This window comes from Gouania willdenowi, chromosome 4, assembly GCF_900634775.1.
Source record: "Gouania willdenowi chromosome 4, fGouWil2.1, whole genome shotgun sequence".
In the NCBI taxonomy this organism is placed as follows: Eukaryota; Metazoa; Chordata; class Actinopteri; order Blenniiformes; family Gobiesocidae; genus Gouania; species Gouania willdenowi.
In genome coordinates, this window is record NC_041047.1 from 23,916,235 (window position 1) to 23,988,323 (window position 72,089).

The following is a 72,089-nucleotide window of genomic DNA, read 5'->3' on the forward strand; positions in this document are numbered from 1 at the left end:
AAATTATAGGGATTGTAATTGGCTGAAGTTGCAGTATTTCAGCCATGTGACCCAGTGCTGGCCAATGATAGGTTAACTGCATCACATCTGAGACATTGTCAAATCTATTGGTAAGACATGATTTTACGTGATGTATTGATTTTGTTTTTCTTATTTAGACTTATTGTTGATCTTTTTTTTTTTTCCAATTAAAGTTCATTCTGTGTCCACAGGAAAATTATGAAAGCCCAAGACTAAAGATATCTACTGTATAAAATTACTTAGGAGCTATCATACAAACTACAGTTTATAGCTTTTACATTCACATGCTAGACATCAATAGGCCATTTGGTTTTATTTTAATGCATGTGTACATTTTAAATCTGGGTGCAAATCTCTTTTATACAAGCCCTTTGGGTTTTGTTCCCTCTTTGCACCTTTAACGTTGTTACTTTTTTAATGTGTGCTAAATAAATAAATGAACAAATTGATTTAAATTAAATTAACCTTGGCCAGAGAAACTGTCAGTGACTTTGATAATTTCACTAACACAAGTAGGGACAGGCCTAACTTTTGCTACGGTTCATTTTGAAGCTTATCTGGCCACCACATCAAATCTGGGGGGATATTTCTACGTATACCAGCGTTTGTGTAATTAGTTATACATATCTGAAGGAATAAATAAAAGCCTATTGATCAATATGGTTGTAATTGTTGGCCCGCAAGCAGAGGAAAATAAAGACTATGAGGTGTGAAATGAAAACAAATATCCATTCACTCAGCAGCACAGAATAATCTTTAGTGGATATAACTCAACAGTCAAAGTAAATGCTTATGAGAACCTTTTTATTTAAAAACAAATGAAGCTAAGTACAATTAGGAGAAGGAAAAAAAGCATTGTTGCTAATTCATTTGTACAAAAAAAACAAGACAATACAAAAATACTAATAATGAACTTTAATACAATTGTGAGCGTACTTTTGAATGCATATTACAAATATAACTATTACACTCTACAATAGTTGTTGAGATACAAAAATCTGTCAGTCAATGCTTTTTTTAAGCAGCATTTTGTAGCAAACACAGGTCTGTAATCATAGTGGATACACCTAAACATGCTAAGAAACACGTTAGAGTTTAGTGAGCTATACAATATTTATATAATTTGATAGATTTATAAAAATGAGAAAAAGGGCTTTGTGAAATGATAGGACGGTCTATACAAGGAGAAGGATGTGCAACGTGGCAGAGAGAGCTCATAGAACAAGATATCAGAGGAGGCTGTAAAAAGGACTTGTGTATGTGGTACTGTACATCTGTTAGTTAATATACAGGCTATAGACATGTAATGCATAAAATGCTTCTCAGTAGAGAGAATAGAAATATTAGATCCACAGTTTTTAATGCTCTCTTCCTCTCAGACACTCAGTGGCACACATGCTCGCACACAATCGTTTCATTTGACACACAGTTTATCAAGAGGAAGCTCCTTTTTCACAGGGCACAGCGCTCATGCACAGGCACGCACGCAATTGCACTCACATTGATGTACATGTACAAGCTAAAGCGTCACCATACAAGACTGTTCCACACACAAACACACACAGATCAATTGCCAATGAGTGATTGGGTGGGTGAAAGCTCCTCCTGCCAGCGGAAAAAGCCATTATCATCCCAAAGTATTGTGCCAGCTTAGCTGTAAATTGTCACCCTCTTTCCACGGTGACCGACCACACCCCTTCATTCTGTCATTTTTAGGAAAACCAGACAAACGGCCCCAACTCCTCAGAGTGACATGGCACAGCCACGTCCCTTGTACGGGTGATGGGAGATCTTCCTTTCTCCACAGAATTGATCGCCATTTAACTACATCTAACTCAAGAAATGCAAAATCCCGGGTTTGGGCTGCTCTGGAAGTCCACTGCAAAAAGCTTGATGTGCTGGTCTAGACTAAGAGGTACGACAGCCTGAAGATTGAAGTTTATAATTGGAAAAAGATTGAAATGGCTGCTTTTTAGCACCTCATAGGTGGTGTTTAGAAACCCCAAGCTAGGTTTGTTTCTAGTAGTCAGCATTTCTGTTTAATGGTTTCAGCACAATCAAGGATTTTCAGTTCGACATTTCAGGCAGCGAGTGGTAATCATGGACAATGAAGTGAAAACAGTGCTATAAGTTATATGTTGTAACCTGTGAATAAATCTGTGCTGCTGGGTATTGCAGTGATATCCTTCCCACATCTTAGGGAAGTTGTTTTCCTACTGTGATCCAAGGCCACAGAGAATTCAGAGACAGGTCTTCATGGGAAATCTCCCTGGGCAAGGGATTGTCCTGTTTTCACTTCTGTTCTTCATATGTTTATATGTGTTTACACTTCAATCACACCTCCACACCCTCCACTCTGCCTGTCAAGTCTTCAATCTCAGAGTTAATTTTGTGTTTTGGCTTTGAATTCCTTTCCTTTTGTGCTTACAAGTGTGGGCTCAAGAGTTGATTAGTAGCTATAGTACATAGTAAATTCAGATAGTGAAAGTGGACTCTGCTGTGCAAATCTCAAATCTGACACCCTAGTCCAAAAAGTGCCTTTCTGGGCACTGCAAAAAAAATGGAGGATGTCATTCAAGACGCAGCTACAGTCTCTCGTGGCTACATTCTACTGTCCGATGGGAGGCGAGCAGCGCATTGATTGGCTCCTCGGTCACAGGAAGTCGATGTGGTTTCGGCTCACACCATGTTGTGGTGGTTGTTTCTATCGATGATGTCGGATGAAGGGAGCAACTCCTTCTTGACCGGAGAAGGTGGGGGTGTGGCCTCTTTCACCCTGGGCTTAAACAGGTCGGACACGTAGAAGATCTGAAGAATAAAGAGGGAGAGAATCATCAAGAAATGAACAGTAAACCTGCTCACAGCAACCCACACATCATGGCAGGGGTCACCAACATGGTGCCAGTGGGCACCAGGTAGCCCGCCTGAACCATGTGAGGTGCCCGCAGGAGCTCTAGTCACCAATGAGCTCCATCTAGAATTTACTTTCCAGGATTCAAACTATTCAAATATAAATGCAAATGACAGCTGTAGCGAGAACTTAGTAAAATACTGCTGCACCTGATAAATGAACCATCTTTAAATGTTTATTTTCACTGAAACATTGAGACAAATGTTTTTAAGTCCTGGAGATTCGTTGTATGGTCGGTGGCATGTTATATATACTATGATATATGTAAGATATACAGTATATTTAGGAGTGCAAGGTGGATTTTTGTAAAATATGACATCATTTTAACATTTTTCAAATGTTACATGTTATACGATTGGTTAAAAGTTATTTGTTAATAGCCAGTACAATAGGAAGATTATCATTATCAATGGAATTTAATGACAATGAAACAACTGCATAAATTACTCATGTTTAAACACTTCCTACTTTTTTAAGGTACTGCTAGCCTTCCTTATTATCTTAGCCTCTAAATAAAGTGAAACTGTTGACATTTGGTATTTAAGAAGTGATTTTCTAACTGGTAGCCCCAGTTACCAGTTAGAAAACAACTGCATAAATTACTCATGTTTAAACACTTCCTACTTTTTTAAGGTACTGCTAGCCTTCCTTATTATCTTAGCCTCTAAATAAAGTGAAACTGTTGACATTTGGTATTTAAGAAGTGATTTTCTAACTGGTAGCCCCTTGGACTATATAGTAGACCTATGAAGTAGCTGGATCCCTGGATTATGGCTATAAGATTCAAATGCACTACAAATGCAATACTGAGGAATACAACTTGAAATAACAGATATTTATTTATCTTGTTCATTGTCATTAATAGAAATGATGAAACATCATGAACCAGATGGGCAGCAGTTCCAGGGGAAATCCACAGTGGGCATCACTCTTGAGGGGGAAAAAGTGGTCGTTCACTGTCCATCTTTCTTCATTGAAAAAGGGCGACATGGTGTCACCGATCTATTTATACAACAAAAGAGTGTCTCTTTCTGACTTTCTGAATGTTGATCGAAACAAAGACATTAGCCTTTATTACAGCTTGGCATTTACTGAGCGTACACTGACCTTTACTGGTGACCCAAAGACACTTAAATAGACTCTTTGTCTCCAAAACACTATTAGATACGAGACACATTGACGAGACGGCTTCAGCTCGATATGACATCATATCTGTGAGCGTGAACCGAGTCGTCATGGGAAACACTTCAAACTTGTTTCCCATCAGGATGCACAACGTCCAATCAGAGCGGGCGTTTCTGCTGTGACACTCAAACTGCAAACCATCACCTCTGAACCGCCTTAGTCATGAGCTTATCGCCGCCTCCCAACTTCCTGTGTGCCATCTACACACACACACACACGCACTGACACACACACACACATACACTTTCTGCAGACCCTTTGTGTTGAAAGAGGCAACGTCAGCACTTTCCATCAATGGTAAGAAAGGCACACACACACACACACACACACACACACGCACACACACACCTACTTACGCGTATGTGTACTCTGTGTTTGTTGCATGCATGTCATATTTTAACCACTAATGAAATCCTGACTGACACAAAAAGGAGTTGAGTCAGACAGGAAGTCGACACACTAACCAGTAGGAAATTATACTGGAAATGACTAAGAAGAAAAAAAAACACTGACTAATGTGCCTTTATTGACGTAAAAAAAACAAAACCAAAAAAAAATTTAGCATCTTAGGTTGAAACAAAAGCAGTATCTAAAGATTTAGGACCTACAGTATTAAAAAATGTTTTTAGGGTGAAAAAGTTTTAAGAAAAAAGGCTGATAAATGTTTTCAATTATTAGATATTGAAAAATAATTAATAATTGCTTAATTTGTGTGGTTTTTACAACATGTACGAGAATTACAATCACTTAATCGTAAGGTGTCTTTGAGATTTTTGAAAAGGGCTATATAAAATGTAAGATATTATTATTATTATTATTATTAATTGACTAAGAACATGTACACCTACAGTGTATATAGGATTTCCATTCTTCTCTTTTTGTCCTAAACTTTAGGAAATATCAATCATAGTATTTGCAGGTTATTCAGGGAATGCAGGGTAAACTCTTTAAACTAATGTTGAGACTGACTGTAATGCTTGTTTATTAGTCACAGCATGTGACTAATAAACAAGCATGTCTACCTTTGTCTTTGGAGAATATGTCCTGCTTCTACGCTGGTAGTAAGCACCAGACTATTCAGCCAGTTCATGTGTTTATCTTCAAAGGAAAAAAACAAACTTTAAACTTAACTAAACTAATGACAATGAACTCCAAAAAACATGAGGAGTGGCCAAGCTTCCTCCCTGACAGCTGCTTCCTGCTGCAAAAGGTCGTTTTGTTCTTAAACATCACACGAGTTGAAAAGTAGGTCACTGTGACTGGTAGGAAACATCAGGTATGATCTTTCTGTGCTCCTTCATTCAGTCATATAAAAAAACAATGACAATTTTAACCTAAGTAAAGGTTTTTTAATGAAGTTCACTTAAGAAATATGATCAACTGTGTATTTTAAACATATTGTGAAAAGACAGTATTTACTGTAGTGTTGGGGTGTTTATTACAAATTTGGTCAGCTGTTGGTTGTTTAATTCCAACAGGTATTTGGTTTGGGAGTAAAACGAGCACCAATCGCATTAAAAAATAAAAATATTATATGAGAGTTGAAGGGCCCATGTTAAGCTAAATCAACTTTTCTGTGCGTTAAACATGATTAAAGCACTATTTGGGCTTCATACACGTGCCCAAAGTGTTTTTTTTCATTGATTCCCTCAATCATTAGTCAGAGGGTGATCTGCTCCTTTCTTACTACAGGGTGAGCCCAAACACCTCGCTCCAATTTGATGACGCGTTCCCACTTTGATGACGAATTTGACGTGGCACTGAGCCGCGCCTCCAGGAAGCTCTCTCATAAGTAAACAGACACGCCCACAAATGTGAGCATTTCAGCGTCCTTTGCGCAGTGCTATGTATGTATTTTCTACAGTCTATGTATGTACCGGTGAATGCCCCGCCCCCACACTCTGTCTCGTGTGGATGGGAGGAGGGCGGGCCGTCCTCTGGCCCTATGTCACCGTGCGAGGAGGAGGAAGTCAGTGTCCCATCTATAGACACGCCTACTAATGAATATGCATAAGTAGGATGCAAATCAGCCTGATTGTTTAGAGTTGCTCAGAAAGTGACTTTTCAGAGGCTAAAACTCTGGAAAACAGGCGGGTTTGGGAAAATAAACAAGTATTAATATTAATATTATGTTTTTGGGGTTCTTAGAACAAATGAAGATGGGTGAAAAATAGCATGATATGGGACCTTTAATAAGAAAGTAAGCCTTTGAGTGACAAAACCAGTTAGTTGGTCCATAGAGGTACTTGTTGAATCCTTTAATGTTAGTTTTACTCTGTTTGGGAGTTGAATAAGTACCTCTGGGACTGTTTTAAATAGCTTGAAAAGAGAAATTTCACTTCTAAGGAGTGTAGACCATCATAAACATTTAAAAAGTGTTGAATTAATGTAAATTTGATGACAACAGTTTTTTTGATGGAACCAACTTAAAATTCTTGAATGTAAAAATGATAATTTAAATACAAATTCTGAAGACAAATCAATGTCTGGCTTACAAAGTAGTGAAGCTCTAAACCAGGGGTGTCATTTTAGTTCAGGGGCCAAATACGGGAACCTGGCAAGAGCCAGATTGATGTGTAGCCCCTCCCTCTAACTCGAGTTCTCCACATCAATCTGGGTCTGCGTCTGACGAATCCTTTAAGAACCAGGTAGGGACATGAACAGAATGCTGGAAGTTGATTGGGCGACAAAGCGCCTGTCCACCATGATTTGTTTTAGCCAATCACACTGTAACAAATGATGATGTCGTCATCGGCATGCACCGCAGAGACGCTGCTATAACAACAACAGCAAGGCTCCGCTGGTGAAAACTTTCTTTTTGGGATAGTAATGCAACACGAGAATGCGAGTTAAGGGCACGTTAACCATCCTCCTGCGTCGGAGCTATGATTCGGAGCTATGCTAATAGCGGTAGCCCAGCTAGTTCCTCTCCCCGCAAATGCGCATGTGCCAGTTTTGCTTCGGCGCTTCTGCCTTCGTCACAACAGGGTCTTCATTTCACATTTTCGAGATTTTGTGACCAATTTCTTTTTAAATCAGGGAAATATTATGTCATAATTTAGGAAAATAGAAGGATTATGTAAGAATTTTAAGTTTTTTCAACTGTTTAACAATAAAAATGACTGCAATAATGTGATATAAGTCCCTGCAAATATTGTTGAGTTTCATTTACTCAATGATTCATGTTTTCTCTGTCATTGCTAATTTCTCCTGCTGGCTGAAATGGATGCTCTAAAGGGCTGGACGAAACAAACCAAAACAGTTACAAATCATACAGTGCTTTTTTTCCATTTTAGAATCATAACTAAACTTGAGCTGCTGCTAAGTTCAGATCAAAAAGATTCTCACACCTAGTTTCAGTGCTTTTCCTGGCACTTCTGAGCCTGAACGGGCTTCTTAACGTCCTCCATCATTGCTGCACTCATCTGCTGTCAGGTCCTTTCTGCTCTGCTGCTTACTGAGAGGCCAGAAGAACCAAACTAAAGTACTCACAGATGTGCGTAATGTGTGCATCTGCTCAAACCCGGGCAAATCAGAGGGCGTCAGGGATTGTAACGCTAACCTCATTGGCTGGATCGGCAGGGGTTTGACTGTGGGTTAGTGAAAATGTGAATATGTCCTTGTGTATGTGTGTATGTGCGCAATACGCTCCCACTCTCTGTGAATGCAGGGCTGTAGTGGAATCGTTGAGTTGGATTAAACTCACGCTTATCCCGAGCCAAGATGTAGACAAGGCTCCTCTCTCCTGTCACTTCCCTCCCTTCACTCCTCCTGCCAGATCTGCCTGTGAGGAGGTTGACCTCTTTCACTGAGTGCATTTCTGCAACCATCTTTTTTCCCTCCACTTGTCATGGCCGATGTCGGAATAGCACTGAGTGGAGAAGTCTATTGTTACACTGATTTCTAACCTCAAATCCTTTATTAATCGTGGCGTTTAAAAAGCCCTGCCATGCTGTGCTCGGGCCTCGGTGTGTATGTGTACGTGTGCGTGTGGATGCGCATTCGTACGTGCCAACGTTTTCTTAGGCGCCAGAACGAAGGCTCACTAAGTTTTATAACCCTAATTCTTTCCACATTTATGATTTGGATTGTGAAGAAAGAAATAGGTTGCTTACCAGTACCTTGCTTGGATGTGTGTGTGTGTGTGTGTGTGTGTGGGGCAGCATTTAGCAGTATAGCCTGCTGTGCTGATACAACGAGAGCCACAAAAAAAAAATGAGGAGAGAAAAAAAAACGAAGAAATAATTAGGAGCTTCATTCCTGTTTCAAAGGCTAATCCACTGCTTCTCTTTTTACACTCTCTATTTTCTTCCCGACCTAAATTCAATTTTCCTTGGCTCCGTCGAGCTGCGTGTAATCACGAGGGTTACAAGAACTTTCTGGCAAACGCTGTGAGTGTATGTCACAAAAAAAGCCAGGGAAGGTTGCAGCACATGGATCCACACCAACAGCATCACACAGACACTTCTGAGTTCAAGCCTGGCCTCATGCAATGTGTTATTCATTAGAGGAAATCCTATTTGCTGCACTTTCCAGCGATATTATTTTCTCCTTTTCACCAAAACAGAGAGGAGAAAAAGATATGTGCAAAGAACTAAATGTGCAGAAAAACCTTTATTTACTTTAATAGACTTAGCTAATAATGGTATGTTTTTCAGTAGAATCATTCAGGGCTGGTTAGGGTTTAGTTGTAGCTCGACGCAATACTAGGAATGTTCAATATTAGGTTTTTGCCTACTTTAAGCCTACTTTTGATGTGATGCCCCACTGAATGTATTCCACAAATAGACATCAAGGCAAAATACCAATACCTATTCAACTTAAGTAATGGAAAAACTGGCATATTTATTTTTATTTATTTAATCATTTATTTATGTTATTTATCACATATCGGTTTTTCAATATCTGTAGAAAAACTGATACCAGTGCAGATTGACATTACACTTTATAATTTAATATCGGTGGATAGGTGGGCCAATGATATAGCCCATCTCTACTTAATACATAAGGTCTGTGTTGGCTCTAAAGGGGCTGAACACTTTTGGCATGACCAAAAATGTACTTTCAATTATCTTCTCCAACTAACAATACATAACTTTTAAAATTGGGCCAGATTTTCTGTCTTTCTAATTATCAATCATATGATATTGATGAGTTTTCCATAGTGATTCATTTCATCACAAGAGAAAATCTCATTGAGGGAAATTTTGTTCAAGTACAATATCTGTAATATCATAATATTGGCCTTTATACTCACCCTTATAGCAGACCAGGAAATCAAATATCTTACCTCTTTAGGTTCAGGTGTTTTTCTTCGTTTTAACTCATCATACTATGAAACTAATGCTCGTGTGGGAAATAAAAAATTTCAGTCTGTCGGGTTGCAGAAGCTTAGGGCTCAACTTTATAAGCCTTTCCAACCACAACAGTTTGTTTTTGAGGAAATAAAGATTTGTGTCTGAAATGCTTCTCTAATTCATTCATCAAAAGGGCACAGTTTGATCTTTTTGTCCTTACAGTTCGACAACTGTTTTTGAATGTAGCTATGCATTTATATGTATATAAACATATCTTAACTCTTTGTATGTAGGGTGCTTTGTGTTGGTGGTGTTTGCACTCACTATGCAGTAGGCCACCAGGGCTCCCTGTGCAAAGCCTGCAAGCACATCAGTCGGGTGATGTTTGTGGTCTGAGACACGTGACAAGCCAGTGTAGAAGGCCATCATCAGCAAGGTGAACTGGAGCAATGGGCGGAGGAGTCGAGCGCCGCGCCACGTAAACCTGGACTGGATGTAGAACTGTAAAAGAACAGGAAAGAGGTAGAAAAAAAAGTGAGAATACACAATCGTAAGGCACCAAATGAAGCTTAAGTACTGACAGATACTTCAGATACTCAGAATTAAACCTTAAAGTCAAACAAGGTCTTATTTACAAACTGGTGATTCATTTAGCACTTTAATAGTAAACATTTGGATACAGTTGAAAACTGGGGTCAAATACAATTGTAATCGTATAATTTATAATTAATTACAATTATGGCATAATTATAATTGTAACTAAACATCTGTAACTGTTGTAATCATAAGCAAATTGTAATTGAGTTCAGATATTTGACTTTGTAATTGTATTTAGCACGCATATTGTATAAAAACAACAATTTAATCAAAACGCAAAACTGGGGAACCATGTTAGAGTTCTATGGCTTACACATGTGTAATTAACAATTATTAAACTATGTTTCATATCAAGTTTTCCCACTACCTGTTACGCTATGCTACCTGTTGAGGGGTATACTGACAAAAAAAAGGCTCAGGCACCCTCATTAAAGACATTATACTAATATTTTTTTATAGATAAGGAAGCCAAGCAAGGTAACCAAGAGATGAGAAACAAATTGGATGAAATAAAATATATTTTAGTGTATGTTACATACTTACATACTTATTTAAGTCTTGGGTCAAAACCGACCGATAATCATTAGAGATGCTAACAGAAAGCTAACACAAGAAGAAGCTAACACAAGATGAAGGTTACATTTTATGGGGTTGTCTATTAAAGGCTCAGTGGTTGGGATTAAATGAATTCAATTTAGTAATTGACATTGTATATGTAATTGAAGTTCAGTGGAATAATTACAATTTTAACTGGAAATGGAATTGGAAAAATGCTGGTCACCGTAATCATAATGTAGTTGTAACTGAACATGAATAATTTAAGACGTAATTGTAATTGACCCCAACCCTGGGTTGACTTTCTGTGTAATAACTTTGGCGCTTGCAATAATAAATTGTAAACATGGAGCAACAAACCTAGTTAAACATATTAACTTTTTTTTTTTTTTTTTTACTAATTATAATATAATTATGCACAACGCTGGAGTTTTGTGTGTGTTATTAAATGTTGTGCAGGCTTTTGGACCCTAAACACAGTGTGTGTGTCTATTATTATTGTCTAGACTGAACTAATGCAAGCAAGCTTGCCACACCTGCATAGACAAGCAAGCTTGTGCACTAACACACACACACACACGCACACACACACACACACGCACACACACACACACACACACACACACACACACACACACACACACACACACACACACACACACACACACACACACACACACACACACACACACACACACACACACACACACACACACACACACACACACACACACACACACACAAACTGCCTGAGATCCAGACAGGATTGCCTCATTGTACAACATCCCAGCTGTAAAAACAGCACAACCAAAAAAGGCCAGTGGAATACACACACATACACGTGTTCTAACACTTTGATGGGATGAACTCTTTACTCCATGTTAGAGAAAACAGAAGACAAAGCGGATGCAGCCCCTCACTTTGCCTGCAGACTGGGTCCAGTATCTGGGTGATGATTAAGATGGAGCAGAACCAAAACAGGAACAATAAAGCTCAAGGTCACCCTCAGCACTTTACACGAGTGCAAACACAAGCTTTTTTTAACCTCACTTGCACGCACGGCTCTGAGGTCAGCCCTGGGTTCTCAGACATCCTGTGTTTCAGCACCACGCTTATACCCTTTAACTTCCTGTCTCTCACACCCAGAAACAAGGCATGGGAGGACAAAGCTCACGCAAGGTCAACCAACCCAACTTTTATTTTTATCAAGCAGTGCAGTAAAACACACAGAAAGCCACAGTGCCTCTCATGCAGCCACCCTCTACTAAAGTAGTGCTACTCCTATAGGTGTGGACCTCAGTCTTTCTCACACTTCCTCTATGACGTTCAGTCGCTGATCTTCTACTCACGGAAGCAGAGGAAATGATGCTTCCCCTCCCTTCAAGTCAAAGCAGAGATGTTTGGACTTCAGGCTTCCTCTGTCGTGGTTTTGAGTTGGTAGATAAGTGCTGTGGTACCATTAAAAAAAACTGAAACAGGCTATGGATCAGCCTTTAGTCCGCCTAGATGTAAGAAAGCTTTGACGAAAAGAAATCAAAACTTAATAAAGATAATAAAATGTATGTATTGTGATAGAGGATAATATTATTTTAAACATTGTCACACTGTTTATATTTAAAATCGAATTGATGAAATTTGTGTAGTAAATAGTATATATATTAATTTAAATATTGCCACACAATATTTTATTTTAAAAATGTAATTAGTGTAGTAAATATTAAATAGTATATTATTAATATTATGTACAAGCGTGTGTTTGTATACATGTATGAGTGTAAATGTGTACATATGGATGTGCATGTATAAACTGTATATATAACATTTTGTGCAGAATATGTATTGAATGTGTATTGTAAAACTAGTAACATTATAATATTTGTTTATATTATCTAGAGAGCCTTGTTTTGTTTTGTTTTTGGGATGGGGTGTATATAAGCTTTTGCTTCAAACAACACCTTTTCAGCTGATTAGTTAGATAATTGAGTGTTTTTTGTTCTGTTTTTTTTTTTTTTTTTTTTTTCTGAAGACTGCCAAAATAAAATTATAATTAAAATTAAAATCACAAGATCGGGCCTGGAAAACTCCTGCAAATGATGGTAAACCCAAACATCATAGTGCTTCTCAGCAGCAGTCGATACACACGCATTTGTAGACAATACACACAATATTGGAGAATAAATGACCTTTTAAAAGGTCTTCTTAAAATCCTATTTCAAAAGGCTCCATGACTGTCCTCATCATCATCATGGGCATAGAATTAGTTCCAGATATTTTAATCTCAACAACAACAAACTCCTTTAAAAGAAGCCCCCACTTGGTTTCCATGACACATGGAGACAGAAGCGACACAGAGTCTGGTGGTTTCTGTAAGAATCCAAGAAATCATCTCCATCAGTCCTTTTTAAGTCAAAGTGAGCACTAAATGAAAGGAAACGGGAATAAGCACAACAAAGTGTGATAGAATGAATACAAGGGCTCGATTCACACGCCTGGTCCCATCAGTTGGTTTCTTTCATTTCATGAAAGCATAGCTGTGGCTGGAATCTTTTATATCACAAAGAAAACATTGGTTTCATTTAAGCATTAACAGCCTCAGGAGGACTTCCTTAGGCACGAACATGGAGTCCTATGCTCATGAGTAGGAGAAGCATTGACAGATGCTACATGCTCACTATAGACAAAACAAATCTTCCTTAGTAGGACACAAGAAGTAATACAAACGCTTTTATTTGTATAGCAATGTGTGAGTCTGATACCAGTGTGTTTCTACCATTCTGTCATAACAGCTGCACTGAAGGGAAACCAAGGGCCTCACAGTCACATCACAGACATTAACAGACAGTGAGACAGAGGACGAGGTGACAGACACCCTGTCAAAGCGACTCTGCCACACTTGGGAAGCAACAGATAGCAAAACGCTGTTCAAGGCTGAAGGGGAGACTGAAGAAATGACTGATAAACCCTGTCTGTGCTCAAGGAGAGAATTGTGCCTCAACTAAGAACAAAACAAACACATTGAAGAGCTTGTTTTTTTTACTCCAGAGCAAAAAGTGACAGTTTTGATTTGTTATTCTTCAGGGGTCCAATCTTTGGATCTCTGAATGAAAACTCCACATCATGGACTTCTGTTAGTTCCTATTCTGAAACCAAATTTTGAACTGGTAGGTAGGTCTATACTGAAATAAAGACTGGTTTTAATTTGGTTCAGAATCAGAGCCCAAAAATTGTTTGTAGTTCCTTAAATTCAAGGAAATATGTTATCTTTAGGCAGGATGGCAACAACTAATTTGGTCACACTTTACTTGAAGTTTTATACATAAGGCTGACATTCTGCTGTCATTAGCATGAATAAGGTGTCATGAAGGCTGTCATTAAGTGTCGTTCGCTAAATCATGGCAGCTTTTACTAAATAATGATACCTTTGGAGCTATGTTGAGCACCTTGTTCATACTAATGACAGGTGTCATTTCCCAATAATGACAGTGTAATGTCAGCCTTTATGTATAAAACTAGTAAAGTGTTACCAATCATTTTCATACATTTTTTTTTATTATTATTTTAATTTTGGGATGCAAATAAAGTTTGGATTGTATCAGATGTTTTTCTCTGCATCAAACTGAAATTAAAGGTGCATATTTGAGCTTATGCAATTCAATGTTTTTTTCTTTTTCAGAAAGCCTCTCCCACAAAACCCTTGAGTCTTAACTTTTCCTCTCCTTGAGGACAGAAACCTCCAGCTCTGCTCTTGTGTTGGCCACAGCTGGAGCGTTGGTCAGAGCCTCATGTGTCACTGTGGCCTGGACAAAGACCATCTCCATTCAGTTTTTTTGCTTTCTATTCCACTCATACTCACAATCTGAACCGCAGAAAACATCCAGGTTCTCCCAGAGGCTGGGAAATACCCGGACATTCACACAGCATGGCAAAAGCACAAAATACTTGAAATGTCAGTCCACCGTGAGAACCAGGACTACCTTGTAAACAAGCCAGGCAAAACAAGGATTTTCTCTTCTCTCATTTGTGTGCTGTGCAGAATGCAAAGTGGGGCTGAAGCTTGTTGTGTGTAAACAGATGGCAAAAGAGAGGAAAAGAGCAGGGAGGCATGACTGTGTGTTTCTGTGTGTAATTAAACTCTTTAAAGCATAAAATGGTGCTAAGCCCCACCAGGCGCCCACAACAGGTGGAGCCGGACAGGGAAGTGGAGGCTGCTGGGAGAGGACAGGAAGTGGATGAGCAGCTGTTTTAAAGAAAACAGGTGGAGTGCATCCATCCATTCCTCAATGGAGCAAAAAAAAAGAATCCAGGGAACTGTGGAGCTTCATCTATGAACAAAGTATCCCTCTTTTACAAAGCAGGGGGTCTTGTACTAAGCGCCAAGCTTTCTTCCCACGACTCCTTTAACAATCTGAGAGCCCTTGTTTCTGTGATCATCCACATGTGTGTTTATCTATAAACATGAGTGTGTTGGGAAAGCATAATGGTTACTTACAGCAAGATACAGCATGGTGTATAATGAAAACGAGGCGTGTCCCGAGAAGAAGGACTTTCTGTGGAGAGAGATTGTTTTGGGTGAACTTTTTTTTCTCCTTTTACAAACTCAAGCATAGCAAAAATTTAGATTTTTAATTTAGTACAAACCTGGCCTCCTGGACGTCACTCTCATCACCAGTGCAGGTGTAGTTGGTGATATATCCCAGTGAACAGTTGATGGTGGAGAAATCTGGTCGACACACATCTAAGAAGTGAGGTCTCATCCGGCCCACTGACACCTTGGCGATGTCTGTGACTGACTGGCTAATAGCACAGCCAAACAGGAACACGCCCAACTGCAGAATGAACACATATTCAATAATGGAGCACAATCAATGGAGAACTGTATAAGTAACATAAGAATGTTATTATGTTTTTATTAAGTTTTAAGTCACATCCTGAAACTACAAACTTGACAAATTCAAGCCAAACAAAAACAAACTTATTGGTATATTGACACACAAATCAATAATTTAAAGCTGCTACACTCCATATAAATACACAAATTCAAATAAACTTTACAATATTGATGGCAATCATTTTAAAAGCAAATTGTTGAGAGAACTCTCAATTTTTCAAAAAACTAGTGCACATTAACTCACTGCCATTGATGTAAATTTACGTCATTTCAAATCCAAACACTCGCTGCCAAAGACGTATATACAGTATACGTCATTTGTGTTTTTCAACGGGAGTTGCTAAGAGACAGTGTGACGGAGCTCTCACATGAATATCAGCCTTGTACTATGATGTAGTGACCAACTGGTGCCATGTAGGTGGCAGCAGTGCACCTTCGGATGAGAGATTAGCCGTGATGTGCACCATCACCGGGGAGGGAAAAGCCAGTGAAGAGGCAGAAAATGGCGCTACGAGAGTTGATGGTGAAGTATCCAGCAGCTCACACTCAGCAGAGCATGTGTGGACCTTAGTGGACTATTGAGCGTGTCGCGATCATGAGAGAAAAACGATCAACAACCCGGGGCAAGCGGTGAGAATCGGCATGTCGGTGAGCAGGGCGTGTGTGGAGACTAAGGGGGGGGCTACTTGGAGGAAGGCCAAAATATGGTAAAACTCAGGTAATAATATATAATATAATATAATAATAATTTTGCCATCAAAAGCCCGGTCTCAGTGTTGTTTGTAGAAACAAAATTATTTTGTCTGATGAAAGTAGAGAGTCTAATCTTTCAGAATCTGGTTTTGGATTTCAGATTATAGTACAAAATATTCTGTCGGTCTTTAAAAATCAGTCAAAATGCTCTAAAGTGGCAGGCAGTGAGGGGGGTATCTGTTCTGAAAATGGCTGGCAGCCAATGAGTTACTTATGAAATTTCTTGTTTTTCCACCTATAATCTGTGCACCACTTGAAATCAAACTGGTTCATATTTGGCTCCTGAACTAAAATTAATTTGACACTACTGTCCTAAATGAATGACACGGACATCATTTACTCCAAAAAGAAAGGAAATAGGTTGAAATTGCCATTTGAAAGTTTGTTTTCATCTCCGCCCTAAACACTTTTCGAGCATTGCCTTGTGGGATATGGAATTCTGTAAAGGAATGGGTAAAAGGGTAAGATTGAAGTGTTTTTACTTCATTCTTACTTTGTGAAGGACAGTGATTCATTTGACACCATCTTATATCAGAATGAAGTAAAAACACTTCTATGCATTCGTCTCCACGACTCCACATCCCATAATGCAGTGCAAGAAAATGTCAACAAACGGAGTGTTTACGGTGGAAATGAAAACAAACTTTCAAGTGGCAATTTTAGTCTTTTTTCCTTGTGAATGATGTTGGTTTCATTGACACTATGATTTTATCTAATAAAACAATTATTAGGGTTCAAAGCTTTAAACACAGTTAAACTAATCACATCCCTGATAAATTCCAGACAAAACCCCAGCAAAAAAACAGCCTTGAAAGTCAGAGACAATATCTTCAAACAAAGCAAAAATAAAAAGATTAAATCCGTCTATATTTATAAAACTTTGCCCTCTAATATACAGTGCAGCTCAGATGTCACACGTTTATCAAATATCTTGAATTATTATTCTTTGTGTAGTCACTTTAGCACAACCTTAATAAATAACAATTCTTTAAAAGGCAAGGGATTGGAAAGTAAAGGGGTAGAGCTGACCTGCTTATAAAGAGCTGCGACGTAGGGATTCGAAATAAATGACTTTGTTCCCTCGTGCAGTTGGTGAATCCTGTAGCATTCTCCGATGACAATCTGAAGAGAGAATCAAGTTATTCAAGGTATATTCAGAAACAATTACATTTTGCTTGGCAATGCTGCTTATGCTTAAAGCTTGGAAATATAACAATAATATCTAGCTGTGTATCATGCAAAACATAATTTATTCCCAGATTGAAAAGACAAATGGAGTATAAAGGATGAATGAAGGGCAGACAGGAAGAATGGTAATGCGTGAGAGTTGCACACAAACATGCAAAATGAGCATGGCCTGCCTTTCCCTTAGGCAGTTTGGATGTTCGAACAATAGTGCGCTTGGCTCAATGATATGATGCAGCTATCTATGAGGGTTGTGTAATGTTATGATGTCAAATGCAGGAAATGTAAATAATGAATATGTGTCTGACCTGACTTTGATATTTGAAGGCGTAATACCGTCTTCTTTGACTTTTAGGTCCAGCGGGAAACCCTGTCTCTCCTGGTAGTCTGGCTTCCTTGTTTTATGTAAATTTGGGCCCCCACAGAAAAAGCTCATGTACACTGAGGAGGCTTACACTGACCTAGCTAACCCTCAAGGCAAGGAGATGCCAATCAAATCCATACTTCCTAGGGTACCTGATGGATTGGCTGCTCTCCCTTTCCTTCCTCTTTCAATACAAGTCTTGACTCTTGGTTGACTTTCCCTTCACCTAATCTCTAAGAAAAATATTTACCTGCCCATCTTAAAGCCACTGATTCCTGAGTACTGTGAGGGTGAAAAGCTCACAGTAAAATGTGAATGATGGGGAGGTGTTTTTGACAAATTGTATTATCATAATTACAGAGCTACACTGTCTTTCTGTATTATTATTGGGTGATGTTAATCTTGATATCCTGCCCATTGGGTGGTCATCTGGCAGTCCCACAGCCAGTGAAAACAAGCATGACGGTGTATGACTCTGTTTGTATGTACTATTGTCATTGAAATGTTAGGATCAGAGCTGGAGATTAGAACCACAGGAGGTTGATACAGGCCAAAGAAGTTTATTTGGCTTGTCAGCATCTGCATTGAAAGCCCCAAACTGCTCCTCTATGTCCTGTCTTGGATTATTCCCACAGAGAATGACTCTCAGGGCACAGACATGGATCTCTAATCATTAAAACAGAATTACAAATAATGTCTTGTGGGTGTATTTAAATATTAACAGTGAACCGACGTGATCTCATATTGGATTTTTTACCTGTCAGACTGGCAGGACAAAATGGTTGTTGTCTTTTAGTGGAGACAAACAAGAGGTGTCCAACTGGAATCTGCTACGCCTGCATGTGTATGTGTATGTGTATGTTCATGCGTGTGCGCCTGCATGAGAGCATTAAAATAACGCTGTCGGCATGGCAGCAGACACTTTTAATGGAACACAGCTGTGTGAGACACGCCAGCTTTGCCCACACGTGAACATGTGAGGGAGCTAACAAGCAAAAGCACAGTTCCCTGCTTTCTTATAAGCAAAAAAGCTGAGCGAGTACAATGTGCTGGATCTGCGTATGTCTACGAGTGTGTGTTGTGCCCACCCAGCTAATGACAAGGAGACTGTGGGGAAGTGACAGCTTAGTCTGGTAGCTGGAGAGGGGGCTGTGCAATGCAGTCGAAGGGGGACTGAAAGCATCACCCAACCTGTCCACGTGGCACCAACAGCACCACAAGTCATTAGACCATGTTTCCACTAAGCCTGATCACGCTTCTGTATGCTGCCACAACATTTGAGGTATTATGTGGTTCTTTGGGTGAGAATCAAGGTTCCTAGGAAGCCTGTGGCTATCTGCACAACACTGTGACCCAAAGTCATCTGCTGGGTAAACTGGGAATGGAATTGGGTGCAAATATTACAATGTAAATGTGCCAAAAGCTAATGGAATTGCCTTTGGATTCTGACCATGGTCTCAGGGATACAAACTCGCCTAAACAAGATGAACCTTATGTTGAGGTGTTGTTTATTCAGACAAGGTTTTTCAGGAAATGTTTATCTCCCGACATGTTTCGACTGTCAACTGACAGTCTTCGTCAGAGGAGTTTTGCTGATTGCCTTTGATGGCTCCTTTGAAGTTTAACTTGACTTCCATGTATAGTTCCAGCAAGATTCATTTTGTCTTATTTTTGAACAATATGCTAAGTTGAGGTTTTGTTTATTCAGATGAGGTTTTTCAGGATTTTTTATTTTTTTATCTCCTGCCAGTCTTCATCAGAGGAGTTCTGGTGATTGCCTTTGATGGTTCCTTTTAACTTGACTTGACAAAACGAATATGCTGGAACCATACATGGAAGTGAATCTTCAAAGGTACCATTAAAGGCGATCAGCAGAACTTCTCTGACAAAGACTGGCAGTTGACAGTTGAGATAAGCAATTCCTGAAAAACCTTGTCTGAATAAACAAAACCTCAATTTAACATACTGTTCAAAATGAAGCCAAAATGAATCTCACTGGAACTATTTACACAAGATGAACCTCATGACCAAGGTGACATTTAAAGTCATTTTAAGATGGCTTTTTTTATGATCAATGAATGATGATGAAGAATAATGAATGGAGATTATAAGGAAAACACTGAAGAATGGAGTAGATTTAAAAAAAAAAAAATGTATGAAAAATGTCAGTATGATGAACTCTTGATGACGGCCTGTTTGTTTGAGGAAAAAGCAGTAATCAAAAAGTCAGATATGAAGATTAACTTACAGAGAAGAGGGCAATAAGAATGCCAACACCAGTAAGCACAGCATCGCTAATGGTGTCTCCCTCTTTTCGGGGGAAGCGGATGGACTCGTCCGAACAGTAAAACCCGCGTCGGTACGGATTTATGGTGCTAGTCTCAATGACGAGGAAAGGCAGGCTAGCTACAAAAGACACAAAGAGAGAGAAGGAGAGGAAGAGGGAGAGAAGAAAGCATAAAAGCACCAGGTCAGTGACACAGACATCAACAGGAGAGGATGGGTAGGGGACAACAAGGAGCATGCTGGCACCAGAGGGTCATGGGGTGGAGCCTGAGGAAATCACACGTGGACACCTTTGATCAAAGGAGTGACAGTTTTCCAAATTTTGAGAGCAAATTGTTGAACAGTATTGTCACTCCTCAGCGTCCTTTATGATCCTTAAGCCTTCCCTGTGTCTCCCTTCATGGTTTTTCATGGCCAAGCGCTCTTTGCCTCCCCGGGAGGGGGGGGGGGGGACTTACGGACAGCACCGGAATTGTCAAGCCCACAGAAACAAGCACTGAGGAAGGTACGGTGCTGCGCTTGGTGGGATAGTTCAGGCTGGAATCACTGCAGTAAAAACCCCTCTGGTATGGATGAACAGTGGTGTAATGGAGAACCAGAGATGGCAGCATAGCTACACGCACACACACACACAAACACACACACAGAGATGGGGTATGTAGCCAAATATACACGTCGTTGCTCATCAATGTACTAAACACGGGATCCACAGGATGGACCATGGACTTACCTGTGAGCTGAATCAATTACATATAAACAAGACGTGTGTGTGTGTTTCATTAAACTGACTGTTTACACACCAAACTCTATATGCTACTGTGATTATCGTCGGGCTTCAGCGCCAAATCAATTCAAACTCTTAAAACATTGTTAAATTAATTTGCAACTAGGTGGGGCCGTAACGACGCATTGTGATTTTAATGTGAGATAAGGAAGGAAGGTAAAGCCTTTCATTTTGGTTTTCGAAGCCTTTTAACTGCATATATTTTCATTTTGGAGCACATCCCATTGTTTTCCACACATTTGGCTTCAAATCACTTTACTTCTCATTTCCAATTCCACTTCTCATGAGAGTCCAGAGTAACTTTGTCCAGTCGTAGGAATTGGACTAACACAAATGAATGGATATGGCAGTGATAGGGTCAGTTTATGTTTTAAGTCATTGGATTATCCAATCAGATAAGGATATTATATATGCAATATACGCTCTCTTACTTTGAAAACAATTTAGAATTAGAAAATGAAAATAACCGTTTTTTTTTTTTTACAGTTATATTGATCTCTTCTTGACCCTTATAAAATGAAATTGAATCACCACTCAGGGTAACCACTTATTTTGTCGTTTTTTAATATCATTTTCTGAACGGAAAAATCCAATGACCAAAACATACACTGACTTGATAGGAACATAAACATCCAAATTATATTCTGACATTTAGAAAATAAACAGATATTGGCTGGTATTTCCATACATTTTCCTTGAGGGCCTTTAAAAAGCGTGATAATGAAAAAAAAGGAAAGTAAGCCCACCAACCTTTGAAACACTTTTCCCATGATAGCTTCTTTGACAATTGTACATATGTTGCTCATAAATAATAGGGGCTAAAGTCTCATAGACTCACATGCAGACACACCAATATACACATTCGATGTCAGACTGCACACAAAGTATTCCCACATGCGGGTAGTGTGGTTCGCTTACATCACAGAGGTTTTTGACATTGGGGTTCAAGTGAGAGATCTACTGATGCATGTTCCTAATGCGGTGCAGAACCACGGCTGTCGTCTCACTCCCAATGAGAGCTTGAGCTCATGTTACTGGTCTCTCCTTAAAAACACAGGCCTCTCCAGCAACCACTGGTATGAACTCTATGAAAAGCCTCGAAACACAATTTCGTATGCATACTCACACATCTCTAGTTTTCAGACTTCTGTTCAAAGAATGAGGTGACTTGTCTTCCTGAAGTTACATGGAAAAGCTCCTTTTTCAGTCAGTAGAGAAAAATTAAGTCTCCTATTGTATATGATAAACTTGTAAAACTGTGTAAAAATGGGTGATGTACATGAACATGATGAACTCATTCAATAACTGTGTTAACACCAAAAACTGACAGTTGGTGTTTGTTGTGTTGGGAGCACTAGACTGATAACAGGTGCCCTCTCTTTGTCTTAAAAAAGCAATCATACTTTATTTATTCCATCTAATCATGTCGAGGCGCCACAGAAACCCTTTGCCTAAAGCTTCTGGAGACAATAATGTTTAATCAGATACAGACATAGTGTAGGCCTCATCGATCAATTGCACGGAAAAAGATGTAAAAGGCTAAAATTGGCGCTCGAAAATCTGTTTTGATCTCTTCAGTAAACATTCTCTTCTTGACATTTTTGGACAAGTTGTGTCCATTGCGGGATGTGGAGTCCCATAAACGGATGCATAGAAGTGTTTTTTACTTTTCTTTGCCAGAAAAGTAGGAAAAGGGTTTTGTTTGATACCATTTTTGTTTTAGTCAGTTTCCGTTATTCCCTGTGATAGAACCTCACTCCATGAAATATTTATTTGAACCCGGATTCAGATTTTTCCATGTAAGCCCCAAAATAAACATCCCTGATTGTTTTGCCACAACTTCCAGTGGTTTATCCTACAACAATGTGTTGGGAAGTCATTCTGGCAGTGTTTTTTGGGGCAAACACAGCAAATTAGAGCAAATAATTTTTTTACCTATGAAGCCTAAACTATGTCTTTATCTGATTAAAAAAAAGTTGTGTCCAGCCGCTTTAGGATGTTTGCAAGAAAATGTTGTGGATGTGCTCACTTATAAGACTATATTAAAGCAGTCAAGGTGGACAGAGGGAATGACTGTGACAGCTGTGAAACTCCATCAGCATTTGGTGGCTGTTAATGACCACTAAGACTTGATTGGAACAGTTGCTACATTTGGAAATGTTTAAGAGCAAATTGCAAAAAAAAAAAAAAGCGATCAATTTGCATGACAGGTGACAAAAATTAACATTGGCGACAACTTTATAATTTACTGAGAAACAGACAAAAAATTTTTATTTTTTTTTTTAAATGAAGGGATTATTTCCATATTTCAGAGTGTCAAACCTTTCCCTTCAGTTCGAGTTCCCTGTGGTTAGCTCAGAGCAACCGCCAAGATGGTCAGTGAGGCAGACACCTGCACAAACAGCAGCACCGTGATTTGACCGTCTGCCTTCAGGCCCACACAGGGCAGAGCCTTTCTATGGTGGTGTACACACAACAGAGACTGTTAGTCCTTGGTAAGCACAGATATACAAGGGCAGGGCAGGGCAAGGCGGTCAACACATCTTAAGATGGGGCCATTAGTGGCCAGATATGAGTATCCGTTAATGCAGGCCTCGGCACTGATATCTTCAAGCAGAGAAAACTTGTAACCAAATCACAAACTGTGTTTCACCACCTAAAATGACTTGGATATCTCTTTCAATCACGCCAATTACTCCTTTCTCTCTATTGCAGCGTTTCCTTTTCCTGGCCTGTCTATATCAAATGCTCCAAACGGGCTTACTTGGGCACGCAGGGATTCACATGCTAATGAGGAGAAGTGAAAGAAGGTCATGGGCTTAACAGACAAAAAAACACAAGCTAAGCAGCCCTCAAAGACCCAGCCGCTTGGAGAATGCCATGGGAAATTTTGGGACGAACCAGTCCAAGAGAGATTGTGTAATTGTACACTCGAAGACTGTCTATTGAAAATCCATGAAAGCCTTTCTGTCTACATGCTGAAGAGCCCAAAGATGCCAAACTCTTTTGTGCTTTGCCCTTGAAAACAGCCCAGTATGTGGGCATTCTCCTCATACCACCGACCGAAAATTAAGTTCTCATCAAACAACAACATGCTTAACTGTTAACCAATCAGAACGATCGAAAAATATTGGCAAATAGTGTAGACATATGAGCTCTTTATTCCTCAGCAAATAAAGACTGGATGACCTTAATGGGTCCTTTTGACCTCTGTGCAAAGAAAGGGGGCAGATGGGGGAGTGTCAGAGTAAAAGGAAAGGGAAAAAGCTGTTTACATGGATGTTAGCAAAAGCCGGAAGTCTCTTTCACTGAATTAAACAAGCCTAGTCACGAGGTCAGAGACTTTTGATTTTAAAACTCTCACTAAATGAGAAATTGCATGCATTTCTTTACAATTTCGATGGTTCTACAAAGAGGAAACTGTTATTTCAGCCTATTTTTTCTCTTTGTTGCTGGAAAAGTTGTGCGTTTAGTGCCACCACAACCAATGAGCCTTGCAAAGCTATCAAACCATTGACGTGCTCAATCAGGCATCTCACAGCAATCACATCACCTCAAATTCCTTAAGATGGAGAAATAGAAAAAGGAAGAGATGTAAAAACCACACCAAACCAAAGTGGGTGGCTTTGTGTGTCAGGGAACAATTTTATTTGTCTTATCAGATCATGCCATGCATTTTCTTGCTGCAGCCTGTGAATAAAACCACTGCAGACCTTTAAGGACTACTTAGCTCAGATCAGAGAGAGACAGGGTGAGCGCGGTGTGGATGGTGTTTATATGCAGAGGTCATGACAGGGCCTTTGTTAGTGTGTGAGTGCGGCTGCTGCACTTTTTTCCATCTGTAAAATCCACTCACATGTTTATGCTTGGCTGCTAACTACAAATCATGGAACAAAAATATTGGCACGTGTGTGTATCTGAGAGAATGTGCATTTCTGCTCTCAAAAGTTCAGAATCCAGCTGTGGATCTTTTGTATTTGCTTATTTGGTCCAGCATGAGGGCCTCTGTTATTAGAACCAACAAAGCTTTTTTATAAACACTTTCCCCATTAACATAGATCATTTTAATCAATCTGCCCATGGGTAACTATTCAGGATTTGAGGTTTAAAGTAATCAAGTAGCGTCCTTGACTGTCGACTCTGGTGTCCTTTGAGGTGAGGATCAGCAGTTGCTATTATCTTCTCTCACCTTAAGACTTACTGTACCTGCCAAATCAGGAAACAATGGGAATTCTAATGCCACCTAATGCTTTGTGTTACTTAAAGGGTTAAATCCCATTGACCTGTCCCTAACTTCATCAGAAAATAACACCTGCATGCCTGCTGAGAATAAAGTGGCGAGCTTCCTGAGCATACATACACTCTTTAAACTCTCTCACCCTGTTCTGGATTTTTATTGGTGGTTGGATGGTACAGTATTACATGGCTTTTGGGAGATGATTGAGATTGATATTGTGAGTTGCGTAAAAGAGACCAAGTGTGAGAGTGAGGGGTGAATAGGAGGTAGAGCAGAGTAGAGGAAGATGAATTGAAGTGCACTCTAATGAACGATTTCCTCCTCCTGTTTCCTGTCTCTTAAACGCATCATGTGACCCATCCTGGGAAGTAGCGAGACAATTCAGGACAATTCAGAAGAGGGTTGGAAAGGAGGGGGCTTGGACTCCATTACTGGTTCAGTCTCTCTACTTTTTAGAGTAAATCAGTTCTATAGCATGTTGATTTAGGTTGGAGGTGATTCTTCAGGTTTATTTTTACATTTTATTTATTAATTTAACTTTTTGGCATTCATCTAGTCTGTACAAATTTTTTTTCAAATAAGTAAGTATTGTGTATAGAAAGAGGGAAATTGTAAAAATAAATAAGTAAACAAATAAATAATTAAATAAGTACTGTATTTATGTTGTGATTAGGGAGGGAAGGGAAATATTTTAAAAATCCAGAATTATTGTAATTCTCTCCTCGAAGAGTTTCCAGACATGTGTGCGTGTTTGTTTTGAAACTGAAAATGTAGTGTTGTTGTTAATGTCTTGTGATGGACTAGCAAACTGTTCAGGATGTAGTCAACCTAACACAATATTAATGTTGTTTGTTACTTTTGATGCTGGAAAGAACAAATACACGACTCTTTAACATTTCTAATCATCTAATTTTACTTCCTTTCCCACTACTTTTGATAACAAGTGACTTTAAACAGCTTATGTAACCATGGTGCATGCATGTCTCCGTATGTAAGGGGGTCATGGGTATTGGTTACAAATCCATCCCATTCAGTTCTTTATTCTTTGGTCTCTTGAGAAATTTCATGACATACTTAATTTAAATACTGTTTCTATGAATATTGACACACATCCTGTTACCTAACCTCCAAAGATACTGTAGAGTGGCTCATTTTTCAAAAAAAAAAAAGAACAGAAAAAAAAAACCTTTCCCTCTGGATGATGGTGATGCTATTTGATACGTATGTGATATAAATGTTATGGGGGAGAAAGTCAGTCAACAGTAATAGTTTGTTTAATAAGATAAGGGAGTGTAAGCTGTTCATACACTTTTAATAAAAATAGACATGGGCTGATGTCTGGCTGGCGTCTGAATGAAACATTGGGATTTATTGTGAAAGTAGTGCATTTAGTTAGGAATAGAAGAAAATCTGACCAGGTAATAATGACATTTAAATCTTACAGCTACTGTGTAATGTTTTACAAAAGAATGTTCAGATTTAAATGACAGGAGGATTACATTTTTTATTTGCAACCAAATGTAATTTTGTAAATGAATGAATAAAGCCTTAGAATGGAGGTTAATAAAACCCTATGTGTGCATTTCTTTACACTTGCATATTGTCATCTGTGCTGTGACTTTGACTTTGATGCTATGAAACCATTAAAACATCCAGACACACACTGTACTGTTGGCCTCCAGGACATTTGAAAAAAAGAGTTCACAGGCTAAGCCGAGGTTCAATACTGACTCTGGAAGTAGCTACAAGGCCAGGGGTCAAAAGTCAGGATCTGTTTCTGCAACATACTGTAGCACACGGGACAGGCACCAACGTCTATTCCATCTGTGAGCTTGTGTGGCAGTGTGGGGATATGTGGGTGTTAAAGTGAATTACTGTGGTTCCAGTGGCAGTTCCAGCAAATCTTTTCTCAGGTCATTTGAAGCTGTCAACCACAGTGGGCTTAAAAAACAATGCCTGCATTCAAAATAAACCAACGTTGCTGCATAAAAACCACCCAGGCTTTACACACACTAATAATCTCTCCTAAGGAAACATACGTTTCTCTGCATTTATGTGAGCATGAACCCAGTGCGATATGGCTCGAGATCTTGACTCATTGTTTGTACAGGCTGTTGTTGTGTCACATCATGTGTACAAAGCTCACGCACACGCACAAATATAGAGGCTGAGGTCAGCAAACTGGTGTACAGAGTGAATCCCTGTCCTTTCTCCCCCCACTGTGTAAAGGCTGCAGTGATTGAGGGGCCGCTGGCTCAAACATGTGCTTACTCAGATAAATTACTTTTACACACAGGCATCAACTGAGACACTAGTTAAGAGTATAGCATGCAGGACACACCTGCATGGGCAAGCTTTCATTCTGTCCCTCGTATTCTGTGACATCAATCTGGGTTCATATTAACAAGCTGCATTAAATGAATGCAGATAAAAATACGTTTAATGCTCCAAAACAACATTAGTTAAATGTAGAGCATACATGGGCTGGGGCCACATGTGGTCATCAACCTAATGTTGCATGGTCCCAAAGGTAAATAGAAAAATTACTCCAAAAACAAACAAAATTAGAGGAAAATAAACACAACACTGGCAAAAATACACAAAGCTATTCCAAAAATACACATTATGACAACAAAACTATCTAAAATGACAGGAAAATATACAAAACAACACCATAAGAACACAAAAACAACTCCAAAAACACAACATGACTAATATGTGATTACAGAATCTCTTCTGGTCCTGGTCACACTGCCCGAAGCAGGCCAGATACCATCGTACACTGATAACATTTGCCAAGGCCTCTTCCCAGAGACCCTGTCACTGTTATGCTTAGCGCTATCAGCAGCATACAAAACCCTGAGAGCACAGAACAACTACAGATTCATTGGGACACACACATATGGAAACCTCTGAATTCCAGACCGATCTGCCTCAAAAACCCTTTGACCAAATAAACCCTGTGTCTGCATCTAACCAGTAAACCCTACAACTTGACTCCGTCTCATTCCATTGAAAACCGCCACAACAATGACAACAAAAATGCACAATATTGCTTGTAAAACACAAGACAACTACAAAACTATCCAAGTTGACAAAAAAAAATTAAAACATACAAAATGTCTCCAGAAAAACCACAAAATGACAACAAAAACATAATGAATGTCTCCAAGAAAAACACACAAAAAACAAATTAAAATACACAAAATTACAAAAAAAAATACAATATACAAAACAACAATATGCAACAAGATGCAAAATCACTCCAAAAACACACAAAAACAAGAAAAATACACAAAATGAATCCAAAAACACAAAGCAACAACAAATGCACCAAATTAGAAAAAAATATACAAAATGACAACAAAAACACAGGAACCCTCTCTCTCTCCTGTGCAAATGCTAAGATTGGTCTTTATTCTAAATGCTGAGATGAATGTTGATGATGTTGCCCTTGGAACAGACTATGGCCACGGTTACATTACGTTTTTGAATTCGGAATTAGTTGGTCCGAATTAAATTATTCGGAATTAAAGTGCTCTGCTTTGTCTTTACATGGAAATAGTAATTCTGAATAGAGGTTTACATAAAAAAAAACAGTTTATTCGGCCATATTCAATTCCGCTTTCGGTCCAGGGGTTGGGAAGGGCTCTGAGGTATTCACGTCTATTGGGAAAAAACACAACAAGCCTTTTCTTTTCAGCTCCAACATTAGTCAATCAAAGCCAGCGGTTAATGCAGCAGCTGCTTTACCTCCACTATACAGGACATTGAGTGAAAAAATAACTTGATCCACGCATCATTAGTGAAGCTGTGTGTGTTTGTTGCTTCATGTCCCTATGAAGCTGTTCTTTTTGCCAAGGTCCGTGCGTGTATAATAAGTCGGTGTGTCCGTGTGAATGTCCACACGTTTATGCCTCCGTCCATCCACTCTTCATTATATTCATGTCTTTTAAGGCTCTTATTAGGTAAATAGTCTGGGCTCTAGTCCATGCAGCCATCCTGGACAATGTCGTCAGCAGTGCGTCATGGCGGTAAGTTGCGCATGCGCAGATCGACCGGACTTAACTTAAAGCGGAAGTGTTTACAAGAAAGAGGAATTATTTAATTCGGAATTAAAATAGGAATAACCTAGCCACCTAATTCAAATTTAAGTTTAATTTGGAATGAAATTTGCATTAGGAGTGATTAAGTGTTTACAAGGTCAGTTTAAAGAGGAATTAACTTTTATTCTGAATTTAAGAGGAATTAAAGCTCCTATGTAAACGTGGCCTATCACATATTTGTGGCCCCCTGCTGTGATAAAAGGTGCCCATCTCTAATGTAGAGAGAGCGCACAGCTGCTCCAGAAAAGGGAAACCTAAGCAGGGCCCTGAGGGCTGCTTGGCTCTGTCTTCCTCTGTTATTGCTGTAATGGCATTATTACCCTCAGGGACAAAGGCTTGGCTGGGCAGAAGAGGCCTGTGAACTCTTTGAAACCTGACGCCTCTGTCTGTGTAACACCCTCTCCTCTCATTCTCCTCACAAACTGTGATTATCTGGAGACAATGGATGTTACATTAGAGCTACAGAACAAACGATCTGTATGGTGTTTTCCCGTATTATAGGGGAACCTCCTCAGTGCGTCTCTCCTCTGTATGTAAACAAGGATAGGGCTCAGTGGCTGAAACTTGGATGAGGCCTGCAGTGCACCAATAAAGATGCTGAGCTGATTACTGCACAGGGCTGAGCACATAAGTACTGAATCCAGTCAACATTACAGCTTAGAGAAGCAATACACCAGCGACAGATAATCCAACGACCTTGAGTTTGCTGTGAGTGGGGTCTCCCACTCTCTCACCCATTCCCTCCTTAGTTCACCCTCCTGTCTGACACCAGCCCACTGCTGCTCATTATGGAAACAAAGAGGACTGAGATGCATCAAAAGGGTTATTGTTCTCTTGTGAAACAGTGAAATCCCCCCTCCCATATCCCAGGATGCACACAGCATGTGCACACAAAGGAATATAGAGTGAGTGATGCAGTAGGAGAAAGTGACAGACAGAAAAGCCTGTGTAGCAGCAGGGAGGAGGCCTGAGCAGGGATGACGTGGTGTAACAGAGAAGTAATGAGGCCCTTTACCTTCTGATCATGTGCTGCCTCAGCTCGCGCTCCGACTAAAATAAGGGCTACGAAAAAGCCCTTTAGAGTTTGAGTGGGCGTAAAAGACTGACACAGGTTTATATGAAGGTTCATAGCCCACAGAGAGAATTCCACACAGCAGTCATTTAAACTAAGAACTCAAACACAGGTTTAAACGCAAGCGACAATGACTGATGACTAAAGTTTACAGTAAAATCCATGCCTAGTAATCTAAAACACTCTAAATGGGGAGCTGGGGACTTTGTGCAGGAGAAAGATGTAATCATAGACACGAGTGTGAAGAGAGGCAGGAGGAACAGAGGCTTTACTACAACACCATTGTTTTTTTTTACGTGCACAGAACAAGCTGGTGTCGATGTTGAGTTGTGCAATCTAATTGTTTGCCAGGAAGGAGAAAGTAAAAAAGAAGCATATGAAAAAAAAAAAAGATGAATGTGCCTGGTTTGTGTTAAGTCATAAAGGCCAATCCATCAGCCTGATGCTTTATGTTCACTTCTGGGATCCACATGAGACACACACACACAGGTTACACACACATGTACACACACCGAATAACAGATGTCTCACACATGCTACCAGAATACAATGTGTAGGCCTTCAGGCTGTACAGTTCTTTTAATGGCAGACAGGATGGATCTCTGGGGCTCTTTATTCTTCATGAACCTCTGCTTGGCACCCGTCACACACACTTACACAATCACACACACACAACTCTTGCACCAGCTGAAACCAGGCTAAAAAAGATACATGAAGTCACCACACCAGCAGAGATGTTCATATTCAAACAGTAGCTGCGTTTCCATTACCCTTGGAAATGCGCAAAATGTAAATAGAGCAATAAAAATTGTGAAAAAAAACACTTAAATATCGCTTTCATGAGGAAGAATTTCAGACGTTTTGCGATGTGTCGCAAAAGCGCAATGAAAACACTTTTTCCGCAAACACACGTCAGAACGTGACGTAGATGATCACATGACCACTTCTCGGAGAAAAACACGGCGCGGTACGTGTAGACAGAAGAGGAGGCCGGGACATTTCTTAGCATTATACTTAAAAATGATTAGTGCCACATAAGACGTGAAACAACATCGAAAACGGAGTGTTATAAGGAGGTTTGGAGCGTCCGTCTTTTTGCAGCGAAGTCTCGCGGGATGAGATTTCACAGAAACACGTTCAAAGCGCATTTATACTTGGTCGACATTCAGAAATATCGCTTTTAATTTGCGAAAATCTGTAATGGAAACCCAGCTGCTGATTCCCACTTAAAATGACACACATTCTCAGAGAGACTTTATCCCCTCGTCCTGTGCTGTTGTGAACATCCGATGATTTTCATCTTATTGTGTTTTGTACCCAGGGGGCTCTCGATACGTTTGTAAGAGTACTGACCCCGCCTTCACAACATAAACACACAACGGCATCTTCCAGAGGGAAGGCTCCTACATTCAGTCACTCATAACAAACGATTACAGTGATCGTTTATCTGAAAAGAAAAGAAAACACCTGCACAAAATCCATTGTTATGTATCATCACAACAGCTGTGTGTAATGTTGTACACAGGGTTTGGCTTTAAGGTGTTCGTTTTCCCTTTGACCTCTGACCTTTATTGTCCAACAGGAGAATGGGACCTGGACCATCAACTATACGTGGAGTAAACTTCTGGAAATCTTAATTTCTTTACAGTAGCTAGTCATGCTAACTGTTTGAAAACTGATCTACTTTTATCACTGTTTAAAAACCTAACTTAAAACTATATATAAAAATGAAATGACCTGGTGTAATTTGCTTTCATTCACTTCAAGATTTCTGTTTAAGTTGTTGTACATCGTTAAACACATGTAGACTCTGAGAGAATATTTGCCCTCAGCATGAGCTCATTTACTTTGGATGGACACTGGTGATTGGGTTTCTAATGGAGGACCTCCTACATGGGTTGTAGATACAGTATCTATGCAGAAAACCTGTGTAACCTGAATTACAATACCACAGCCCGGTGAAATGAAAATACATAATTTCCTATTTCTGTTGTACTTTTAGTAAGAAGTTAGAAAAAGGGGGATCTCTGGGTCAGATAGAGAATGAGCGGGGGGTGGGTGGAAGTGAAGGTGGAAATGGAAATGGACTATGAGGTAAAAAAAAAAAAAGGAGCAGGATTTCATTTCACAACCACACCTACACTTGACCGACACTACCTTTCCGCTTCCCACCCTTTCCTGAGCCACGTCCCCTGCCTCACTCACTCCCAAAATTACACCAGATGTTCCATCAAGAACTCTTTGGAAGTGCAACAGATGAAGAATTTGAGATATTCTGGAAAATATTTGCAGAGCGGCTGAGGATTGAAGTGGCTGAGGGCTGGAGGAGTAGAGGTTAAACCTCTGTAGCTTTAATGAGGGTCTGCGTGAGTGACTGCTGTAATGCTATAGCAGCTAATGGGGAGGCTTAGATATATAGGGCCAATGCTCCAGGGTCTGTTTTAAAACTGATTCCTTAGGGCTAGAGGTTATAGAGTCCTCTCAGCTGCTAATAACAATCACGTCACTGTACACCTGACTTTATCACAGGATGATGGTTTTAACACCATAATTCTCATTATCTCTAAAATTATTTATAGCATTGTCTGCAAACACACACACACACAAGGCATAATCCTGTTTCCATTGTTGTATTCAGGGTTTAGTGATGCTACTTTTAGCGACTGGTTTCCTGAAGGTGCAACAGTTGTTCTTTGACTAACTTCAACAACAACTTTGGCGCAGACTCAACATTTTTAAATTTGAACTATTATCCAAAAAATGAAGAAGAGGTAGTTTTGACTTTTCATGTGTGTGTTTTAATAAAGTGAAGCTTCCTTTCCCCGTTGTTCTCACAATACAACAACCCTTCTACACAAGACATAGATCTGCGTCTACACACAAAAGTACTTCAAAAAAACATACAAAATTACAAAAAAGATACACTGGACACAACAAAAGTATACACAAAACCGCAGCAAAGAAATACATGAGCGAAAAATTGCCAAAATGACAGAGAAATTCACTAAACAACAAAAACACAGGAAATAACAAGTTACACTTGAAAATGACTCAAATTCCAACAAATATGGACAAAAATAACTAAACAACCACAAATTGACAATAGAAGTACACAACACAACCACAAAAATGCACAAAATGAAAGAAAAATACACAAGATGACACCAAAAGCACGCAAAACAACAAGATCAACAAAAACGCACAATAATAACAACAAATAAAACAAAAAGGAGAAAAAAAGAGGCAAAGGAAAAGGAGGTATAGAAAACTAAATAACAATTACATGAAAAAATCACTTAAACTTCAACAAATATGAACAAAAATAACCACAAATTGACAGCAGAAATACACAAAACAACAACAAAAATTTACAAAATGAAAGAAAATACACAAAATGACATCAAAAACACCAAATGACAACAAAAACAGGCAGAACCCTTTGTTCTCTCCTGTATTCATTTTCACAGTGAGCATTATTACAAATGCTGCCATGAATCGTGATAATGTGGCCCTCAGATCAGACAATCTCATTTTTTGACCCCCGCTGTCATAACAGTTGCACACCCTTGGTCTACACCCACATTTATCATTCAGGACACATTGTTAAGCATTCCCCCAACCATCCTAACACACGCACACACACAGAGACACACACACACACACACACACACACAGACAGTCTCTTTGGCAGGAGCCCCGCCCCTCTCTCTACCCCCTCAAACCCCCTAAAAACTACTAAAGTGGGCCAACCAATGGTGAGAGAGCATGTGTTTAACATGACAAAGGAGAATCTGTCTCCATCTGAGGCTGTGTGTTTCCATGCTTTGTGTGCATATGTGTGTGTGTCTGTGTCCTCACATGACAACAGAGGTCTAGGCACTTCTCAACCAGTAAAGGAAGTTGGTCTTTGCAGGAAATTTAGTCCACATGGGCTCAAAGCTCACAAGCTTACGCTGAATCTCATTCTGAGGTTCTTTAATAGGCACACCATCATATAAACCATGCTAAATAAATCACTTTGTGTGGCACATCTAGCTCAAAGACCTACTCCATATTTATTAGAACATGCAATGAATCTGCACTCCTGGGTGATAAAACATGGCTTCTCTGTTTTAAGGGGATGTATTTTGTTGTTGTTGTTGTTGTTGCGTTTGGTGCTTTTAGTTTCCTAACTCTGAGCTGATGTTGAGACTCCCACCTGCTCCTCAAAGACCCAGCTATAACTGCGGGGCCAACCTCTCACAGTCCCTCACTCTTGAGATTGCAAAGCATTCTCCTGCCACACAACACATGCTTAAGCAATTATTCCACACATTCTCCTGGACAGAGAGTGTGAAGGAGTGCTAGAAAGTCATCTCAAGTGGAGTGATGGAGGGCAGCTGGCCAGAGAGTTGCAGGGTTAAATTAAATTAAGCATGAATAACATAATCCTTGAAAAAAAAAAGGGGGGGTGGGAAATGGGGAGGTGAAGGGATTGAATGGTGGAGTTCGTTATGACTGCTACAAGAAAAGAAAAGAAAAATCCAGGTTAGAGTGACAGCAAAAAAACAAACTGATTGTGAATGAGATGCTCACAGAATAACAACTAACTCAGGACTTTTTCCCCAACAAGTGCCTGGTGAAGAGGGAGAATGAGGGAGAAACGCCCACCACTTCTGCTGCAGTGACAGATACACCATCAGGGACTCTAATCGCTTAAAAGTGCTGAATAAAAGAAATCAAATCTGAAATGACAGGGTTAGATTTCTTGCTGTGGTGCTGCAGAGGAAATGAGGACTAAAAAAAAAAAGACAACTTTGGAGACATACTGTAAATGTCCACAACAGCATCAAAACATGCCCAGGGAGCTTTGAAATTATGGAGGAAAAAAAAACAAACTTTGCTTTAACTACTGATATTATACATTGTGAAATAAGTACGGTTTCTATGAAACATTGTTAGAATGATGCAGAATATTTGCTTCCTGTGCGTGGGGTGGTTTGGTGGAAGTGGTTGATAATAAAGGGATGTGCCAGATTAAGTTAGTCTAGCAGTTGCAGATAACACGCAATACTTTTAAACCGATAAGGATTTTATAAACACTTATTACAAAGCGCGGGCATAAACTGTCTTGTCTGTCAATTGGTTTCTCTGAGGCTCCATGCACCATGATGGCTTTTAGTCTATTTATGCATACATTCCCGATCAATGCATGATATAATAATACAAAATGAAGAGTAAAATAATTATATAGAGCATTATGTGTGAACCTACCCAGCAGAAGACAGAAGATGTCGAGTGCAACCAGCAGCTTCTTCTTACTGTTGTCAACACCATTGTTGTTGTTTAACGTTGAGGTTCCTCCGTTTCTTGTCTCCTGAGCCATCGCTTTGTCGTACATGTACTTTTGCATTTGAGTGTCACCGTTTCAGTTGAAAAACACCTCCTCCACGCCAACGCAGAGTGAGGAAAAAAACCTCTGTCACACCGTCAAAGTTGTCATGCGACTCAAAGGTGAAATACACTTTCCAACGTGGATGTCAAAGAAAAGGAAAACAAAAAAAAAAACTCTAGAGAAGTGCACAGTGAATATAGACCTGTAGCAGACTTGCTTTTATCGCAAGTTACGACAGAATAAAGTTTCTAGAGATGAATGTGAATGAAAGGAAAGCCCGTTTCTCTAACTCGGTCTTTGTCCAAAGACAGTGAGTGTGTAGAATAGCTGTGGGCACAGACAGACGCTCTTGTTTTATCAATCCTTCTTCTCCACCTCCTCCCCCTGCTCTCTTTAAGTTTCTGCAGCGGATTCGAGCCTGCGCCCTCCTCTCCTCCTCTCCTCCTCCTCCTCCTCCTCCTCCTCCCTCTGCTAGCGGCGGGTGATCTCCTTCATCCCTGCATGGAAAACTTTCTCGGGTTGGAAATGAAGCGGCGCGTTGAACCAAAGTGGATAAACAGCGCCTCCTGCGGCTACGCGCAGTACAACAGGCGCACTACAATGTTGGTCAGAAAGGAAAGGAGCGCGTTTTTTTTGTTTTTTTGCCCCTTTGCTGTCCTCACAGTAACCAGCAGAGGTGTAAAGAGCACTGATATATCCTACTCAAGTAGAAGTACTGTTACTTGTTTGAAATGATATTCAAGTACAAGTAAAACATACATAAAATACTCAAGTACAAGTAAAAAGTAGCTCAATGAAATAGTACTCAAAGTAAAAGTTACTAGTTACTTTATTTGTGGTAATAAATCTTACCACGGTTCCCGTGCATATGATACACATCTCATGTATGAACTTAAAAAGGAAAAGATGACTTGCATCTTGCATAATTAGAACCGGATTTTCTTTCCCACAAAGGCATCTGTATGAAATAAAAGATTTGTCCAAATGTACAATTATTTTCAAAATAAAATAACAACAATGAATTCAATTCCAAATAAAAAATCTCAGTTTGAAATAACTGAATAATAATAATAATAATAATAATAATAATAATAATAATAATAATAATAATAATAATAATAATAATAATAATAATAATAATAATTAAAGTAAAATTGCTGGTTTAGAAATATACTCAAAAAGTACAAGTGCCCATAAAATCAACTCAATTACAGTAACAAGAGTACTTGTAATCTGTTACTTTCACCTCTGCTAACCAGAAGTGCATGATAATAGTATTACCTCTCACTTAGTCATAAAAGTCCAAATAAAATGCAAATATACTGAAAAGTACATCCATGTTAATTCTATTTTTTTTTTATATTTACACTTTGTCTATTCCTAAAAATGTTGTTGTGCAGTAACAGGGTAGAAAAACATGACGTTTATTACTTTATTATATTCATCAACATTGATTTTTTTTAAAACATTTTAATAACATTTTTGGCATTGACTTTTAATCCAGTCAACAGAAGATTTTTGGGGTGCTGATGTCAGCTTAGTTTGATACCACTAAACAAAATACAGCAAGTACAGATGAATTCATATCTTAGATCGGTGCCAGTTACATTAGAAAAAAAATAGACAGGTAGTTGATCCTATCCCATCAAAGAGGCTCAATACAACACATGAATGGATAATGGTGAGTCAGTCATACACTGCCACCTAGTGGTAAAAGATAAAAGTTCACATCGGTTTCTATCAAAGTTGATTTATGCCTAAATATTTTAATATACTTTTGGGTTTGTTTGTTTGTTTGTTTAGCTTTGAATGATTCAGTTTATTGTTCATTTTTCTTAAGATTTTTATTTTTTTACGAGTGATACGAGATGACTATTGTTGTTTTGGCTCTATATAAATAACGTTTCAGGAATAGTGGTTAAGGAAGAGAGTTTGTATTCGAAGGTTTATGGGTTCGAATCTCCTCACTATGGAATGTTGAGCATGTCCCATAACCCTAACTGCTCCCCGGGTGCTCGCTGCACTGTTGCTGCCCATCGTTCCTCAGGGATGGGTTAAATGCAGAGACTTAAAGTTTATAAAAATAAATAAATAAATAAATAAATAAATAAATAAATAAATAAATAAATAAATAAATAAATAAATAAATAAATAATAATTAAAAAAAAAGTTGAATTGAATTCAGCCAAGAGATCTAACAACCACACTGTCAAAAGTAAAAGCTAAAATTAAAAGAAAAAATAAATAAATATTATATCCTCTATCTATTCTTTATTCTTTATACCTATTATTATTATTATTATTATTATTATTATTATTATTATTATTATTATTATTATTATTACTGTTACTGGCTTGTGTTTGGTCTTTTTCTGTTTTGTGCACCGACTACCGGGTTAAATTCCCTGTGCTGTTGTTTTGTTTTTTTTTTAAACTGTAATTGGCGAAATAAACTTTTCTGATTCTGATTCTGATATATCACATTGCTATAGGTTTAGTAACTTCACATTTAAATGTAGCAGATGAGACATATTTTTTTTAAATTAAAATATCCAACAAATGAATGGTTATTTCAATGATCACTGCTCCAAACAAAAATAGACAATAGGCAATATAAAAAAAGTGTTTCCATGCAAATACTTTTTTTTTTTTTTTTTTTTTTTTGTTAAATCATTTATATGTGGCATTCTACACCCTTGTACGTGTGAAATGTTGTTGTTGAAGTGAGAAAAAATGTCCAACATGAACAAGTCGTTAAGACGTCTTCTGACGTTTGCATTGAACCACATCGTCTGTAGTGTACAGTGCAGCACCGGTATGCCCACATATGGGTATCGCGAGAAAATATTGGACTGGGACGCAAATTTGAACAATTTCTGAGAGTTGGTGTAAGATAACGTGTCCTACGTGCACATTTAAACACTTGTAAAAACATGTGTTTCCGCTCCTCCTGTGACCGTGACCTGACATGGTATATTAAAGAGTTGAAGCTGTGCCCCGCCCCTCCGGGCACCCCGCAGACACACAGGCAGCGCACCCACCGCGCGCAGCAAATCCCGGGCCGTCTGTGAGGAGAAGATGGCAGAGCGGCAACAACAGAAGCACGAAGGCAGGGTCAAAATCGGCCATTACATCCTTGGCAACACGCTCGGAGTGGGGACATTCGGCAAAGTGAAGAGTTAAGTCTCCTCGTGTGTTTGTGTACGTTAAAGTGTGAGTGGTTAACGTCAAATACTCACCGTGCAAACCCCTTTTTACGCTCTTGGTTGAAGTTACCGGCGGACGGTGAGAAGTTTGCGTAGCTGGCTGTGTTGAAGGCACGAGCAGACGGAGCTGAAGGCGTAACATTGCTCTGAGAATACAACCGCTTCAAAGTCACATTCTCTGGACAGAGCTGCTGTTTTGCTCTGTTATCAGCTAATGGCTGATGTAAATACACGGTGACAGCACACACAGACGCTCCCTACAGCTGTATACACAGGCTGACTTTAGACTCATGTGCTTTGTTTAGTTTGATGGATAAAGCGCACCATCTTCCTCTGGATATATCACGATGACATGTAGGGTTGTACTGGGTGGTTAGTGGTGAAGTCTTTAATGGGATCTGTGGTCTATGGGACAGAGGACATCTGTAAGGTTTCTGTGCCTGTTCTAAGCTCTCAGTGACCTTGGGTCTGTTGGGAGATGTAGTCCACCTGGTGGAGAAGGACTACAAATGGTTGAAGAACATCACCTGTAAACCTGCTTCAGAATAAGTTGGTGTAGACCAGGTGCTTTCAACTAGTGGGTCAGGACCCAAATGTGGATCACGGCTTGTTATCCTTATGTATAAGTTATTGTATCCACTATCTCAGGGGTGTGAAACTCTTTTTAGTTCAGGGGCCAAACATGGAGCAGTTTGATCTCATGCGAGCCACAGATTTTATGTGGGAAAATTAGTAATTTAAACATTACTATTATTAGTGATGTCCCGATATGGATTTTAAGGCTCCCGATCCGATTCCGATTTTTAAGATTTAAGATTCCGATCCTGTGTCGATACCGATATGTACATATTTATTTTTATAACATAAGAACACAAAACTAAATGCAACCAGAAAAGCACTTCAAAGGTTTTTCTTTTAATTTATTTTTTTTTATTCAAGTTTATGTTTATGACACATAACCAACACTTTGGCTTTTATAACTTCTCAATCCTGACTTTAATCTCTCATATAAAACGTAACTTGGCTTTTGCATTAAACATAAATAAATAATGTAATCAAGTTACAAACATAAAATTATATAGCTTATGGGTTATATATTCAAAAATATCTTGTTTTCTTTAAATGTGCTGGTGCTGAACTTAAAAACACATCACCATACAAATAGCAAAACTAGTAGCAACAATACAGAGTAAAATTTTAATATTTGAACAAACTGAAACACTGTCAATCACATTGTATGTGAGCTGAACTGCACGTGTGAAGTGAAAACTCATTTCAACTTAATGCTTCAAACCATTAAGTGAAAGTCATTTTTGATGAACACAAGCTTCTCTGCTAACTCAGCAGATAGCAGTTTCTCTTAGCGCTGAAAAGTCTCTCACTGTCCACGTTTGTACATGGAGCACCGAGATAATTAGCTGCAACAGCAGCCAGTGAGGGACTCTATGTAGCATGGGCCCTCCACTACTCTAGAGCAGTGGTTCCCAAAGTGGGGTACGTGTACCCCTTGTGGTACGCAAATTGTCATCGTGAATGAAAATTAAAAGCACTGTGACAACATTGGAAGCTAGAATATAAATAGAGCAGCTAATGCTAGGTTAACGCTAATGCTGGGTTAAAGTGAATGCTAATGCTAGGTTAATGTCATTGCTATTGCTAGGTTAACGCTAATGCTAGGTTAAAGTGAATGCTAATGCTAGGTTAATGTCATTGCTATTGCTAGGTTAACGCTAATGCTAGGTTAAAGTGAATGCTAATGCTAGGTTAATGTCATTGCTATTGCTAGGGCCAGCATCTACATCCTTATTTGCATTTTCTTCAGGAAATGCAAATATTGTAGTTATTATTATCAATATAATTAATTATTATTATTATTACAACCTTTCTTGTTTGTTTTTTGTACTTGTGTGTAACTGTTTTACCTGTAAAGTGTCTTTGAGTTTTTTTAAAAAGCGCTTATAAATAAAATGAATTGTTATTAATATTAGGAATGTCCCGATACAACATTTTCATTTCCGATATGATACCGATATTGCAGCCTTGCATATCGGCCGATACCGATATTGATCCGATATCGGCATGAATCATACATACTTTTTTTTCTCTCTCTCTCTCTTTTCTTTAATAAGAAAATAATAATTACTTATTTTGTAGTGTGGAATGTTAGAAAAGGCTTGATCAAACAGAGAACAATAGTCAGCAACAGTAGGTATGAGGAAAAAGTAACCCATTTATTATTAACCAATTGGATATAATTTTTAACCTTCAACATAACATCTACAGTATTCTACACATGAATATAATAAATAACAAATAAATTAAAAAAATAATAATAATTGAAAAAATATATATATATCCGATATTCGTTTTCAGGCTAATATCGGACCGATATCCGATAACGATATTGGATCGGGACATTTCTAATTATTATTATTAATATGTATTATTCCTCAACAGGATTGGTAAAATTCAGGGACAAATTTCCCTGTAGTTCTACATTGTGTATGACATTATGTTTTTTAAGTCTGCAGGAGTAGGGGGTACATGGCTTCAGGTTAAAGGTGTGAAGTTGTACGGGACAGTGAAAAGTTTGGGAATCACTACAATAAAGGACTGACTGACCTTGGCATGGTTTGTTCTGAGAGGTAGTTCTGCACCTCAGCAACTGCAGAGGATGTGGTGGCAGATTTGGTGTCAACTTCACTCTCTTCTAAGATCAATCTCAATCAATCAATCAATCTTTTATTTGTATAGCGCCAAATCATAACCAATGGTATCTCAAGACACTTTACAGTAGAGCAGTCTTAAGGACGGACTCTTCATTTTATGGACACACACATATGCATATATACGTATATACACATACATATGTATCCCACACCCAACATGAATTCATCATGGCGCCAAGGAAAACCTTCGAGATCTCATCAAAGATGCTCCAAAGACTGCTGCTTGCTTGGCTTTTACGTGACACCTTTCTCACGCGTGTCATTCCTGACCTCAATCTTCTTCACTGTTTCAGTGAAAGCATCTCTGGCAGACCTCTGGCTGTCTGTACATGTGAAATATCTGAGAAAAAAGATGATAATAATAGATGTACATTATTAACAAAATAAAAGTAACTCATTCAGTGCCAACCAATTTCAAAATTTCTACCTCGTCAGTACTAGCCGTTTTAGAGCATTTTGACTGATTTTTAAAGACCAACAGAATATTTTGTGCTATGACAATCTGAATTCTGAAAGATTAGACTCTACTACTTTCATCAGAAAAAATCATTTTGTTTCTAGCTTGTTTTGTTCTTCCGTAATCAGCAGTTGAATAGAGGCAAGTTTCACACAAATCACCAGTTTGTGACAAAAACCTGAGAAAAACGGCTTTTTCTGAAAAAACCTATTAGTGACTTTGAAGCAATTTTGATTTTGCTTTAGTGACACCTCAGTGTTGTTTTTGTAATTTTACAGTAGGAAACCAATGTTGAGACCGGGCTTTTGATGGCAACATTATTATTATTGTGTTATCTATGTCAGAGTTGAATGGGTTTCTTACTGTATTTTAGCCGTCCTCCAAGCCTCTACCCCTGTTAGTTCCCACACACGCAACTTCCTCCTCATCTCGGACATGCCGAGTGTCAGCGCTTGCCCTGTCTATAGACTTGAATGGCACTCAATAAGTTAATATTATCATATTTGCAAATAATACATGATTGCAAAATAAGTAAATGTTGGACTTGCCTGTATTTATATCTCGGATCAACCAATGTTGCGATGTAGTAGAGGGGTTCCATTTTAACATTAGAGAAGTGTATGTTGACTGCCTCCAACAGCGTGCTTTTCATAGTTTTCATTCCTTGATCACTGCTGTCCTCTCGGGAAAGAACACACTTCAACACTGTGATTGCAAGAATAATATCAGCACATGTTGCAGTTTCCACACTCACTACTTTTGTGAGCTCCTCAAATGGAGCAAGAACTAGCACAGCTTTTTCTACTAATAGCCACTGATAAGCAGTAAGGGAAGATGGCAGGCTGTGTTCTGACACATACAAACTGAGAGGACGTTTTTGCTCTAGTAGACTTCAACATATAAAGTAGGGATGTAACGATTAATCATAGGTATCACGGTTCACATCGATACTGTGAAAATTGAAGCGCAGTACTTTTTTGAAACAGCAGAGGGCGCTATATATTTATCCTTCTCTTGTCCAAAAGTGTTGGCGGAGGGCGGAATCTGCTACTACTTTCCTGGCCGCCTTCCACTCTTAAACATGTTTGTGAATATCTGTAAAAGTCACGTTTTTCTATTAGCTCTGTCTGCTAGCGCATAGCATCTCTTCTTCACTGCTAGAATACCTGCATGCCAACCGACCACTGGATTACCAGCACCCTCTGCTGGTCTAAACAAATATCTGACTTAAATACAATGCAATGACTGTTTTTTTTTGTTTTTTTTAGTCGAATTGTTAAGGCACAAAATACATTTTCAGTTGCACTTTTGTTTGCATTATCTCGTAAAATTACATGAACCCGTTGTTGCTCTATTTTACAGGCATTCAACATTTGTTTGATGGCTTCGTTTAAATGTTGGGCTGTGTGAGAGCCGCGAAACTCATTAGCATGCAGTATACCATTCAACAGTTTGAACGAGGGGTCTACCCAATGTGCAGTCAGGCGCAGAAGTGACATGGGACAAACCCCTGAGCTCCATATGTCCGTTGTGAAGGAAATAGCGGTTGCATTTTCCATAAGAGTCCTTAGATGTTGGTAAATTTTTTTGTAAAGAGCTGGCAGTGCCGTGTCAGACATATAGTGACGGGAAGGTAGTTCATACCTTGGTTCTAAAGAGTCCATCAATCAACGAAAGCCGATTTTTTTTTCCACAACAGAAATGGGTTGGTCATCTAATGCGATGAACTCTGTAATCCTCTCTGTTATTTGTTTGTATTTTTCACCCTGTCGAGGTAGCTTGTTTCTTTGTTGAAAAGCCTCCGCCAGCATCTCTTGTTTTGGCTTTGCTGCAGCGAATTCATTTTTTATTTATTTTATTCAATTGTAGAATACTGTAGTTATTATGTTGATGGTTAAAATTTATGTAACCAATTGGTTAATAATAAATGGGTCAGTTTTTCTCATACCTAATGTTGATGACTATTGGTCTTTGTTTGAATAACATAACTTGATCAAGCCAATTATTTTTTTATTTAAAAAAAAAAAAAAACTGCAATATCGGTATCGTATCGGAATTGAAAAAGTTGTATTGGGACATCCCTAGGTGGTACTTTTTCAAGTGACGGATCAAGTTAGAAGTATGTATTCTTACTTGTTGGTGGTATGTGTGTCTCTGTTAGGAGTGTGACAATATCTCGATACGATGATATATGGCAATGTTTCGTTTAGCGATACGTTATCGATTCACTGGCGCCAAACATCGATATTTATTTATTCATTAATTTTTTAAATCTTTGTGCCTAACTTTAATGTGCCTGTGGCACTCTGTCCGTTTCTCATGTAGAGCAGATTCACCTGCTCAGTGTGTTAACATCTCATCAGAGCTACAGAAGATCTGTGGGAAACGTTGTGTGTTGTTGTGGATGAGACCATTGATGCCAGGGTAATGCTGTGTTTATTTTTTTATATGCAGTGAAATTTTCCAGTTTTCATAAAATAAGTTCATTCAGCGCTAATGTGTCCATGTTTACAGAGAAGTTGATAATACTAGCACTGAATATTTTCCGCATTCATTTTGTTTTTAATGATTTAAAGTTAATTTGCACAAACATCATTTGGTGAAGCATTATTTTGTATCAGGCTTCACTTAAAGATGTAAACATAGCACAAGGACATGTGACTAGTTGTGGTCAGTGTGTGTTAAGAAGAGCCACTGTGTAGTATACACTGTGTTTTACTTAGCTGTCAATCATGTGAAATTGATTGACAATGTTTTGTAATTCCTGTGAAATGGATTCAGTGCTGTAGATACATTCTGAATTTTTTAAGTCACACAGATATCGTGATGTATCGCAGATGAAATTTACTGCAGTATATCGATTATCGCTGTATCGTCGTATGGCGATATCATCATTATTGCGTGCAAAATTTTTTGTGATATATCGTATTGTGAGGTACCTGGCGATACCCGGCCCTAGTCTCTGTTATTCAAAATATTGGTGATAGTAAACAAAGAGGGAATTTGCACCTGGTACCCACAGCATACTGAGTTCTATTGGTATGCTGATGGTTTTGTTTTACTTCAGAAATCTGCTGCTCTCAGGAGGATGTTAAACCAGCACATCCATCCCATTTTAATGCACAACATTCACTGTGTTCTGTGTGGAGCAGCTGTAATAACAGCATTACTCCATAGCCTCAGGTATACAGATAACTTCAGAACCACAAGGCATGTGTGAGTCTTTATGTGCTTTTGTAATAGACTGTAATACGCTTCATTACGTCTGTGCTCTTGTTTTGTTTTAGTCGGTGAACACCAGCTGACGGGTCATAAAGTGGCTGTAAAGATCCTGAACAGACAGAGGATCCGCAGTCTGGATGTGGTCGGGAAGATTAAACGAGAGATCCAGAACCTCAAGCTGTTTAGACACCCACACATCATCAAGCTGTGAGTGGACCAACACGATGCGTTCATCTGTCAGAAATAAGGCCCTGGGTGTTCTGATACAGGGGTTCTCAACCTTGGGGTCGCAAGACACTGGGAGGGGGTCGCCAGATGCCTGCACGAAACTAAAAATATTTTTTGAACAATTTGAGACAATTTTTGCCTTTTTTTCCTTCTTTTTCTGCAAACTTCATATTTTAACCTATTTTCATCACTTTTTTTTGCCATATTTGCCCATTTCTGCTGCTTCTCAATCAAATTTCAATGCCTTTTCTGCAAGACATTTCCGGCACTGATAAACCCTTTCCACCACTTTTTCCACCTAATGTCGCATATGTTGACCCATTATTGTCACTTTTTACCTCTTTTCACCATATTTAATCCTTATTTTTAACAATTTAACCACATTCACCAGTTTAAACGAATTCTTACTTTTTCTGCCACTTTTAAGTTATTATTGACACTTGAACCCTTTTCACCTCTTTTTCTGTTTTTGGCCACTCCAATTTGCAACTTTTAACCAATTTCTGTTGTTTTTAAAATCTAATTTCACCACCTTTTCCCATCATTGTTGATCACTTTTAACCCATTTTATTTCTGAATAAAACAAGGATGTACATCTTTAAGATGACTATGGGTACCGAGATCCAAATAGGAACAGGTTCCCAATGTCCAGTTCCGGAACCGTTACGAAGATGTTTGAATTTCGATTATTTTTTTCAGTTCCTAAATGCCCACAGTACTTTGTTTCTGGGATTTGTATTACTCCGCCCGGTTTGCTCTGTTTGTTTCTGGGGTTTGTATAAAGGTGCATTCACACCGAACACAACTGTAGCGGCTGCAGTCAATTCAGTATAGTGGCGCTTTAATTTTCCCCGGTAAATTGTGGAAGTGTAGGACACTCCTCTGCTGCTGCCGTCTGGGGACCTTTGTAATTGAATACCCTAGTTACAGTACAGCAACCAAATTAAACTGTATCAAGTGAATTAATAAAAAAGGCCTAGGTAAAGGCTTTTTCAAATGAAAAAAAATCTCCTGTGGAATCTGTGAACTGTTGACCTGCACAACTCAAAGAATCAGAATCGAGAATTGTTTAGAACATGAATCGGAATAAGAATCGTTAAAAAATCCAACTGATGCCCAACCCTAGTGCCCGGTCTCTGGCACCTTTATTTAGGGGGGGTGCGGGCTGAAAAGGTTGAGAACCACTGCTCTAATATATGGCTACTACTGTGTGCTTTGGTGAGGCTTTGCTGGCTCTATGGCTCCATGCAAAGCTTTTTCCTGTTTGTTTACTACAGCTCGACAATATACTGGTTATGTCCATGAAGTGCCCTAGGAGGCCGAGTACACACACGCACACACACACACACACACACACACACACACACACACACACACAGACAGAGACAGAGATTTGGCTCTAGTTGAAGAAATCTTGATGGTTTAGCACAAATCTCCAGTTAAGATGATAGAATGTGAGCTCCCAATAAACCCTCATGCAGGTGTCTCGTCACCTCACACTGACCTCAAGATTCTTTGACCTTGTTTTTTTTTCTCTTCCCTTTCCAAACCTCATCCTCTACCATTTCATGTGAGTCTTTTCTACTTTGACAATCTCAGTGTCTTTATTCAATGGCCGATATGTTTGTTGTCAGCACAGGAACTGAAGAAGATCAAAAATGGTTACGGTCATAAACACAGGCTGGGATTTCCATCCTCGAGCACCTGCACAGCTGATAAGAGTCACAATTAACCACAGGCTTTTCTGTGTAAAGTGTTTTTTTGAGAAACTTTGTGTGTTTGTTTAACTGGAAACAATAATGATTAGAGTTTAGCTTGTGTTTACTTTCCGCACAGCTGGAGCTGTGTCAAGCTGTGACAGAAAGGAAATGGATTACGATGAAGTGCAGTATGTTTCACAAGCAGTCATTCATGAGATTGGGCTGTGCAATCCAATATACCTGACCTTTATAAAAGTAATGCTCGCAGCCAGCTGCCCCACATTTTTTCTTTTTTTCTTCTTTTTCTTCTGCACTCATACTCTGTGTGCCTCTACACAAAATAAATGGCCAAAGAAGTTCACCTTCACTTGGCTGATGGTGTGCCACGATGATTAAAGAGTGCAGTTTAGAAACTGATTTTCAAACAAACTTGTGAAAAATGTGTTTTTACACTGGAGTGTGTTTCTGCTTTAGGTACCAAGTAATAAGCACACCCACAGATTTCTTCATGGTCATGGAGTACGTGTCAGGAGGTGAGCTGTTTGACTACATCTGCAAAAATGGGAGGGTAAGATATTTTACAAATGATCTTACATGTTTGCATTTTACATTTGATGTAAATATTCAAGAATAATTAGTCATTGGCCAATGTGGGCATTATTTCTTGCAATATATAAATATAAATGCCCCATTAGTATTTATGGGTCCTAGTGAAAGATGAACAAACCCAACTAATCCTCAACAGCTGATAGAACTGAATATGATTCACATTCAGCTCCATTCATTCTCCCACTGAATACACTTATTAGATTTTTTTTAATCTTTTCTACTTTGTACATATTTATATTAATTACTTTTTAAATTATTATAAATATTGTTATTGTACTTGTCTTTGTTTTGTTCTTTATTTCAAATTAGATTTTTTTTTTTCTTTGTGTCATCCAGTGTGGACAGCAAAGTAAGAATTTCATTGTACAGGGAAACATTTTTCCTTACTGTGCACATGATATTAAACACTTTGAATCTTAAACCAGATGAAAAAAACTGATTAATCAAACAATGGAAATCTGTTCCCCGTTAAAAACTGTTCAACCACTAGAAAAAGTCTCCAACCAAAAACATTTTTTTGTGTCCAATTATTTCACTGGATAAAAAAGTTTCTGATCATAATCCCAATTAAAAGTCTTTTGGACTTGTTTAATATAAAAGCAGTGATGAATGGGTACAGTTTAGTTCATTTCAAAGGTGTGTTTGTGCATATGTGAAAGCTTATCTTATCTGGACTGGATTTGTAAAAGCAGAGATGCCTGTGGAGTTGAAGCAACATAAGCTCCCTTGAGCCATGACAACCCAAACATGGAGCAGCTTCTCAGGCGCTCTCTCAGTGATCCTCTGTCATCTCCATCCACCTTTGACCAACATATTCTGTTGCTCGGTTTTTGTTGCTGTTATTGTTCTCAGTGTTATCCTTCAGCTCCTCATCAAACTGTTCACCAAACGGATTGGGTTTAATTTCATCCCTTAAATCACCGTGACTCCTCACTTTGCCGCTCAATGTGCATCATTTACATGTTCACGATTCTTCTTGTTCATCCCATTTTACAATAATGTAGCTTTTGCCTTTGCTAAGAGGTGCATGCTAATGTTAGAAAAACAGAAAACAAGACTTACATTATTATTTAAAAAAATAAGGCCATAGTACTCTCAACACACATGGAAGTTGATCATACATTGTAAAGAGTACTAATAAATTATACTGTTACTTGATTGAAATTGCACTCAAGTACAATTAAGTCATACATGAAATACTCAACTACTCGTAAAAAGTAGCTCAATCAAATGGTACTCAAAGGAAAAGTTACTAGTTACTTTCACCCCCCCCCCCCCCCCCACACGTTTATTTTTGGTAATAAATCTTGCCACGATTCCCTTGCATACAGTAAACATCTCATGTATAAACTTAAAAAGAAGAGATGAAATCTGGAACTTATTTTATTGTCCACAAAGGCATCTGTATAAAATAAAATGTTTGTCAAAATGTAAATTAAAAAATAAATAAATAAATATCACCCATGAATTCAAAATAAAAATAATTATCAGGCTATAAGTATAGCTACATTTATGACCTTTAAAATAGTGCCATGCCAAATGTGTCATGTGGGTAACAACATAATAGGTAGAAACGCCAACCTGAACCATAGAAAGTAACTTGGCGTTGATCAAAAATGATACGCTTAAGAACATATGGATTATTTGATTGTCATTTAATTTTTTTGTAGTTTCACGATGTCCGTTGATCATTTTAAAACAAGAAATAATTTACTCTGTGACGGTTGGGTGTAGAAATGTAATGAATGACTTGCTTCTTTTAAAACGTAAAATTATTTATTTAGAAATATACTCAAAAATGTACAACTACCCATAAAAGCAACTCAATTACAGTAATGTGAGTACTTGTAATCCATTACTTTCACCTCTGCATATTGGTTATTAAAACAACAGCTGTTACACAGTGCAACTTCTTCGTTTAGTTTAATGAAAACATTGAAACAGTTTTCAGAAACCTGATAATACAGGATATCGCTGTACTACAACAATTAAAAACATTAATTTAATGATGGAGAAAAAATGTTTTACAGGTGATGGGAGAGTGAAAAATACCACTCAAAAATGGCCTCGATGCAAAGACATACAGTATATTGCTTTATTGCAGAAACTTTACATTTAAAATACCGTACTTTCCAAGACTCAAGTCATGTAGGTTCTGCTGACAACCCTTAATGCGTGTGTGACAACCAAGCCTAATGCTAAATGTCAGCGTTTCAGGCTGCAATTTATCTACCGCAAAAAGCTAAAAAAAATTGTCCGTCCTTCAGGAGGAGCCAAGTATTAATATGTAACAGACTCATGCTAATGTGTGTCTGGATTCTCTGTGTTTCAGTTCATGGTACATCTGCTGTAATGATGGAAAGATAAATGTATATTCTACTTAGAGTCTCACACTTTCAACTCAGAGATCTAAAGTCCAAGCTGGAGAAACATTCAACCATTCTCATTACCCTGTTGTGTTTCAGGTGGAGGACACTGAAGCTCGCAGGCTTTTCCAGCAGATCATCTCCGCCGTGGACTACTGTCACAGACACATGGTCGTCCACCGAGACCTGAAACCAGAGAACGTCCTGCTAGATGCTAGCAAGAATGCTAAGATTGCTGACTTTGGTGAGATACCGTGAGAAAACCTATGATAGAGAAAACAGACCAATGCTAGGCGGGTTAATGGTTTGCAACTCTTAAATGTGATTTTAAAAAAAATAATAATTTTGATTTGTTCAGGGCAGAGCGAGATGGAGAAAGAGGCAGTCAATAGCAAAACAGCGAGGAATCAATGAGTAATTACATAGTTTGATTAAAGCTAATTTGGCAGTTTTCTCTTTGGGTTTCACTCGTGGAACTGAGGTGAATTACCATTAAGCTCATCTTACTCTGCTATTAGAAACATAATTATGTCAGGAAAGTCATTAGGTGCTGAAATCAATTATTCTCCTGGCAGCCTAAATGCCTGATGCAATATAACCGTGGAAATAAAGAAACTTTTCCAAAATCACACGAGGGCCCGTGTGCACAGCAGGGTGTGTGAGGTGAAGAGATGGCCAGGTCTCATATCCAGTCTGGCAGGAAGCCTTGAGGCCCTACTGTCATCTGATATGGAAGGGTGTGTGCGTGTGCGCGTGTGCGTGCGTGTGTGTGTGTGTGTGTGTGTGTCAAGTGATTTGGCTTGAAGCGTAAAGACACCAGAGAGCAGAGGGAGGCGAGCGTAAGGAAAAACAAGGAAAAGATAAAGAGAAGGTCAGCACAAACGTGTGTCTTTGCTGTATAGTGTTTGGCTGAGTGAGGGCGGGTGGGGGGTGGAGCTTGGCTTATCCAATTAGATGAACTTTACTTGAGGAGCTCAGACTCTTGGCGGGTAAATAAGGATTAAGTCCCCAACAGTGTCCATATAAGCAGAGAAGCCAATGTGCTTAGTTTAACCTTTCAAAATAAAAGATCCATTTACATTTGGGTGATTAAGGACAACCCACATTTACCACAATGTACACACTAAAAAAAACAAAACAATATACAACAAAAAACCAACATACACACTTTATTCAACCAGTGGCAGAATTGATCTTTTTCCCTATATATGCACATGCCATAAACATATGCAGACCAGAGTCAAGAGAGGTCTGAAAGATACAGGCTTATACACATGGAGCGTCCCTATAAACCAGTTATAGGCAACTGGCGGCCCAGGAGCCACATGTGACCCTCGGTCTACTTTTGTGAGGCCCCCAAAACAAATCCCCAAAAATTAAATGCAGAAAATGACAGAGAAATACACAAAATGACAGCAAGAACACTCAAAATGACTAAAAACTGACATAACACCAAAACCACAGACAAAGACAAAGCCTTTATTAATGCTTGGATAAAGGCTGACATGAATATTGATAATGTGGCCCTCGGATCAGATACAATCACATTTTTGTGGCCCCCGTTGTGATAATGTTACCCATTTCTGCTATAAACCATAACATTTTTTGCTACCGAAACTCCTATAGTGTCCTTAAAACAGCACATAGTCTGGTTTTGTCCAAAAATCTGGTCTTGTTCCGTTTTATCTTTTTAAAATAATGCCAATTGCAGCAAATAAGAACATTATAAAGATGTTGTTGAAAGTTGACCCCCCAACTTTGACTCAAATGATGAATATATTGGAGAAAATATATTAAATGGAAAAATGGACCCATTACCTGAGAACCCAGTTGAGACATTTTGGGAAACGCTAGAATACCAAATGGATGAACTAAGGATTGTGAATTGTCCTCGCCTTGTGATTGGACAGGGCTGTCCAACATGATGTCAGACGGGGAGTTCCTTCGAACGAGCTGTGGCTCACCCAACTACGCAGCCCCAGAGGTCATCTCAGGAAGGTGTGTGTGCCCTTTAATCAACCAGGAACAGTAGTAAAATGTCACAACTGTATCACACAGTGACACAGCTTAATAATATTTCTGTGTTAGACTCTATGCAGGTCCAGAGGTTGACATCTGGAGCTCTGGGGTGATCCTCTACGCGCTGCTGTGCGGCACGCTTCCATTTGACGACGAGCACGTCCCAACACTGTTTAAGAAGATCCGAGGAGGAGTTTTCTACATTCCAGAATACCTGACTCGCTCTGTGGCGTCGCTGCTCACCCACATGCTGCAGGTGGATCCCCTGAAGAGAGCCACCATCAAAGAAATAAGGTAGCAAGTGCAACACCATGGATCCTTTAGGCCTGATGTAGAATTTCTCTCTGAGTTTCAGCAAAAACAACATGAACCAATGGTTGAAACAGTTAAAGTTTGTCTTCACTAAACCCCTTCATTTCTTTTTACACGTGTTCATTTTCTCTGCCAGGGAACACGAGTGGTTCAAACAGGACCTGCCAGGCTATCTGTTCCCAGAGGATCCATCTTATGACACAACCGTCTTGGACGAAGAGGCTGTCAGAGAAGTGTGTGACAAGTTTGAATGCACTGAGTGTGAAGTTGTGTCCAGCCTCTACAGTGGAGACCCACAGGTACATATTCTGATCTGGCTTTAAAATAGGGCTGACCCATCCAACTGTTTTACTTCTAATGAAATACCAATATTGCAGCATTAAGTATTGGCCAATACTAATATTGATCAGCATGATACATATACAGACCCTTTCCAAAAAATTAGAATATCATGGAAAAGTTGTTTAATTTGCATAATTCCATTAAAAAAGTTAAACCTTCATAGATTAATGAAGCTGCTTGAGGACATTGCACCCCAAATCGTGACTGACGGTGGATATTTCACACTGGACCTCAACAGCTTGGGTTCTGTTCCTCACCCGTCTTCCTCCAAACCCTTGGACCTTGATTCCCAAATGAAAGGCACAGTTTACTGTCATCAGAAAAGAGGACCTTGGACCACTGGCCAACAGTCCAGTCCTTCTTCTCCTCCTCTTTTTTGTCTGAAAAAACTGAGACGTAAATGGTCATTTCTTCACAGTATTTTAATTTTTAGAAATCCTGTTTTCATGGGTTTCATGAGATGGAAGCCCAAATTATGTAAAATAAACAAATAAATACTAAATTGTGGACCCTGAATCTATAATCTATGAAAGTTTAACTTTTTGAATGGAATTATGGAAATTAAACAACTTTTCCATGATATTCAATTTTTTGGAAAGGGTCTGTATATACTGTACATACTTTTATTACTTATGTTGTAGTGTGGAATGTTAGAAAAGGCTTCATCAAGTAATGTTCCACTTCATCTGAGCTGTAATGAATCAATAAAGCTACTCTAATAAATTAAAGTGCAAAATAACTATTTTAATTTAAACATAGGAATATTCTACAGTCAGTATAATAAATAAATAAAAATATTTAGAAGAACCTGAAAAATAACCTCAAAACCAATACAAACAAATCATACTTTTATAATACAAAGTAACATTTCAAGTTATTTTTTTTACTGTCGGTATGACAGTAAAGTGACACTGAAAAGTGAAACCATGTTTTTCCTCTCCATCAATGCAGGATCAGTTGGCAGTAGCCTATCATCTCATCATTGATAACCGGCGCATCATGACCCAGGCCAGTGAGTTCTACCTGGCGTCCAGTCCTCCTCAGGGCTCCTTTATTGAAGAGGGCATGCCGCTGCCCCCAGGAGTCAAACCTCACCCAGAGAGAATGCCTCCGCTTTTAGCCGAGAGCCCCAAGTCACGCTGTCCCCTCGACGCTCTCAACACCACTCGGCCCAAACCACTGGCTGTGAAGAAAGCCAAGTGGCACCTTGGCATCCGTAGTCAGAGCAGACCCTACGACATCATGGCTGAGGTGTACCGAGCTATGAAACTGCTCAACTTTGACTGGAAGGTACGAGTAGTATTGCTGATGCAGTGCTGACTAAGCATAGCCACTGGTTAGAGTGTGTTGTTGTGCTTAAAGGTGGTGAACCCGTATCATCTCCGCGTGCGAAGGAAGAACCCGGGAACGGGCAACTTGGTTAAAATGAGCCTGCAGCTTTACCAGGTGGACAGCAGGTCTTACCTCCTGGACTTCAAGAGCATCGATGGTGAGTGACAGACCAGCTTAAACAGTCACCGGGGTTGAGGTCAATTATGATTGTTATTGTCAATTAATTACAATTATGACATGATTATAATTGTCATCGTGATTGAAAAATCTGTTGCTGTTGTAACCGTAATTGAATTGTATTTGAGTTCAGATAATTGACTTTGTAATTGTAATTAGCATTAACATTCTATAAAAACTGTCAATTATAATGTAATTTAACGCAGAACTGGGGAACCGTATTATAGTTCTATGCACATTTTTTAATTACAATTACGTAATCAATTGTCCATGTTCAATTACAACTCAATTACGATTTTTTCATAACAATTATTACTTTTCCCCTGAAAGTCATTTACAATTATGTTCTCAATCACTAAAGTTAAATTACAATCAATCACAATTACTGAGCCTGAAATAAATAACCCCATAAAACTTACTTATTGTCTTGTGTTAGCTTTCTGTTAGCATCACTTATGATAATGGGCCTGTTTTTGACCCGTCTTAAATCAGTTATAATATACATAAAAAATATTTTTCATCATCCAATTTGATTTTCATCTCTTGGTTACTTTATTAGGTGTCCTTATCCATGAAAATATTGATATTATTAGATTTGGTGTGGGCGTCTGAGCCTTTTTTGTGTCGTATACCCCTTTATTTATATATATTTTTGAATGGGAAAATGATCCTCAATAGAACTAACAGGTAGTGGGAAAAGTTGATATGAAACATATTTTAATAACTGATAAGTACACACGTGTAAACCGTAGAACTGTAACATTGTTCCCCAGGTTTGCGTTTAGATTATCAATGACAGTTTTTACAGAATTTTCAATTTTCACAAAGTCAATTATCTGAACTCAATACAACTAAATTATGATTACAACATCATTTACAATTACTGTTCGAATTACATCATAATTGTAATTAAAAATCAATTATAATTGACCCCAACCCTGGTTCTATGGCTTACACATATATAATTAACAATTATTAAAATATGTTTCATATCAAGTTTACCTGTTAGTTCTGTTGAGGATCATTTTACTATTTAAGAATTTAAATCAAGGCGTATATAGACACAAAAAGGCTCAGACGCCCACACCAAAAATATTAATACCAATATTTTCATGGATGAGGAAGCCTAACAAGGTAACCAAGAGATGAAAAACAAATGTTTTAAGACATCGGTCAAAACCGACCCATTTATCATAAGAAAGCTAACACAAGAGGAAGGTTAACCTTTATGGGCTTGTTTAATAATGGCTCAATAATTGTGATTAATTGTAATTTAACTGTATTAATTGAGAATGTAATTATAATTGATTTCAGAGGAAAAATAATAGGTTTAATTTAAATTTGAATTCGAAAAAAAGCTGGTCAACATAATTGTAATTGAGCATGGATAATTGAAGACGTTATTGTAATTTAAAAACGTAATTGACCCCAACCCTGTCAGTCACCATAACATAGATATAAGTAGGGCTGGGTGGTATACCAGTTCATACCGAATACCGGTATATATTTTCATTTTGATATGAATTTTTAATATACCGCCATATGGGTGTATTTGATTCCACAACTTTCAGAATGCTACGCTACGCCACGTTTCAGACCGGACCCTTTTTTTAACATTGCACTTCTAAATAGGAAGGTAAACAGTAGTGCTGTGGTGTTAGTTGCGGTGTAAATCATACGTGTAAATGGATATGAAAGACACAAATGTGAGCATGTGCCTGCGTGCGCATGCCTCTGCTACAGGAGAACAACACTCACGGACACAGAGGCACGGTTAGCTTAGCATGTCGGCAGTTCAGCAGTAATACACAAAAAAAGAGAGCAAAAGATCGCAATTTGTAATTCCTATAATGCAGAAATAAGTCCTGGTGGAGCTGCAAACAAAACGCTACCTTATTGACCATAAGAAACCACCACACCACTGAGTATGCAGCATTTAAAGCTAAAAATCAAGCTAAGCTAGCGCGGCAAAGAGACATTGGGCTGCTGTTGCAAACTTGTATTACTACAAGTGTGGAATTATTCTGTAATATTCACTCATCATGGCAGTAAAATAGACCATCCTAAGTCAATCTACTGCAGTAATTCCTCTCTCAACCAGTAGAAAATGCTCTGAACACCTGATTATGCATGAAAAAAAAAAAATAAATATATAAACCGTGAAACCATTAGAATTTTGCAAACTACCCTGATATACATTTTTGGTCATATGAGTAATGTGTAAGTTTGCATTGATCCCTGTTAGATGGTGAATTCAACACAAACATTTGGTTAACTGCTCTCTGCTGGGCGGAGTCTAACTGTTGATCCAACCATCAGATGTACTAAGCGCGCTCAGTCAACACATGTGCTTTAATCCTCAGATGACATCATGGAAGCTGTGGGCTTTAAATCAGGCTCGTCCACTCCACAGCGCTCTGGTTCCACTGCAGGTCTGCACAGACCCAGACTGAGTATGGATTCAGGAAGTCTAACCATCGATCTGCCTCAGCTAAGCTCCTCCCTCCCAGGATTCCTGTCTGGTAGCTCTCCTCACCTCTCCCCACGTCAGGGATCACACACCATGGACTTTTTTGAGATGTGTGCCAGTCTGATAACCACACTGGCCCGCTGAGGCCCACTGGGTAACTGACCTGGTTGTAACCTGGACCTCAGGGAGGTTTCTGAGCTCATCGCACGTCATAGGGTAGAGGCAGCGACAGGGTTTGGAGGAGCGTACGCTTTCTGTTTCCTCAGCTGCCTTTAGTGGGAAAAATATCAATCGGCTAAACAAAGCAGCTGTGTCCAAATCGTTGTATTTAAACCAGGCCACAGCTGGTTTAAATACAATACAGACCACAGCTGATACTGGTACTGGATTCTGTGAACTAGAATCAGCAGGTCAGAGGTCACTGCTGTGACTCAGTGAGAAAAGCACTGACAGGCTCCCACAGACACTGTTTGATGGATCCGTCTGTAACATCACAACAGTAAATCTGTATCTGAGGGATGACAAAAACAAGGGAAACTTTTCCTTTAATACTTTTTAATGTTTGCAATATTTTTTTCTAATATACATTACGCAATCATTACGTAACTGAAAAAGTTACTAACACTAAATGATGGACTTTTTATTTCGTAAAGATGATTATTATTTGTGTATCAGATTATATTTTGACACTCGAGTTGTTATTCAAGAAAGTGTAAGACGGCTGTTTTTCTTCTCTGCATGTTTACTGTGTCATAGGAAGTGTTGAGGACAGACACACATTCTTAAAGTGTTCTTTAAAACGAGCAGCTGAGCCTTTTCCACTTTGAGGAGTCGTCCACGCACCCAACACGCTCAAGTTTCCCCACACAACAGCTGTTACTCCAGGACTCAAGCTTTCTCAGAATATGCAGGACGGACATATCAGCCAATCACTGCCGAGATTCAATATGACAGGCGTGAGGAGCGATATTTAGGGAAACACTCACCGACTTGTACTCATCGTTTTATGTTTGAAGGTGTGGGAAAGTTACCATTGTCCTGATGTGTTCTCACATCGCCAGAAATATAGGATCACACTTGTGGTCTGATTTGGTTCCTTGCCAAATGTTGGTTACAGTGAGAGAAAGTATATAAAGAATGAAGGAAGCATCAGTTTTGCATGTTACAAGACGTCAGAGCATTGAAGGATTATTTGGAGCTAAAACAAAAAAAAAAAAACTTCTATAGGTTTTCACAGAACAAGCTTCCTGTTGCCTTAAAGAAGTGCAGATATTCAGATGAGGTGTATGTGTGTGTGTGTGTGTGTTTTCAGGATCCGTGGTATATCAGAGAGTCGATGGTTGGTTGTCACTCTGCACTTTAAAACTCACTCGGGCAGATTACCAACACATGGTTAGAATATCAAACTCTTTTTATTGGTCACGTTTGTGTTTTGTATTACATTGTCAGATCATTCTCTAGTTATGCTTATTTCAACTTTGTTCATAAAATAGTGCCAAATCATGACACTCACCACAAAATATAAAGTTGTGTTTTAATGGAAAAAGCAACACATCCTAACGAGTGTGTGCTAACATAATGTTTTTGGTTTAAAGGTTTTGCAGAGAACATTGTTCAAATTAGTGGAGTAAATAAGGTACAGTTGTCAAATTAAATGTTGTTAAAAATAATCGCTAGAAGAATATTCATGATTCTTCCTTGGCAAACATTCATACAAGGCCTGATTAGAAAGACTTGGTGTCAGTTTTGGCTAAAATCTGCATTATTCTACAGTTGAAAAGCTTACTAACCAAATATGACAGCTGATCAGCTGCATTTATATTTTAGTTTTTTTTTAAACAACCTCATGGCATAATGAAGGCAAAATTGCAAATAAACCTTCATGTTTATGGTGCCAAACTAGCACTGAGCCAAAACAATGAATATTTTTGTCATTCTTTAATAGATTTCAGCATTTTTTTCAAACTATAAACCAAACAAACCCCCATAGAGATGTAGACTTGTTCACCTTGAGCATTTTAAAATGAAAATGTATTTTATTAATTTATCACTAAAGCTGGTGCTGCACATTCTACACTTCCTTTTTCTTGGGTGACATATTTTATAGAGCACGACTGTTGCTGTTATAGGAAAACACAGCTGTCAGATGGAGAGTGTTTTATCACTAACGTTTGAAATAAATATCCATCAAACACTATAATTAACCCTATCGTACACTATTTCTGCAATATTACATAATTTGAAGTAAAATGTCAGATATGGGCACACTTATGGGTCTTATTAAATTGTGGTAATGAATTGGATTCAAGCTGTTTCAGTGGGGGAAAAACAAGCTGTGATTTAATGAATGCTATGGATAAAGATTCCCCCACACCATAATACACATTATGTACTGTACCAAAGTTAATGTTTCCCACAGGAAAAAAAAAGTATTTTTTATGCATTTTTTTGTGATGAGATTCTAATCATGTGTGTGTGTGGTTGTGTGTGTGTTTCAGATTTTTGCTGTTAATCACTGCATGATATTGTTATGATTTGCACTTTAATGAGTATTTATTGAGAGACAATAAACAATGACAATCACTGCGTTATGACGGGTTTTGTCATATGGAGGAAGATTTTTTTTTTATACACAGAAACACACACGCACTAATCCTTGTTTTTGTCATCACTATGCCTCACACAGACAAATTAATTTTAAGCAGGACCTGGCAAAATAGCCAAGATAGGTTTTTTTTTTATTATTATTATTATTTATCTCAAACAATGGGCAACAAATGTAAAAGATCTTACAACTTCATGACATGATCCCTAAATCTTTTAATTTAAAGGCACAAATTCAGCCATCGACTTCTGTACAGCTGTCCAGGATTGATTGATTGTGCCTGCATTTAAATTGTTCCAAATTAATGTAGATTTTTGTGTCTTCATGTTGATTTATCCACTGTCTTAATTCACACACAGAAAGGCACATACTTTTAGAATTAACTGGATGGCTGCTTTTAGAAAACCATCATTCCCTCTTAAATTGTTTTTCCTTAGTTTTTTTTGTATTGTGTTATTGGTTAAGTGACTCATCAGTTTGCTGCACAATAAACTATAGAAGGAAGAGGCGCTCTGAAAGGTCACCTGCCAAGTACCGGCTTTATGCAATTTAATCAATCTCAGGAATAAAAATTAAAAAACTTTTGCATTTTTTTTTTTTTTTTCTGAGATAAGGCTATCACAAACTAGTACAAATCTGATGATGGCACTAACTGGGATTAAAATGTAGCAAGGCATGAAAAATAAATATTTTTAGGCTGTTGAAGGACGAAGACACTTAAATGGGTTTGAGACTCTATTAAAACGGGCAAAGGATGCAGTAAGGTACAAAAAAAGGCAAAAATCAAAAATTCACTTAACATCAGAGGTAAGGCTATAATAAGGCAAAAAGTCAAAAAATTTCAACCCCAAAAAAATTGAGTTAAGACCATCATTACACCCTAAAAACTACTAGAAATATTATGCACATACTTAAAACGGGCAAAGGATGCAGTAAGGCACAAAAAAAGGCAAAAATCAAAAATTCACTTAACAACACAGGTAAGGCTATAGTAAGGCAAAACGTCAAAAAATTTCAACCCCAAAAAAAATGAGTTAAGACCATCATTAGACCCTAAAAACTACTAGAAATAGAATGCACATACTTAAAACGGGCAAAGGATGCAGTAAGGCACAAAAAAAGGCAAAAATCAAAAATTAACCCAACCATCAAAGGTAAGGCTATAGTAAGGCATAAAGTCAAAAAATTTCAACCCCAAAAAAATTGAGTTAAGACCTTCATTACACCCTAAAAACTACTAGAAATATAATGCACATACTTAAAACGGGCAAAGGATGCAGTAAGGTACAAAAAATGGCAAAAATCAAAAATTCACCCAACGTCGGAAATAAGGCTATAATAAGGCATAAAGTCAAAAAATTTCAACCCCAAAAAAATTGAGTTAAGACCTTCATTACACCCTAAAAACTACTAGAAATATAATGCACATACTTAAAACGGGCACAGGATGCAGTAAGGTACAATAAAGGCAAAAATTCACCCAACATCAGAGGTAAGGCTATAGTAAGGCATAAAGTCAAAAAATTTCAACCCCAAAAAAATTGAGTTAAGACCATCATTACACCCTAAAAACTACTAGAAATATAATGCACATACTTAAAACGGGCAAAGGATGCAGTAAGGTACAAAAAATGGCAAAAATCAAAAATTCACCCAACATCAGATGTAAGGCTATAGTAAGGCAAAAAGTCAAAAAATTTCAACCCCAAAAAATTGAGTTAAGACCATCATTAGACCCTAAAAACTACTAGAAATAGAATGCATTTACTTAAAACGGGCAAAGGATGCAGTAAGGCACAAAAAAAAGGCAAAAATCAAAAATTCACTTAATATCAGAGGTAAGGCTATAGTAAGGCATAAAGTCAAAAAATTTCAACCCCAAAAAAATTGAGTTAAGACCATCATTACACCCTAAAAACTACTAGAAATATAATGCACATACTTAAAACGGGAAAAGGATGCAGTAAGGTACAAAAAAGGCAAAAATCAAAAATTCACTTAACATCAGAGGTAAGGCTATAGTAAGGCAAAACGTCAAAAAATTTCAACCCCAAAAAAATTGAGTTAAGACCATCATTACACCCTAAAAACAACTAGAAATATAATGCACATACTTAAAATGGGCAAAGGATGCAGTAAGGTACAAAAAAAGGCAAAAATTCACTTAACATCAGAGGTAAGGCTATAGTAAGGCATAAAGTCAAAAAATTTCAACCCCAAAAAAATTGAGTTAAGACCATCATTACACCCTAAAAACTACTAGAAATAGAATGCACATACTTAAAACGGGCAAAGGATGCAGTAAGGTACAAAAAAAGGCAAAAATCAAAAATTCACTTAACATCAGAGGTAAGGCTATAGTAAGGCATAAAGTCAAAAATTTCAACCCCAAAAAAATTGAGTTAAGACCATCATTAGACCCTAAAAACTACTAGAAATATAATGCACATACTTAAAACGGGCAAAGGATGCAGTAAGGTACAAAAAATGGCAAAAATCTAAAATTCACCCAACATCAGATGTAAGGCTATAGTAAGGCATAAAGTCAAAAAATTTCACCCCCAAAAAATTGAGTTAAGACCATCATTAGACCCTAAAAACTACTTGAAATAGAATGCACATACTTAAAATGGGCAAAGGATGCAGTAAGGTACAAAAAAAGGCAAAAATCAAAAATTCACTTAACATCAGAGGTAAGGCTATAGTAAGGCATAAAGTCAAAAAATTTCAACCCCCAAAAAATTGAGTTAAGACCATCATTAGACCCTAAAAACTACTAGAAATAGAATGCACATACTTAAGGAGTATGAAATTATGAAAATCAGACGAATACCTTAAATCAGAATGCTGCAGTAAGGCTAAATGTGAACATTTTCTTTTCTAAATAAACCTGTGAACACTGAGTTATAACACCCAAAAAAAGAGGTAAGGCTATAGTAAGGCAAAAAATGGGGGAAAAGTATCAATTACCTGAAAAAGAAAGTAAGTCTATATCAGAATCAGAAATGTTTTTAATGGCCATGTACAGTTTTAAGGACAGTACAAGGAATTTGTCAGAATAGAAGTAATAGAAGGAAAACTATCAAACACTAAAAAGTAAAAATAAAGTTAAGGCTATAGAAAAAAAAAAAAAAGTTAAGGCTATAGTAAGGCGTAAAATGGGCAAAAAAATGACAATATCCCAAAAATGGAGGTAAGGCTATAATAGGGCGTAAAAAGAGGGAAAACTATCACACACCTAAAAACAAAGATGGGGCTAGAATAAGTGTAAAAAATGGGCGAAGAAGTGAAAATATCCCTAAAACGGAGGTAAGGCTACAGTAAGTCGTATAATGGGCGAAAAAGTGACAATATCCACCTAAAAACAAAGGTAAGGCATTAAAAAAGTGTCACAAAGTGACAAACACCCTTTAACGGAGATAAGGTTAGTAAGATGTAAAAAAGAGTGAAAAACTGGCAAACACCCAAAAATAGAGGTAAGGCTATAGTAAGGCAAAAAATGGGGGAAAAGTGTCAAATACCTGAAAATGGAAGTAAGTCTATAACAGGGCGTAAAATAGAGGGAAAACTATCAAACACCTAAAAACAAAGTTAAGGCTGTAGTAAGGTGTAAAATGGGCAAAAAAGTGACAATATCCCAAAAACGGAAGTAAGGCTATAGTAAGGCATTAAAAAGGGTCAAAAAGTGACAAACACCCTTTAACAAAGATAAAGTTGGGAAGAAATAAAAAAGGGTGAAAAAGAGGCAAACACCCAAAAATAGAGGTAAGGCTATAGTAAAGCAAAAAATGGGGGAAAAACATCAAAATCCTAAAAATAGAAGTAAGTCTATAATAGGGCGTAAAATAGAGGGACATTTTTTAAACACCTAAAAACAAAGTAAAGGCCTTAGTAAGGCAAAAAGTGGGCAAAAAAGTGACAATATCCCAAAAATGGAGGTAAGTCTATAATAGGGTGTAAAATAGAGGGAAAACTATCAAAAACTTAAAAACTAAGATAAGGCTACAATGAGGTGTAAATTGGGTGAAAAAGAGAAAAACTCTTAAAATACAGAGGTGAGGCCATAGTAAGGCATTAAAAAGGGTGACAAAGTGACAACCACCCAACACGGTGATAAGGTTAGTAAGATAAAAAAAAAAAAATGGGCGAAAAAGTGGCAAACACCCAAAAACAGGGGTAAGGCTATAGTAAGGCGTAAAAAAGAGGGAAAACTATCAAACATCTAAAAACAAAAATAAGGCTAGAATAAGGCGTATAATGGGCAAAAAAGTGTCATAGGCATCGGCATAAATGGGGGGGGGGGTGGAGTATCAAATACCTCAAAATGAAAGTAAGTCTTTAACAGGGCGTAAAATAGAGGGAAAACTATCAAACACCTAAAAACAAAGTTAAGGCTATAGTAAGGCGTAAAATGGGCGAAAAAGTGACAATATCCCAAAAACGGAGTCTATAATATGGTGTAAAATAGAGGGAAAACTATCAAACACCTAAAAACAAAGTTAAGGCTAGAATAAGGCGTAAAATGGGTGAAAAAGTCAAAATATCCCTAAAACGGAGGTAAGTCTATAATAGGGCGTAGAATAGAGGGAAAACTATCAAACACCTAAAAACAAAGATAAGGCTACAATAAGGTGTAAAATAGGCGAAAAAGTGGCAGACTCCCAAAACGGAAGTAAGGCTATCGTAAGGCATAAATGGGGGGAAAGTATCAAATACCTAAAAATGGAAGTAAGTCTATACCAGGGGGTGAAATAGAGGGAAAACTATCAAATGCTTAAAAATTAAAATAAGGCTACAGTGAGGTGTAGAATGGGTGAAAAAGTGAAAAACTCCCAAAAAACAGAGTTAAAGCCATGGTAAGGCATTAAAAAGGGTGAAAAAGTGGCAAACACCCAAAAATAGAGTTATGGCTATAGTAAGGCGAAAAAAAGAGGGAAAACTATCAAACACCCAAAACGGAGATAAGGTTAGTGAGATATAAAAAAGGGTGAAAATGTGGCAAACACCCAAAAATAGAGGTAAGGCTATAGTAAGGCAAAAATTGGGCGAAAAAGTGACAATATCCCAAAAACGAAGGTAAGTCTATAATAGGGCGTAAAATAATGGGAAAACTATCAAAAACCTAAAAACTAAGATGAGGCGTAAAATGGGTGAAAAAGTGACAATATCCCAAAAATGGAGGTAAGGCTTATAATAAGGCGTAAAATGAGAAAAAAAAAGTGACGAATTCCAAAACGCAGAGGTAAATCAATAATATGGCGTAAAATAATGAGAAAACTATCAAACACCTAAAAACAAAGTTAAGGCTGTAGTAAGGCGTAAAATGGGCAAATAAGACAATATCCCAAAAACGGAGGTAAGTTTATAATAGGGCGTAAAATAGAAGGAAAACTGTCAAACACCTAAAAACAAAGAAAGGCTATTATAAGACGTAAAATCGGCAAAAAAGTGGCAAGTACCCAAAAATAGAGGCAAGTCTATAATAGGGCGTAAAATAGAAGGAAAACTATAAAAAACCTAAAAACTAAGATAAGGCTACAATAATGCGTAAAATGGGTGAAAAAGTGAAAAGCTCCCAAATAAACAGAGGTAAGGCCATAGTAAGGCGTAAAATGTGCGAAAAAGTGACAATATCCCAAAAACAGGTTGAAGGCTATAGTAAGGTGTAAAAAGGGTGACAAGGTGACAAACACCCAAAAACGGAGGTAAGGCTTTAGTAAGGGATAAATAAGGGCGAAAAAGTGACAGACAAAAAAAACCGAGGTAAGGCTTATAATAAGATGTGTAAAATGAGAAAAAAAAAAGTGACAAATTCCACAACACAGAGGTAAATCCATAATGCGGCATAAAATAGAGAGAAAACTATCAAACACCTAAAAACAAAGTTAAGGCTGTAGTAAGGCGTAAGGAGTAAGTCTATAATAGGGCGTAAGATAGAGGGAACTATTAAAGGCCTAAAAACAAAGATAAGGCAACAATAAGGCGTAAAATGGGTGAAAATGTGAAAAACTCCCAAAAACAGAGGTAAGGCTATAATAGGGCGTCAAATAGAGGGAAAACTATTAAACACCTAAAAACAAAGATATCGCTACAATAAGGAGTAAAATGGGCAAAAAAGTGACAATATCCCAAAAATGGAGGTAAGGCTATAGTAAGGCATTAAAAAGGGTCACAAAGTGACAAACACCCAAAACGGAGATAAGGTTAGTAAGAAATAAAAAAGGGTGAAAATGTGGCAAACACCCAAAAATAGAGATAAGGCTATACTAAGGCATAAAATGTGCGAAAAAGTGACAATATCCCAAAAACAGAGGGAAGGCTATAGTAAGGTGTAAAATGGGTGAAAAAGTGAAAAACTCCCAAAAAACAGAGGTAAGGCTATAGTAAGGTGTAAAATGGGTGAAAAAGTGACAAACACCCAAAATGGAGATATGGTTAGTAAGATATAAAAAAGGGTGAAGAACTGGCAAAACACTCAAAAATAGAGATAAGGCTATAGGAAGGTGAAAAATGGGGGGAAAGTATCAAGTACATAAAAATGGAAGTAAGTCTATAACAAGGCCTAAAATAGAGGGAAAACTATCAAACACCTAAAAACTGAGTTAAGGCTATAGTAAGGCGTATAATGGGTTAAGAATGGACGAACTCCCAAAAATGGAGGTAAGGCTATAATACGGTGGAAAAAAGGTAGAAAATTATCAAACCCCTTAATTGAAGATAAGGCGATAGTATGGCGTTAAAGTGGGCGAAAAAGTGACAAACACCCAATAACGGAATTAAGGCTATAGAAAGGTGTAAAATGGGGGGAAAAGTGACAAACTCCCCAAAACAGAGGTAAGGCTGTCGTAGGGTGTAAAAAGGGTGACAAGGTGACAAACACCCAAAAACGGAGGTAAGGCTTTAGTAAGGGATAAATAAGGGCAAAAAAGTGACAGACTCCCAAAAACGAAGGTAAGGCTTATAATAAGGCCTAAATGAGAAAAAAGTGACAAATTCCATAACACAGAGGTAAATCTATAATAGGGTGTAAAATAGGGAGAAAACTATCAAACACCTAAAAACAAAGTTAAGCCTGTAAGGCGTAAAATTGGGGGAAAGTATGAAATACATAAAAATGGAGGTAAGTCTATAATAGGGCGTGAAAAAGTGACAAACTCCCAAAAACAGAGGTAAGGCTATAGTAAGGCATTAAAAAGTGTCAGAAAGTGACAAACACTCAAAAATGGAGGAAAGGCTGTATTAAGGCAAAAAAAGGCAAAAAAAATTGTCAAACACCTATGATGGAGATATGGCTATATTAGGCAAAAAAAGGCAAAAAAGAGTCTAACACCTATAAATGGAGATAAGGCTATAGTAAGGCATAAAATGGGCAAAAAAGAGACAAACCCACAAAAACAAAGGTAAGGCTATAGTAAAGCGTAAAATTGGTGATAAAGTGACAAACTCCCAAAAAAAGAGGTAAGGCTATAATTGGGTGTAAAATAGCGGAAAAAGTGTCAAACACCTAAAAAAGAAGGTAAGGCTATAGTAAGGCGTAAAATCGGCAAAAAAGTGACGAACCCACAAAAACTGAGCTTTTTGGCGTAAAATGGACAAAAAAGTGACAGACTCCCAAAAACGGAGGTAAGGTTATAGTAAGGCATAAAATCGGTGATAATGTGGCAATATCCCAAAAACGCAGCTATGGTGAAAAAGTGACAAACTCCCAAAAACCGAGGTAAGGCTACAGTAAAGCGTAAAATGGGCTAAAAAGTGACAATATTTCAAAAACGGAGGTAAGGCTATAGTAAGGCATTAAAAAGTGTCAAAAAGCGAAAAACACTTAAGATGGAGATAAAGCTATATTAAGGCAAAAATGGTGAAAAATTGTCAAACACCTAAAAATGAAGATAAGGCATAACATGGGCGAAAAAGTGACAATATGCCATAAACAGAGGGAAGTCTATAATAGGGTGTAAAATAGAGGGAAAAAGACTCAAACACCTAAAAACAGAGTAAGGTTTTAGTAAGGGATAACTAAGGGTGAAAAAGTGACAAACTCACAAAAACAGAGGTAAGCCTATAGTAACTGTAAAATGGGCAAAAAAGTGACAGTATCCCAAAAACAGAGTTAAAGCTATAGTAAGGAAAAAAAAAAGTGTCAGAAAGTGACAAACACCCAAAAATGGAGGTAAGGCTGTAGTAAGGCAAAAAAAAAAAAAGACAAAAAAAAGTCAAACACCTAAGATGGAGATAAGGCTATATTAGGCAAAAAGGAGAAAAAGTGTCAAACACCTAAAAACAGAGGTAAGGCTATAGTAAGGTGTAAAAAGGGGGGAAGTATCAAATACCTAAAAATGAAGGTAAGTCTATAATAGAGCAAAAAAAGAGGGAAAACTATCAAACGTCTAAAAATAATAGTCAGGTGCAAAATGGGTGAAAGAGTGACAATATCCCAAAAATGAAGCTAAGGCTATAGTAAGGCAAATAAAAAGATGAAATAGTGATAAACTCCCAAAAATGGAGGTAAGGCTATAATAGGCTGTAAAATTGCTGAAAAAGGGTCAAACACCTCAAAACTAGAAAGGGATTAATAAGAGAGAAAAGGTGACAAACTCCCAAAAACAGAGGTAAAGCTATAGTAAGGCGTAAAAGGCGTAAAAATAGTAAGGCGTAAAATGCGTAAAAAAGTTACAAACTTCTATATTCTTAACACCTAAAAACGGAGATAAGGCTATCGTAAGGCGTAAAATGGGCGAAAAAGTGCCGAACCCACAAAAACAAAGGTAAGGCTATAGTAAAGCGTAAAATTGGTGATAAAGTGACAAACTCCCAAATACAGAGGTAAGACTATAATAGAGTGCAAAATAGCAAAAAAAGTGTCAAACAACTAAAAAAGAAGTTAAGGCTATAGTAAGGCGTAAAATCGGTGAAAAAGTGACAAACTCCCAAAAACGGAGCTAAGGCTATAGTAAGACGTAAAATGGGGAAAAAAAAGTGACAAACCCACAAAAACAACGGTAAGGCTATAGTAAAGCGTAAAATTGGTGATAAAGTGACAAACTTCCAAAAACAAAGGTAAGACTATAGTAAGTGGTAAAATAGGAGAAAAAAACTGACGAACTCCCAAAAACAGAGGTAAGGCATAAAATGTGTGAAAAAGTGACAATTTCCCAAAAACGGAGGTAAGGCTATATTAAGGCAAACAAAGGTGAAAAAGTGTAAACGCCTGAAACAAAGTGAAGTATTCCCAAAAAACAGAGGTAAGGCTATAGTGAGGCATAAAATATGGGGGAAAGTATCAAACACCTAAAAACAGAGATAAGGCATAAAATGAGTAAAAAAGTGACTAACTCCCAGAAAAGGAGGTAAGGCTATAGTAAAGTATAAAATCGGTGAAAAAGTGACAAACTCCCAAAATCGGAGGTAACTCTTTATCGGAAAAAGTGTCAAACACCTAAAAATGGAGGTAAAGTGGAGATAAGGCTACAAGACCCTCAAACTTATAGTGCAAATATAATGAACACACTTAAACTGGGATGACAATGCAGTAGGGCATGAAAACTGAGCAAAAAGTGACATACACCCAAAATCAGAGGTAAGGCTATAGAAAGGCATACAAACTGAAAAACTTTCGAATTCTTTTTCTGAGTAAAGGCTATTAAAAAAAAAACCCACAATTACTTGTGCAAATATGATGAGCGCACTTAAACTCGCTCTTTACAAGAAAGACCAGAGCAGACTCTTCCTGCTCCGGAGGCTGATGTTCTTTGGAGTAAAGGGGTGCCTCCTGAAGAACTTCAATGAATCGGTGGAAGCCTCTGTAATTTTCCACAGAGAGGCTGGACAAACTGGTGAGGAGGGCCAGCTCTGTCAGGTGGATAGTGGCTAAGCTATCATCCATGCTGGACAACCCTGACCATCCCCTCCAGGACACTCTGACAGCACCGCACAGCTCTTTCAGTGTGAAGGAGAGATTCTGCCTCTTCTTCCTGCCTGCAGTTGTCATCAGTTTGTTGCATAATATACTGTAGAAGGAAGAGGCGCACTGAAAGGTCACCTGCCAGATAATGGCTTTTTGCAATTTAATCAAGTTTATATTTCCCTCCAAAAGGTGGAAAGTGTTTTTTAAATACAGCGTTACAATTTCTCCACAATCCATTACAGGCTGTAACAAGGAACAGGTATATAAAAGTACACATAAATGTTGAAAACCTCCATGTATAATAAAGAAAACAACACAATCATGAAGTGGGAAAAACAGAAATTGCATTAAAGTTATAGTGATGGAAGGAATGACATTAGAAATTTACTTTAGATGTATTAAATGTAGAACCAACATTGTAATAATTTTCAGCAGCCTTCTACCTTCCATAGATTTAAGCCAATAACCTCCAACAGAGACGCTATTAGACTTTATTGGCTTTATTACATCTTAAATGGTCACGATAGGCCATTATTTACAGCTGTCAACATCTTTGTCCAGAGCGAGTTTAACTGGATTACTGTAGCTTTAAAAACACACAACACAAACACAATCACACTAAAGGTCAAATGTTACTATTTACATCATTAAAGTTGTTTTCTACCAGCTTCAGTATTGATTCTTTGCAACAAATGTGGAAGACATGATTTGTCCAACCTTTACCCCTTAAGCTATACAACAATGGTGTCTCTTATTAAATGAAGAGGAAAAGGGAATTAAAAGTTGATACATCAATGTGATGATTCATTGACATAATCGAACTATAACTACTTTGAATATAAAGTTGCACTTTTAATACATTTTTTTCTTCTGGAAGGATGTTTTGGCTCCAAATGCCTCCATGATCCTTTACGGCTCAATCTCAGCAGAGGACATACGCATCCAGCTTCTATATCTGCTTTATCAAGACTATGATCACAGTTTGCTTTAACCTATCATGGACCACAGGTGGCGTAAGACAAGGCACGTCGCAGACAGGAAGTCAGTCCATCACAGCGCAGAAAGACAATCACTCTCACATTCACCATTACTCTTTAGATTTTTGCACGGCACAAGAAGATCTAGCTCGAAGATATGGCACAAGGAGACAGACATGCTAACCTCTACACCAGACATAGGCAACAGGCGGCCCCAGGAGCCACTTGGTCTAATTTTGTGCGACCCCCAAAACAAAATTGTAATTCTTGAAGTTGCAAGTTGTATGAAACTCAACATAAAATATAAAAAAACTGTCAAGAAAGTACACAAAGTAACAACAAAAACAAAAAAAAATAAAAACAATACAGAAAAATTATTATTAAAACACACAAAATGACAACAAAGAGACACTAGACAACCAATTAAACACACAAAATGACACAAAATGACAGAACGATACACAAAATGACATCATTAACACAAATATTACAACAAAAACACACATGACTTGAAAAACAATATAAAGGCAACAGAAAGACAATGAGAAAATAGACAAAATGAATTAAAAAACAAACAAAATATCTAGAAAAAAAAAAAAGACACAAAATGACTACAGCGACTATGAACGCTAAGATTGGTCAATCTTCTAAATGCTGACATTAACATTGATAATGTGGCCCTCGGATCAGATAATCACATGTTTGTGGCCCCCGCTGTTATAGAAGTTGCCCATCCCTGCTCTATACAGTTCGGCATCTTTATGATGATGCAAAAGGAGCAGAGAAACGTTTAAAGGTAAAGTGTTGGACCGCGTTATTCCCAGCAGAGTTTGTGCAGCAGTCTGTCATAGATTTTCCTCCAATCAGCAGCTCTTCCTGCTTCAACATGCAGCCATTTGCGTCTCAGAACAGAAGATGAGGAAGCTGGGGTTAGGTCGTCGGTGTAAAGTCATGACTGATGCACAATCACAAACAGAAGAGGCTCACAGTGTCCCACTGTCACAGAAAAATACACAAGCACATGTAAGGAGTACTGTACTCAAAATGTACTCAAGTACAGGTACAAGTAAGTCATACATAAACAACACAATACAAGTACTGTAAAAAGTAGCTCAATTAAATAGTACTCAAAGTAAAAGTTACTAGTTACTTTCATCCCCCGCATTTAATTTTAGCAAAAAATCTTGCCACGGTTCCCTTGCATACAGTAAACATCTCATGTATAAACACAAACTCTTGAACAAAGTGGAACTTATTTGTTTTCCACAAAGGCAATTGTATAAAATAAAAGGTTTGTAAAAATGTACAATTCTTTTTTTTTTCTTTTTTTTTTTTTTTAATGAAATACCACAAATGAATTCAATTCAAAATAAAAAAAAAATGATCAGGCTTTAAGTATAGCTAAATTCATGAACGCTAAAACTGAGAAAATAACCAGCATTCAATGCTGTTTTGGTGCCGCACGTTAAGTTTAATCTGGTTGGTCGTCTATGATGTGATGCATTTGATTGTTGTCTGGTCATTTCAATTTTATGTAGTTTACAAATGTACTCCAAAAAGTTACTCGATGACAGTGACGTGAGTATTTGTAATCCATTACTTTCACCTCTAGCCAACACAGTGTGACAGTGTTCTTCTTCCTCACCGTGGTGTTTGATGGTCATTTAGGCATACAGGTCAGGAGGAGGTAAAATGATCGTGTTGGGATCACCAAAGTCAACTCCCTGCGTTGTACTCGCTTTGGGACTGTGAAAAGAAAACAGCCAATGACACCTGGGTAAAAAACTAACTTTGCCTGTGAAGGTTTTGTCTAGTCAGA

At 38.1% G+C, this 72,089-nt stretch overlaps 3 protein-coding genes across 4 annotated transcripts in view; 1 reads left to right on the forward strand and 2 right to left on the reverse strand.

The window, feature by feature from the left end:
* Window positions 1-921: 921 nt before the first annotated feature.
* plpp3 (phospholipid phosphatase 3) lies at window positions 922-36,027 on the reverse strand. Of its 2 annotated transcripts, none has more exons than XM_028443383.1 (7): window positions 35,495-36,026; window positions 20,005-20,162; window positions 17,237-17,329; window positions 15,205-15,392; window positions 15,056-15,113; window positions 9,739-9,915; window positions 922-2,829 (listed from the first exon to the last, which is right to left on the reverse strand). In XM_028443383.1, exons 1-7 carry the CDS (start codon window positions 35,631-35,633, stop codon window positions 2,701-2,703), a joined length of 942 nt encoding a protein of 313 aa, XP_028299184.1. In that variant the 5' UTR covers window positions 35,634-36,026; the 3' UTR covers window positions 922-2,700. The 2 variants fall into 2 exon arrangements, with proteins under 2 accessions (XP_028299184.1, XP_028299185.1); XM_028443384.1 differs by lacking the exon at window positions 20,005-20,162 and adding an exon at window positions 20,501-20,655 and having other exon boundaries at window positions 2,691-2,829; window positions 35,495-36,027.
* Window positions 36,028-38,605: 2,578 nt separating this feature from the next.
* prkaa2 (protein kinase, AMP-activated, alpha 2 catalytic subunit) lies at window positions 38,606-59,375 on the forward strand. The gene is made up of 10 exons (XM_028445121.1): window positions 38,606-38,793; window positions 45,295-45,436; window positions 47,632-47,725; window positions 50,232-50,376; window positions 52,043-52,130; window positions 52,221-52,445; window positions 52,600-52,762; window positions 53,757-54,095; window positions 54,168-54,294; window positions 56,678-59,375. The coding sequence occupies exons 1-10, from the start codon at window positions 38,694-38,696 to the stop codon at window positions 56,926-56,928; spliced, it is 1,674 nt and encodes a 557-aa protein (XP_028300922.1). The 5' UTR covers window positions 38,606-38,693; the 3' UTR covers window positions 56,929-59,375.
* A 10,367-nt stretch (window positions 59,376-69,742) lies between these two features.
* Window positions 69,743-72,089, reverse strand: part of LOC114462463 (titin) — a 16,000-nt gene continuing 13,653 nt past the window's right edge. The window contains exons 19-20 of the mRNA XM_028445313.1: window positions 71,916-72,016; window positions 69,743-71,266 (exon numbers count right to left, since the gene is read on the reverse strand). Of these exons, the coding sequence (XP_028301114.1) occupies window positions 71,935-72,016 (82 nt within the window). The 3' untranslated portion in view covers window positions 69,743-71,266; window positions 71,916-71,934. The remainder of the gene's footprint in view (window positions 71,267-71,915; window positions 72,017-72,089) is intronic.

What these genes read in the sequence shown, in the direction of transcription:
- plpp3 (XM_028443383.1), bottom strand. Translation starts at nt 35,633, where the DNA reads ATGCAAAAGTACATGTACGACAAAGCGATGGCTCAGGAGACAAGAAAC. An exon ending in AGTGACGTCCAGGAGGCCAG is followed by an intron (nt 15,114 to 15,204) that starts GTTTGTACTAAA and finishes CTCTCTCCACAG; the next exon opens with AAAGTCCTTCTTCTCGGGAC. An exon ending in ACACCATGCTGTATCTTGCT is followed by an intron (nt 9,916 to 15,055) that starts GTAAGTAACCAT and finishes GTTCTTTTACAG; the next exon opens with TTCTACATCCAGTCCAGGTT.
- prkaa2 (XM_028445121.1), top strand. Translation starts at nt 38,694, where the DNA reads ATGGCAGAGCGGCAACAACAGAAGCACGAAGGCAGGGTCAAAATCGGC. An exon ending in CACCCACACATCATCAAGCT is followed by an intron (nt 45,437 to 47,631) that starts GTGAGTGGACCA and finishes TTTCTGCTTTAG; the next exon opens with GTACCAAGTAATAAGCACAC. An exon ending in TGCTCAACTTTGACTGGAAG is followed by an intron (nt 54,096 to 54,167) that starts GTACGAGTAGTA and finishes TTGTGCTTAAAG; the next exon opens with GTGGTGAACCCGTATCATCT.